Genomic DNA, 72,089 nt, shown 5'->3' with positions numbered 1-72,089 from the left:
GTACGTACTTGTTGAGAATGTGATAGAGGTTCCAATGCTTCCCTGTAACACTGCATCTTTTAACAACTGACCTTCGCACGACTGTGCACCTGGTCGGACTATTCTGGTCCGACAAATGGTAACGCTTCGTGTTTTACACTCTTACAGTTCCTCTATTACCATAAGAGCACTTGCATCGCCTAGTTCCGAAATCACCAACACTTCCTTAACAACGCTTTTCATATATCCCTGTCTTTGTCTATTCTGTAGAGAACCTCTTCATTTCCTATTATCAGTCCACCTAATTTTAAACATCGTTCTCTAGCACCACATGCCAAACACTTCAGTTCTCTTCTCTTCAGGTTTTCCCAAAGACGGTGATTCGCATCTTCAAATGCTGTACTGCAAAGGCAGATTATCTTCTTTGTCCATCGTGTGATGTTTTCCTTCCAAAGTAGCAGAAATGCTTCGCGTCATCTCCTACGTGATCCCGAATTTTAATGATAATTTCGTCCCTAATCACGTTTTTGCCATTCCTCATTAATTTTGTTTCCTTCGGTTTATTCTCAGTCAGTGGTGTGTGCTCATAATAATATTCACTCCACACAACAGGTCCGGCAATGCTTCTTCATTTACTGAGGACAGCAATGAATTTTAACCACACTCTTGAACCTTTTATTTTTATTTCCATGATTGCTGTTTTGATCTATAGATCGAGCAGTAGGAACAGAAGAGTACATTCCTCTCTTATACTAAATTGAACACTTTATTCTTGATCTTCCATTTGCAGTCATGTAAGGTGCTATCATTGCTGAGATCTATAGTTACATCAGCGCACCTTCTTACGGTTTTTCTTGATGTGAATTTAGTAATGGTTGACGCCAAAAAGAACAATGAATACTTAATCATTAGCTGGTTCACGCGACGGAACTACTAAAGAATAGGGTCTCAAAAGAATATTAATTTTATGATAAAAATGTGCGCATGGATCTCTATTCAGAGGAGCACACCACGTAGCAGTAACAGTAGCTTTCGAAACGTATAAAATTAAATACAATCGCAAGAAACTAGAGTTAACGTTCGCGTTGATCTCCCGCATGAACGGAAAGACTGGAATAATCACATTACCGCCAACGACACCTTGGTGGACAACAATGAATTTCATTCCTAAGTGGACTATAACGCTTCATTCCTGTCTTTTCCTGGACATTTTAGATGTTCTTTCGTCGGTTAAAAGCAGTATTTCTTCTACTACCCAGTATTTCTGCGCAGTTACTTTCCTTGTACCTATGTTCGTGTGTGAAAATCTTTAAAAATGTCCATTAGTCTTCACCTGAACTGTCTGCTGTGTCAACTGAACTGTCTATTGTGGTATTCATTATCTACAACTTCGGAGCACTTCAAATCCTCCACAAGATTAGTCAGCATTTCAATATCCCACTTCTTTCCACATCTATTCTTTCAGCCAGTTCTCTTACGCTTCATTGCTACTAAATTGTGATTAGGTTCTATATCTGATCCTGGATATGGATGATATCGGATACACAGTCTGACCAAGATGTCAGTTAGCAGGAATCCTCCCATGACTCCAACTATTTTCAGTATATTCGCTGTTACTAGCTGAAATTTGTTGCAAAACTCAATTGGACTTGCTCCTCTCTCATACCTAATACCAACGCCATATTCTCCTCTACTACAACATCTCAGTCACCCAATATTATTAGAGTTTCGTCTCCCTTTACACAGTGAGTCACACTTTGAACTTCGTCATCCATTTCCTCCCTCTCTCTCTTCATCTCCTGCTTGTTGGCATACATACGCTACCGTTGCTGACTTTGGTTTGATTTTGATGGTGATGAGAATAATTCTAATATCATTCAACTGTTCGCCGTAACTTACTCCCATTTTCTCTGTAGCTCACGCTCTTATCTACTTTCTGATTCATAACGAATCCTACTACCGTTACACCATTTTCTACTGCTGTTGTTGTTACCACATTTTTGTCTGACAGAAATATTTATCATCTTCCCATTTCACTTCACTGTCGATTGAGCCTTTGCATTTCCTCTCCAAATTTTCTAACTTTCATACCATATTCAGACTTCAGACATTCCAAACCCCAACACAGAGAACGTTACCCTTTCGTTGTTTATTCAGTATTTTTCTAACTTTCACATGCTCCTTGGCAATCTTCCCTTGGACATTCGAATGGGGAACTAATTCGCAAATTTTTTTCCAATGAAAAAATGGTCGTAGGGCATTGATGGCTAGGAGGCCCCATCCAGGGGAGTTCGGCTACTGAATTCAAAGTCTTATTTCAAGTGGCGCCATATTGGAGGACTTGCGTGTCGGTGATTAGGAGATGATAATGACGAGGAAGACAACACAACAGCCACTACATGAGCGGAGAAAATCTCCAACTTGGCCAGGTATCCAACCTGGGCTTGTTGCATGGTAGGCAAACACGTTACCACTCAGCTAAGAAGGGAGACTTTTTGTCAATCAAGATATCGTCAAGAGACTTTTCCAATTACAAGTCACATGGCCTGTGAATTAAAGAGGGTGGCTCGAACATCTGTCTGCTTCCTTGCGCTGAAGATTTCTATACGAAATTTAAGCAATGACAGCAGTTTAACCCAGGATGTTTTGATTAAACGTTAGAGCCGCTTTTCCTACCCAACAGTGATCACCATTGCTTTCTACACCACGTTATTCATACCAGAGGATGTGATGAAGTATTGAAATCGCTAGTGTAATGAAATAATTGAAAACACTATTGACTATGAGCATGTATGAAGGTTGCCCAGTGAGTAATGCACCACATTTTTTTTCTTCAAAAATTCTTTATTCAACATAATGAGAATTACACACACGAAAGATTGGTGTTTTATCTACACACCCTATTTTTCCACATAATCTCCACCCCGTTCTAAGGCCTTCCTCCAGAGCGAAATAAGGGCGTGTTGTCCTGTCACTACCAATCCTTGTCCTGCTGGCGGAGCCAGTGCTTCACTTTGTGAATCACCACCTCGTAGTCCTCATAATGTCTCCCACGAATGACATCCTTTAATGGCCCAAACAACGTCAGTTAGCTGCAACATGTCAAGTGTGACAGTCGTGGATGGTCCCCCTGCCCAAATCGTGGAGCTTTGCCAAACAGCCTTCTGCTGACCTCACCTTCGTGCCCAGTGACTAACTGTACTTCTGCCGACAGCAGATGCTCCATAGACTCTGCACAATCGTCTCTTTCACTGCAGTGAGAAATTCAATGATGGCACGTTGCTTGTAACGTACATCATCTACAGACGCCATTTTGAAACTGTCCTGCAGCTACGCTATCTGTCGGAAGTGACGGAAACTTGGCCCTCTCACTCAGGAGACTTCAAGTAATACATATGTAGCGTTTCGCATTCGTAGCATTGCTTCAGATGAGAAAAAAATGCAGTGCGTTACTTTCTGGGCAACCTTTGTATAACAATGAGCCAAAACATTATGAACATCTGTTTAATAGCGAGTTGTTCCACTTTTCAAACAAATTACAAAAGAGATACTGCATGGCATGAATTCTATAAGCTCTCGAAGGGATTCCAGAGTATAAGACACCATATGTCTATGCATCAGGCAAGAAATTCTGGCAAATTACGGGATGGTGATTTATGGACAAGCAGCTGGTGCCTGATATGTTTTCCAAAGGGTACAGATCAGTCACATTTGCTGGCCAAGACACCAATATGAGTTCACTGTAGCGCCCCTCAAACCACTGTAGCACGATTCTGACTTTGCAACAAGGACACTATCCCGCTGGAAGATGTCACCACTAAAGGGGTGGGGGGGTGGGGGGGGGGATTTCAGCCATGAAGCGACGCAAGTGATCCGCAATAACGACCACGTATGGTTAGTGGAAGAGTAGGTTTAATAATGAATAAAAAATAGGAACGCGGATAAGCTACTACGAGCAGCATAGTGAACGCATTATTGTAGCCAAGATAGACACAAACCCCACACCTATCACAGTTGTACAAGGTTATATGTCAACTAGCTCCGTAGATGACGAAGAAATTGAAGAAGTTTGTGATGAGATAAAGGAATTTATTCAAATAGTTAAAGGAGACGAAAATTTAATAGTCATTGGAGAATGGAATTCGATAGCAGGAAAAGAAAGAGAAGGAAAAGTAATAGCTGCATACGGATTGGGGGTAAGGAATGAAAGAGAAAGCCACCTGGTAGAGTTTTGCACAGAGCATACCTTAATCATCGCTGACACTTGGTTTAAGAATCGTGAAAGAAGGTTGTCTACGTGGAATGGACCTGGAAATACCGGAAGGTTGTTGGTTGATTACATAATCGTGCCACAGAGATTTACGTACCAGGTTTTAAACGGTAAGACATTTCCAGGGCAGGTGCAGACTCTGATCACAATTTATTGGTTATGAACTGTAGGCTAAAACTGAAAAAACTATAGAAAGGTAGGAGCTTACGAAGATGTGACCTGGATAAACTGAAAGTACAAGAGTTTGTGGAGAGTTTCACACGGAGCATCAGGGAACGAGTGACAGGGGAAAGAATATACAAGAATGGGTAGCTTTGAGAGATGAACTAGTGAAGGCAGCAGAGGATCGAGTAGGTAGACAGACGAGAGCCATCAGAAATCCTTGGGTAACACAAGACATATTGAATTTAATTGACTAAAGGAGAAAATATAAAAATTCGTTAAATGAAGCAGGCAAAAAGGAATACAAACGTCTCAAAAGTGAGATCGAAAGAAAGTGCAAAAAGGCTAGGCGGGAATGGCTAGAGAACAAATATAAGGATGTAGAAGCATATATCACCAGGGGTAAGAGAGAAACTGCATACCGGAAAATTAAAGAGGCCTTTAGAGAAAAGAGAACCACATGTATGAATATCAAGAGGTCAGATGGTAACCAGTGCTAAGCAAGGAAGGGAAAGCCGAAAGGTGGAAGGAGTATATAGAGGGTCTATACAAGGGCGATGTACTTCAGTGTAATATTATGGAAATGATGAAGATGTGTTATGAGATATGATACTACGTCAAGAATTTGACAGAGCCCTGAAAGACCTAAGTCGAAACAAGGCCCCAGGAGTAGACAAGATTCCATTTGAACTACTGATAGAATTGGGAGAGCCAGCCGTGACCGAACTCTTCCACCTTGTGGGCGAGATATATGAAACAGGCGAAGTACCCTCAGACTTCAAAAAGAATATAATACTTTCAATTCCAAAGTAGGCAGGTGCTGACAGATGCGAAAAAGACCAAACCATCAGTTTAAAAGTCACTTTTGTAAAATGCTAACACGAATTCTTTACAGACGAATGGAAAAACTGGTATAAGCCGACCTCGGTGAAGATCAATTTGAATCCCGTAGAAATGTAGGAACACACGAGGCAATACTAACCCTACGACTTATCTTAGAAGACAGGTTAAGTAAAGGTAAACTTACATTTATAGCATTTGTAGACTTAGAGAAAGCTTTTGACAATGTTGACTGAAAACTCTCTATCAAATTCTGAAGGTGGCAGGTGTAAAATACAAGGGGCGAAAGGCTATTTACAATTTGTACAGAAACCAGAAGGCAATTACAAGAGTCGAGAAGCATGAAAGGGAAGCAGTGTTTGAAAAGGGAGCGAGACAGGGTTGTAGCCTATCCCCGATGTTATTAAATCCGTACATTCAACAAACAGTAAAGGAAACAAAAGAAAAATTTGAAGTAGGAATTAAAATCCGGGGAGAAGAAATAAAAATCTTGAGGTTTGCTGAAGACATTGTAATTCTGTCACAGACAGCAAAGGACTTGGAAGAACAGCTGAACGGACTGGACAGTGTCTCGAAAGGAGGATATAAGTTCAACATCAACAAAAGCAAAACGAGGATAATGGAATGTAGTCGAATTAAATCAGGTTTTGCTGAGGAATTTAGGTTAGGAAATGACACACTTAAAGTAGTAGCTGAGGTTTCCTATTTGGGAAGCAAAATAACTGATGACGGGCGAAGGAGAGAGGATATAAAATATAGACTAGCAATGGCAAGGAAAGCGTCTCTGAAGAGGAGAAATTTGTTAACATCGATTATATATTTAAGTGTCAGGAAATCGTTTCTGAAAGTATTTGTATGGAGTGTAGCCATGTATGGATGTGAAACATGGAAGATAAATAGGTAGACAAGAAGAGAATAGAAGCTTTTGAAATGTGGTGGTACACAAAAATACTGAAGATTAGACAGGTATAGCACGTAACTAATGAGGAGGTAATGAATAGAATCAGAGAGAAGAGGAATTTGTAGCACAACTTGACTAGAAGAAGAGATCGGTTGGTAGGACATGTTCTGAGGCACCAAGGGATCACCAATTTAGGAGGGAAGCGTGAAGTTGAAAGTTGTAGAGAGAGACAAAGAGATGAGGATGTAGGTTGCAGTTGTTACTCGCAGATGAAGAGGCTTGCACAGGATAGAGAAGCGTGAAGAGCTGAATCAAACCAGTCTTTGGTCTGAAGACTACAACAACACTGCTGTCATGATGTGTTCGTTTACCACCAAAGACCCCATGGAAGCCCAACTTACTGTACCCCACAGCATAAACCTGCTCTCAGCAGCCTGCATCTGTGGCGCGGAGCATATTTCGTGCAGCCATTCGTCTGGATGACAGCATGTAAGAACTAAACATCGACCTGGAGTAACAAGAAATGCGACTCAATCGACAGGCGACTCTTTGATCCGCGGTGAAAACTCTGTGATGCTGTGCGTACTGCAATCATAACTGTCGATGTTACTGTGGCAAAACAGGAATACACAGGAATCGTGTGATGTAGAGCTCCATAACCAATAATTGCCTTTGAAATGCGTGCTCTGACACACTTGTTCTGGCACTAGCATCATACTCTGTCGTCAGATCTGCCACAGATCGCTGCCTATCTTGAGTTACACTGTGGCAGTTCATCCGACCACAACGTTTTCTGATTACACGTAGTCGTCCAATACCATATAGCCTACTCGTTATTTCACCATCCTTCAAGCACTTTCCATAGGTCTCACGACAGTAGTACGTCAACAGCGAGCAACTTCCCCGTTTCAGAGATTCTCGCTTCGAGCTGCAGAGCCACAACAATGTGCCCTTTGTCAAAACCACTTATTTCATCGTATTTCCGCATTTGTTGCCCGTTATCTTCGCTATAATGACTGCCCATTCGTCTCTGTTACACTGACAGTTGTTCCTTACTGTGTCACATGCCCGCTCCATCACCACGAAGCATTCAATTTCGCCGTGTGCAATGGCAAAGTGTATATTAACCCAGAAAGTATCAGCAGTTCATAAATTCTCCCTGGAACCTTTATCTTCACGCATGGGCAGGATGCACCTGCATATTATGTTTCTCATTACAGAAAAAAATGCTTTATTCGTTTCTACAACGGTTGACAGTACTTGGCAGGTATATAAAGTTGAAGCTACGTGCCTCATGTAAAAGAGATTATTTTATCAATTTTTTGATAACCTACTTTTGTTTCGGTCTGTCTGTTTGGTACAAATTTTCTATTGATTTTAAATAAACTTCTGGATGAGCTAGAGGCTTGAAATTTTAAACATAACTCAGAACTGAATGATAATGCAATATTAATTTACTTTCTTGAAGATTTGTTGATAGTGATGGGAGTGACGATGAGTGTGGGATGAAAATGTTTGGTCATGCCAGGTATCTAGGCTGCCCTGCAGAATTTATGTGTTATGTGGGCACTATTGGAATGTTTTTCAGAGGGTATACATGCGGACAGGCATGGCTGAGCAGAGAGAGCGGGGGGGGGGGGGGGGGGGGACGAGAAAATGGATAGTAGGAGGGAGAGGATGAAAGAAGATAGATAGAGGGAGAGAAGGAGAAGATGGACAGTTGGTGAGGGTGGTGTAGGAAGCGGACAGCGAGAGGGGAAAGGAGGAGATGCACAGAGAGAGAGCACAGGAAGAGGTGGACAGAGAGAGGGGCAACAAGACATGGACTGAGAGAGGAATAGGGCAGAGAGACAGAGGAAGAGGATAAGGGAAGATGGACAGAGGGAGGGCCAAGGATATGGACGCAGAGGGAGAGGAGGCGATCTAGAGAGAGGGACAGGAGGAGATGTAAAGAGAGGGGATGGAGGAGCAGACAGCCAGAGAATGAGGGAGGAGCAAACAATCAGAGGGAGGGGGAGGAGGTGAGTTCCGACAAAGGGGGGGGGGGGGGGGGGAGGTGGCTGTGGTGGCGTTTTCCATCGATACCATGGTTAGCCAATCAGTGTTCTGAATTTGGCAGCTACCATGTGATAGCACCCTCAGTCTGCGGCTCACCTCCGTGACACGTCCTCGTCAGCCACGAAGCAAGTGACGCGGACGTAGCCAGCACAAGAACGCCGCACGTCGCATCTGCCCACTTTACCTGGCTGTCTAAACTTGGCACCTCGACGCTCATCCCCTGCTACTACTGGGTGCATATGGACTTGGTCTGGCTCACGTATTTGTACTGTTTACTGATGTGGACTTGTCATAGGAAACCAAGTTAAGTAAACGAAGTTTATCAACACTTCTTGTGATCTGCTTACCATCTATCACGGTACAAACAAAAATATTGCGACGAGGAACAATTGCGTGGTCCTGCTTCACGACCGGATAGAACAATGGCGACATTAATTTGCTGGCTGTCTCGCTTCCCGTCAAGAACATTAGTTTTACTGTTTTCGGTTTCTACGTTTCAACAACTGCATTTATTGTGTGTGTATATCTTGTGGAATTCTGGAGATTTGCCCGTCCCATTGCTTGCAGAACATTCACTATGCACCTGACAGTGTTTCTTGCACTATTTCGGAGGCTGTCATGTAGAGAACAGATTTTTATATGTTAAAAATTTAAATATATCTCAATTTTTTATGTAGAAAAAATATAAAAACTGTATAAAAATACAAAAATATTTTGTTTTATTATAACAAAACTATAAATATCTGCGTTAAAAACTCACTCACCAATCATGCTAACGCAGCAGGGAATTGAAACAACTCGCTATTACAGTGAATCACGAAAACTTTGTCCAAGTTTTTCATCACAAACCGATGTCGGTAGTCTCGAAACAATGTAGGATAGCGGGAGAAGGACCTTTCAACATCACCTCATGATAGTCTTATATATTTCATCAAATTAATTCACTGGGGCACACATTTTCAAATCCGCCAACATCTTCTTCACTTTACAAAACATTAGGAATTTTGCATATAGTATGAAATCCACCATTTTTTTCGAACACATTTTTAAATTTGTTTAACAGCTTCCCCTTTTGAACTTCTGTCAGTGTCATGCACTTCATTAACTATCTCAGTAACAAGGTGATTCTCTTTCTAATTTGTTCATAGAGTGAAACAAAAAACTCAGATTTTGCAGGTATGTGGGGCAATTCACTTTTTAGTATACTGTCGTTGAGTAAGTTCTGAAGAACTTCAATTGAATAAGCGTCATCCTTATTTATTTCGTCAATTACCAATTACAAATCTCGAAAATCGTGTGCGTAATACACTGCTGCTTCCAGCTAGTAACAATGGTTATAGATGAAAGGGAAAGATCTAGATTTTTGCTTGAACAAATCAATTCTTGTTGTCGCTTTTACAAACAGCTTTTTGCCATATGAGATCAATTAGTATACTACAGATAAAATGTACGTATCTGATCACATACTCTGTGTAAACCATCTACCAATCAACGTACGCACATAATGTGTGGGGAGCTTACAGAAAGGCCTTCGGTTACATTCTTCACACGTGGAGCATTATCTTCATGTTGAACAGTGTCAAACTTCATCCCATTCGGCCGTAACAACCGCAGAGATTCATTGTATAAGTGATCCATTGTTATGTCATTCGGTGGTGATATTTCTTTACGACCTAATAGAAAACAACCTTTGGAAACTGTTTCATTATTTTCTAGCAGACCTGGTAGTTGGTAGTTGGGAGCTCCAGCGTCAGGCGCATAATTGGGGCCCTTAGGGATATGGCAGCAAGTGAGGGGAAGAAAACCAGTGTGCAATCCATGTGCATACCGGGGGGAGTCATTCCTGATGTGGAAAGGGTCCTTCCGGATGCCATGAAGGGTACAGGGTGCACCCAACTGCAGGTGGTCGCTCATATCGGCACCAATGATGTGTGTCACTATGGATCAGAGGAAATCTTCTCTGGCTTCCGGTGGCTATCTGATTTGGTGAAGACTACCAGTCTCGCTAGCGGGATGAAAGCAGAGTCACCATCGGCAGCATCGTCGACAAGACTGACTGAGGACCTTTTGTACAGAGCCGAGTGGAGGGTCTGAATCAGAGGCTGAGACTGTTCTGCGACCGTGTGGGCTGCAGATTCTTTGACTTGCGCCCTAGAGTGGTGGAGTTTCGGGTTCCACTGGACTGGTCAGGAGTCCACTACACACAGCAGGCGGCTACACCGGTAACAGGGGTTGTGTGTCGCGGACTGGGCGGCTTTTTAGATTAGATGGCCTCGGGCAAGTATAGAAAGGGCAATCCTCAAAGGGTGCGGGGCAAAGTCAGGACATGCGCGGACCAAGCAGCAATCGGTATTGTAATTGTAAACTGTCGAAGCTGCATTGGTAAAGTACCGGAACTTCAAGCGCTGATAGAAAGTACCGAAGCTGAAATCGTTATAGGTACGGAAAGCTGGCTGAAGCCAGAGATAAATTCTGCCGAAATTTTTACAAAGGCACAGTCGATGTTTATAAAGGATAGTATGCATGCAACCGGAGGTGGCGTGTTTGTCTCTGTTAGTAGTAGTTTATCTTGTAGTGAAGTAGAAGTGCGTAGTTCCTGTGAATTATTATGGATGGACGTTACACTCAACAATCGAGCTAGGTTAATAATTGGTTCCTTTTACCGACCTCCCGACTCAGCAGCATTGGTGGCAGAACAACTGAGAGAAAATCTGGAATAAAGATTTCACATAAATTTTCTCTGCATGTTATAGTCTTAGGTGGAGATTTCAATTTACCAGATATAGACTGGGACACTCAGATGTTTAGGACTGGTTGTAGGGACAGAGCATCGAGTGACATTATACTGAGTGCACTATCCGAAAATTGCCTCGAGCAATTAAATAGAGAACCGACTAGTGGAGATAACATCTTGGACCTACTGATAACAAACAGACCGGAACTTTTCGACTCTGTAAGCGCAGATCAGAGAATCAGTGATCATAAGGCTCCTGCAGCATCCCTGAATATGGAAGTAAATAGGAATATAAAAAAAGGGAGGAAGGTTTATCTGTTTAGCAAAAGTAATAGAAGGCAGATTTCAGACTACCTAACAGATCAAAACGAAAATGTCCGTTCCGACACTAACAATGTTGAGTGTTTATGGGCAAAGTTCAGGGCAATCTTAAAATGCGTTTTAGACAGGTACGTGCCGAGTAAAACTGTGAGGGACGGTAAAAACCCACCGTGGTTCAACAACAAAGTTAGTAAACTACTGCGGAAGCAAAGAGAGCTTCACTGCAAATTTAAACGCAGCCAAAACCTCTCAGACAAACAGAAGGTAAACTACGTCAAAGTTAGCCTAAGGAGGGCTATGCGTGAAGCGTTCAGTGAATTCGAAAGTAAAATTCTATGTACCGACTTGACACAAAATACTAGGAAGTTCTGGTCTTACGTTAAATCAGTATGTGGCATGAAACAGCATATCCAGACACTCCGGGATGATGATGGCGTTGAAACAGAGGATGACACGCGTAAAGCTGAAATAATAAACACCATCTTTTAAAGCTGTTTCACAGAGGAAGACCGCACTGCAGTTCCTTCTCTAAACCCTTGCACAAAGGAAAAAATGGCTGACTTCGAAATAAGTGTCAAAGGAATAGAAAAGCAACTGGAATCACTCAACAGAGGAAAGTCCACTGGACCTGACGGGATACCAATTCGATACTACACAGAGTACGCGAAAGAACTTGCCCCCCTTCCAGCAGCCGTGTACCGCAGGTCTCTAGAGGAACGGAAGGTTCCAATTGATTGGAAAAGAGAACAGATAGTCCCGGTCTTCAAGAAAGGTCGTCGAGCAGATGCGCAAAATTATAGACCTATATCTCTGACGTCGATCTGTTGTAGAATTTTAGAACATGTTTTTTGCTCGAGTATCATGTCGTTTCTGGAAACCCAGAATCTACTCTGTAGGAATCAACATGGATTCCGGAAACAGCGATCGTGTGAGACCTAACTCGCTTTATTTGTTCATGAGACCCAGAAAATGTTAGATACAGGCTCCCAGGTAGATGCCATTTTCCTTGACTTCCGGAAGGCGTTCGATACTGTTCCGAACTGTCGCCTGATAAACAAAGTAAGAGCCTACGGAATATCAGACCAGCTGTGTGGCTGGATTGAAGAATTTTTAGCAAACAGAACACAGCATGTTGTTCTCAATGGAGAGACGTCTACAGACGTTAAAGTAACCTCTGGCCAGCCACAGGGGAGTGTTATTGGACCACTGCTTTTCACAATATATATAAATGACCTAGTAGATAGTGTCGGAAGATTCATGAGGCTTTTCACCGATGATGCTGTAGTATACAGAGAAGTTGCAGCATTAGAAATTTGCAGCGAAATGCAAGAAGATCTGCAGCGGATAGGCACTTGGTACAGGGAGTGGCAACTGACCCTTAACATAGACAAATGTAATGTATTGCGAATACATAGAAAGAAGGATCCTTTATTGTATGATTATATGATAGCGGAACAAACACTGGAAGCAGTTACTTCTGTAAAATATCTGGGAGTATGCTTGCGGAACGATTTGAAGAGGAATGATCATATAAAATTAATTGTTGGTAAGTTGGGTACCAGGTTGAGATTCATTGGGAGAGTCCTTAGGTTCAAATGGTTCAAAAGGCTCTGAGCACTATGCGACTTAACACCTGTGGTCATCAGTCCCCTAAAACTACTTAAACCTAACTAACCTAAGGACATCACATACATCCATGCCCGATCCAGGATTCGAACCTGCGACCGTAGCAGTCGCGCGGTTCCGGACTGAGTGCCTAGAACCGCTAGACCACCGCGGCCGGCAGAGTCCTTAGAAAATGCAGTACATCAACAAAGGAGGTGGCTTACAAAACACTCGTTCGACGTATACTTGACTATTGTTCATCAGTTGAAAGGGTCCTGTAGCCATTTTCATTAGTCCGGTAGCCCATTTTCACTAGCATTTCTCTTTCTTTTCCTTGTTTATCTTTTCTCATAACTCTCATAGTGGTGTGATTGAATGAATGTGTTTGTGTGTCACGCTGCTAGACGGTGGCGTAGTCTGCTGCAGGAAGTATGAGATAGTCATACAGATTCAGCAGCAATTGTACAGAATAGCCAACTCTCGTAGTGGTCAAGTAGGCAAAGAGGTTTTCGCTACTTGTGAGAAATCCACCTGCGTTAGGTTGGTGGCGGAAATGGCATCATTGGGTTTTCCGGGCCACGCGGAGCGTGGAAGAGGCTGTAGAAGTAATAGGGAGGCAGTCTGCTGCCGGTACGGGAAGCGTCCACAGCTGTGCTCCAGTCGAAGAAAGGTGAGTTAGACTGACCGCGTGGCGCGTTGTTACTTGGCTAGGGGAGAGCTTTTAGCTTTTGGTCTCGCTTTTCAACTCTGAAAGATTGCTTTGCCTTGTCGCAGCAAGGAATGCAAAACTTTGGCAGATTTTTCTTTTAGTAAATTTCTATAGCAGACTTGGATGCACCGGGAGAGCGCCACACAAAGGTGTCGATAAGAAGTGAGCACTCGCTTCTGTATGAACTTCTGTTTGCCTTCAGCTGTGCCTGTATAAGCTTTCATTTTTTCTAAATATTAATAGCTTTGCCTTCTCGTAAATGTTCCTTGCTTTATGTATCTTTCGTCAGTGGAGAACCGACCACGTGGTTGAACATCAAAGTTTGTTGGGCTACCGTCAACACTAACTGTCCGGTCTAATGTTTGTTTTAAAGAATGTTAACTGTTCATGATTGTGTGTTGAGATATTGTTGCAACTTGGCCACGATGCCTTGAAATTGCGTCTCCACAAACCACGTGGGCACGCGGGTGTACTGCGAAACGTGTACCGTTTCACGAGTTATTGCGATCAGTTATCAGGCAACAGCATTTGTGTGAATGATTCACACCAATGATTTTAGGCGTAGATTATAACGGTGTATGTTTCGATGCTTTTCTTTAATGTTTTAGGAATTAATGTTATCAGGAATTGTGTACATGCTTCACATCTTAGGAATAAATGATTTTATACACAATTTTCTCTTGCATTCCGAGGTTACGTTTTTGCACCTACGCCACTCACCTCGTAGCTTTTCTGTTAGCACATCCAAAGTGTTTCCTTATGCACAGGTCCAGTGATTAGTTTCCCCTTTTATTTTAAAACAAGTGCTTTAGATTAAGTCTTATTTTAAGTGTGCTGCTGGGAGCTGATCTTCTGCACAGTGTTCATGCATGTACCATTTTATTTAAAATGGTTAATTCTCGTGGACAGTGCACGGTAAATACTATTAATTACATCGCATCCCCTATGACTGACATCACGACGTACGTATTTTTATGAGTTTTTGGACTGTGATCAAAATAATTTATTTTCCGACTCGGCCAAACCTTTGATTAGTTGTATGGTCAGAGTCGGTGGCGACCCTAAACTTCTCACGTTAATTTCGCAATCAATAAGCATTTCTATTCCCACTCTTAACGTAATAACCCGTAGAAATAGGTTAGTTATACAGTGTGGGATCCGTACCAGGTCGGGTTGACGGAGGAGATAGAGAAGATCCAAAGAAGAGCGGCGCGTTTCGTCACAGGGTTATTTGGTAAGCGTGATAGCGTTACGGAGATGTTTAGCAAACTCAAGTGGCAGACTCTGCAAGAGAGGCGCTCTGCATCGCGGTGTAGCTTGCTGTCCAGGTTTAGAGAGTGTGCGTTTCTGGATGAGGTATCGAATATATGTAAAATTAGAGAGATTCGAGCGCGCACGGAGGCTTTCCGGCAGTCGTTCTTCCCGCTAACCATACGCGACTGGAACAGGAAACGGAGGTAATGAGAGTGGGACGTAAAGTGCCCTCCGCCACACACCGTTGGGTGGCTTGCGGAGTATAAATGTAGATGTAGACGACATGTCTCACTTTCCTACCGCCAGAGCCTGCTGACTCGTCAATGCTTACACCATTTTCTTTTAATTTTCACGCTCTGTTTACTGATATTTCTTAGTATTTATTCGTAACAGGCAGGAAAATACAGTTTTCTTAATGTTGATTCTTCTGATGTTTCAAAATTTGCGTACTTTCCAAGAAGATTTCTGAGCAATGGACTTCTAATTAATATAAAGGAACATCACGTGAAAGAAAACTGTAGCATAAATCTGCATAATATTTGGAGCATTTTGAAAGTGGGGTATATGAAGAGGAAGCTGCTTCACCTAAAAGAATTTGTCTAAAAGTTGTATGTGAAGCGGCCATTCTGTATTTGATACATGCTAAATGCTGCAGGACGTGAGATCGCTGGTATGTATTTACTGCTTTTCCTAATTTTTGACGCGAATCAATACTTCTATCGCCTATAAAGATGCCACTAAATTCGGCAACATATTGCTGCAAATGAGAGCGAACACTTGACTTTACTTTCAGCCTTACCTCATCAGTCACAACACTTGAGATACCGTACCGTGTAAACGCTAATTCGGAAGACTGTTGTGTACACTGGGTCAGCCACCCACATCACAAGCGATAGATTCCCCTTTCAGATAGCGAGACAGCTTACGTAGTGAGGTCATCGCTACGTGATACATTTACGAATGAAGTTATTTCTAACTACGTTCTCATAATATGACAGTGAGTGACATATTTTGTTAAATTTAATAATTATGACAAAGGAGTGACAAATTATGTGTTATTAACAAAATTATTTAAAATATTTGTTTATATAAAATAAAGTACTACAAAAATATGTATTTTTATATAGAGTTTTGGTTATGATTGAAGTGTGCTCCTTGAGAACTTCTGCCTAACAGCTAAACAGACTAGAATGCCAGCCGGAGCACTTGATTGGGGAATACCAAGCAGGTTTCCGTAAAGGGCGGTCTTGTGCGGAACGAATTTGGAACCTGAAAATGATTTTACAACACAAACAGAACCTGATCATTACCTTCCTCGACTTCAAAAAGGCGTACGACTCTATCGACCGGAAAACTCTCTTCAAAATTCTAGCAGAACACAAAGTAGACAACAAAACACGGGCTATCATACAGCAAACCTTAACCAACACGACCTCCAAAGTAAAGTTCCATGGGGAGCTATCGAGCTATCGAGCCCTTTGAAATTCGCACAGGTGTCCGACAAGGCGATGGCCTCTCACCTCTCCTTTTGAATCTGGTGTTAGATAAAGTAATAAAAGAATGGGAAACATCACAACAGGGGATAACCTTAGGAAATCTACAGATTAAATGCCTGGCTTTTGCAGACGATTTAGCGATTGTCACGAAAGGTATAAAAGAAACAAAAGACGCTATTGTAAAACTACAAGAAATCGCTTCCAAAACTGGACTACAGATCTCTTACGAAAAGACACACTTTATGAGCACAAAGAAACTTTCATCTCTGAACACAAAGTATGGCACGATTTAAAAAAACGGCAAACTTCAAATACCTCGGTGAAACACTACAAATGAGTGGACATAACAGAGACTCAAACGAAGAAAGAGAAACTAAACTGGACAAGGCATACAAAGTAGTGTGGAATCATTACAACAAGAAGTCTATCTCACAAAAAGTCAAATTGCGCCACTACGACACGTTGGTGCTCCCCGAGGCACTACATGCAGCAGAGACCACACTAATGCTAGGGCATAAACGTATAAGACAACTAGAAAAAGTAGAACGGAAAATACGTAGGAAAATATTTGGCGCAACTGACAACAATGGAATATGGATCAAGAAACCTACAGAGTAACTATACAAACATACGGAGACAATCACATGAGAGATTAGAAAACGCAGATTACAATTCTATGGACAGCTATACAGAATGCCATCACACAGACTGGCCAAACAGATGTTTGACTGGGTAACAACTAGATACAACAAATGAGTGGCAGAGGTAAAAACGACCTGAACCAACTCAACATAACAGCAGACACAATAAACGACAGAATAAAATTCAGAAACATCATTAAGAAAAGTAAACTACATGAGATACAATGTGACAAACGAACAGGCGTAAAATGGACCGAAGAACGCAAGCACGATCACAGCCGGAAGATGAAAGAAATATGGGCAACCAAAAACGCAATTAAGATTTTACATAAAAATCCTTTCGCTGCTGGAATGTATAGTGAATTTAACTAGCACTTCCTTCCACGATAGCTTAGTGCCTGCTCTCTGTTTTTGTTCAGTGGTTATTTTTTTCTTTTTTTTCTACAGACAGTGTCCTGCAAGAACTGTTGTTGACTCAGATCATGCAATTGGAGGCTTGGCAGATGCAACAGCTTTATGGAATCCATGAACAGCTTGATAGCAACGCCAGCAAACACAGTAACCCTCTCCCCAACACCCACAGCCAACAGCGCCTGTTACCGTATCGCCGTTCAGTGCATTTGACACTCAGCAGGGGGAATCGTTGGAGTACCGTCTACAGCTCGCACTTACAGGTTCATTGCAACGAAGGTAGGGACAGGTAAACATATTTTCTTACATCAGGTGGTGTTCCTGTGTACGTGATAGCCTGCAAACTTTTACCCATCACCCGCCCTGAAAGTATTGCTTATGATGAACTAATTGCTGCGCTAAACGACTACTCTGATTAACAGACTGACGTGGCAGCTACATGTTACAAACTCTTTCGTTTGCACAGGCAACCCAGTCATACACATAAGCAGTTGGTGACATACTGAGAAGGACTTACACGGCGTTGCATTTTCAAGTGTGAGTATAGCCGTTACTATAGTAATGCCATGATTAGAGAGACCATTAATCAGAACTTGGCAGATCGTCGTATACACGAACAGATTATTTAATATCCCGATCTTAGCTTGAGAAAGATTTTGGAATTAGCGGAGCATCGGTACTCACATGATAGTGCAGTGGTGGACGTTGACTCTGCTCCATTTGTGAACTTGAGAGTAATGGTAAACAGGCTGCGCCCTTCGTTCGCAAAGTCTCAGCCAGGGCAGCGTCATAAACAACACCAGGGTGGTATGCAGCAGCCTAGCGGGATTAAATCCCACCGTCGGTGTTTCAAGGCACGTACGAGCAGGCGTGCCCCTGTCGTGGCAAGCCCCTGCTCTGTGGCAAGCAAGGACACGTTCAATCTGTCTGCCTGCAGAAACGAAAGTCCTACAAGCATTCTGCACGTTCTCCAGTGTATCAATCAACACATATAAACATTTTCAAAGCCAAGTACTGATTCTCGTATTGCTCGGTGGAAGTGAAATAGTGAAAAAGTCTCAAACTTCTCCCATCCAGCGTCATGCTAAAAAATTATTTGTCACTTTGCAGATTGCCAAAACAAAATATGTATGCAGTTGAACATTGGTGCGTCATTGACTCTTTTTTGGATAGAAGGCAGAGACGATCTGTTAAACAGACCCAAGTTACATCAGTCACAGACAGATCTTTCTGCTTACGATGGACATGACATTCATGTAATTCATGTACCAGGTATTTGCAGCCTGCCTGCCTCACATCCTAAAGTTAAATAAACAATTTTGTTTCCGGTTTTGTGCTCGGTAAAAATGTTTGGTATTGGCTCTTTTGGCGTGTTTGGTTTGCACACCCAAGATAATGTTCTCTCTGTTAACTCCTTCACAACTACGACGTGCATTCAAGTTCTAAGGCCTCCGATTTTTTTTCCTCCGGATTGGAAAGAGATAGAAACATGCGCATTGTTTTAAAATGAGGCCGCGTTCATTGTCAATACGTCCCAGAGATGTCAGCACCGTACGGCAGATGGAATTTTACCGCCAGCTGCGAGAATGAGAACTGTTCAAAATAATGGCTCTGAGCACTATGGGACTCAACTGCTGTGGCCATCAGTCCCCTAGAACTTAGACCTACTTAAACCTAACTAACCTAAGGACATCACACACTTCCATGTCCGAGGCAGGATTCGAACCTGCGATCGTAGCAGTCGCACGGTTCCGGACAGCGCGTCTAGAACCGCGAGACCACCGCGGCCGGCAATGAGAACTGTTTTAAATACTTAAAATGGAGACGTTTTCCTTACTTGAACAGCGTGCAATCATTCGTTTTCTGAATTTGCGTGGTGTGAAACCAATTGAAATTCATCGACAGTTGAAGGAGACATGTGGTGATGGAGTTATGGATGTGTCGAAAGTGCGTTCGTGGGTGCGACAGTTTAATGAAGGCAGAACATCGTGTGACAACAAACCGAAACAACCTCGGGCTCTCACAAGCCGGTCTGACGACATGATCGAGAAAGTGGAGAGAATTGTTTTGGGGGATCGCCGAATGACTGTTGAACAGATCGCCTCCAGAGTTGGCATTTCTGTGGGTTCTGTGTACACAATCCTGCATGACGACCTGAAAATGCGAAAAGTGTCATCCAGGTGGGTGCCACGAATGCTGACGGACGACCACATGGCTGCCCGTGTGGCATGTTGCCAAGCAATGTTGACTCGCAACGACAGCATGATTGGGACTTTCTTTTCGTCGGTTGTGACAATGGATGAGACGTGGATGCCATTTTTCAATCCAGAAACAAAGCGCCAGTCAGCTCAATGGAAGCACACAGATTCACCGCCACCAAAAACATTTCGGGTAACCGCCAGTGCTAAAAAAATGATGGTGTCCATGTTCTGGGACAGCGAGGGCGTAATCCTTACCCATTGCGTTCCAAAGGGCACTACGGTAACAGGTGCATCCTACGAAAATGTTTTGAAGAACAAATTCCTTCCTGCACTGCAGCAAAAACGTCCGGGAAGGGCTGCGCGTGTGCTGTTTCACCAAGACAACGCACCCGCACATCGAGCTAACGTTACGCAATAGTTTCTTCGTGACAACAACTTTGAAGTGATTCCTTATGCTCCCTACTCACCTGACCTGGCTCTTAGTGACTTTTGCCTTTTTCCAACAATGAAAGACACTCTCCGTGGCCTCACATTCACCAGCCGTGATGCTATTGCCTCAGCGATTTTCCAGTGGTCAAAACAGACTCCTAAAGAAGCCTTCGCCGCTGCCATGGAATCATGGCGTCAGCGTTGTGAAAAATGTGTACGTCTGCAGAGCGATTACGTCGAGAAGTAACGGCAGTTTCATCGATTTCGGGTGACTAGTTAATTAGAAAAAAAATCGGAGACCTTAGAACCTGAATGCACCTCGTAAGTTCAAAGCTGACCTTTGTGCTAATTTAGTGACCTAAACAAAGCTAACAAGTCTGAGGGTCACATTACTTTGAAAGACAATGTGCATTCACGGTTACGCCGAGCAGGGGCTGTCCCTGAGGCTATTAGAAACCCTATCTTGTCAGGACAAAGGTGTGATTTACCGTGTAGCAGCCAGGCAGTGGATATGCCCTTTGGTGATTATCAAGAAACCATCAGACAAATTACTGTAATGCGTATATTTCAATGCAACGGTAAATCCACATACTGAGGCTGACTCTTTTCCTTTGCCAAGGCCTGAGGAGCTTAGTGTAGGTCGCTTCTTTTCCAAGACTGATCTCCAGGACGCTTATTTGCAGCTTCCCTTAGATGAAGAATACCGACTAGTTTTTGTGATTAACGCGAACATGGAGCTATTTCAGTTCTGCGGTTGCGCTTTGGCGTCCACACCTCTAACTGTTCAACTGACTGGCATCCACCACGGGATGACCAAACAGAGGTGATGAGCAAATAGAAGTGGACGAAAATCTAGAGAATGAAGAAGATGTACAGAGGGAGAAGGGAGGGGATGACGGGGGTAGGAGGAGATGGACAAAGAGAGGGGTGAGAAGTAGATGTGTGCAACGTAAGTGATATATGCATTTATGGGCAAAGCCATGGGTATAAAGCTAGTGTTAAAATAAAAATTTCATAAAAAATCATATAAAATTAATTTTGATTGTTTCTTTATTTTATTCATTAGGAAATTAAACGGACTGAGATCTGATCAGTAGGTAAGTATATTGCTACTCTATTTCAGGTACTATCAAATGAAAGGCCACTGAATTGAACCTGAAATTTGAGACACGTCTCTCGTGCAATCTCGTCAACATATTTAAAATCAGCTTAAAAATTTCGCGCGCTAGACTAAAAGGTATGGAATAATTATTTAAATAAAAATAAATTTCAATAAACCACTTTTTTAAATCGGACTAAAAAGTATAAAATAACTTTCCCTAGCCTCGCATACGCTACATGATCAAAAGTATCCGGGCACCTGGCTGAAAATGACTTACAAGTTCGTGGCGCCCTCCATCGGTAATGCTGGAATTCAATATGGAGCTGGCCCACCCTTAACCTTGGTGACAGCTTCCACTCTCACATGCATGCGATCAATTAGATGCTGGAAGGTTTCTTGGAGAATGGCAGCCCATTCTTCACGGAGTGCTGCACTGAGGAGAGGTATCGATGTCGGTCGATGGGGCCTGGCACGAATTCGGCGTTCCAAAACATACCATAAGTGTTCTATAGGATTCAGGTCAGCACTCTGTGCAGGGCAGTCCATTGCAGGGATGTTATTGTTGTGTAACCACTCCGCTATAGGCCATCATTATGAACATTTGCTCGATCATGTTGAAAGATGGAATCGCCATCCGCGAATTGCTCTTCAACAATGGGAAGGAAGAAGGTGCTTAAATCATCAATGTAGGCCTGTACTGTGATAGTACCACGCAAAACAGCAAGGGGTGCAAGCCCCTCCATGAAAAATACGACAACACCATAATAACACAGCCTCCGAATTTTACTGTTGACATTACACATGCTGGCAGACGTTCACCGGGCAGTCGCCATACCCACACCCTGCCATCGGATCGCCACTTTATGCACTGTGATTCGTCACTCCATACAACGTTTTTCCACTGCTTATTCGTCCTATGTTTACGCTCCTTATATCAAGCGAGGCGTCGTTTGGCATTTACCGCCGTGATGTGTGGCTCATGAACAGCCGCTCGACCATGAAATCCAAGGTTTTCTCGCCTCCCACCTGTCTGTCATAGCACTTGCAGAGGATCTTGATGCAGTTTGGAATTCTTGAATGATGGTCTGGATAGATCTCTGCCTTTGACACATTACGACCCTCTTCAACTGTCGGCAGTCTCTGTCAATCAACAGACGAGGTCGCCCTGTACGCTTCTGTGCTGCACGTGTCCCTTCACGTTTTCACTTCACTACCACATCGGAAACAGCGGACCTAGGGATGTTTAGGAGTGTGGGAATCTGGCGTTCAGACATATAACACAAGTGACACCCATTCAGCAGACCACGTTCGAAGCCCGTGAGTTCCACGGAGCGCCCCATTCTGGTCTCTCAAGATGTCTAATGATTACTGAAGTAGCTGTTATGGAGTACCCGTCAGTAGGTGACAGCACAATGCACCTAAATATGAAAAGAGTATGTTTTTGGGAGTGTCCGGATACTTTTGATCACGTAGTGTAGGTTCCCAACCCCGTATAGGTACCCGTGAAAATTTCTGTCTATGAATTTTTAATAACCATCAAAATCCTATGAAAATGCATGTAAGATTTTAAACGAATGCAATAGATAGTAGCAAGGAGGTGAACTATTCATGCACAATTATGTCTTGTGCGCGGCAGTTTTCAACGGATTATAAACATGTTTCAAGAGTGAAATTTTCACTCTGGAGTAGAGTGTGCGCTGATATGAAACTTACTGCCAGATTTAAACTGTGTGCCGGACAGGCACTCGAACTCAGGACGTCTGCCTTTCGCTCCCCTCTCTCTCTCTCCCCCTGTTGCTCGGCCAAACCGTCGGCAAGTATAACCCCTAAACAAATTCCAGTGTTACTCGCGCAACATGCTGCGTGAGCCTTTGTCACGTCCAAACCCACCGCTCCCGGACAGACAGACAAGGAAGTAACTTAATATTGCCTCGTTTGCAGTCCTAAGCTAGATTCAAAATTTCGAGTCTCTGGCTCATTGTGAAGTTAATTTAAAATGCATAGCAAAATTTGTACCAAACAAGCAGACAAGAAAGTGGAATAACAAAACCATGCTATAATGGTCAATCTGTGGTGGCAGCCATTTTCCTTGGGTAATATTAACTATAATCCTACGAGCATGGTTTTTTGTTATTGTATGTGTTAGGTTGTGTCATAGAGGAAGGTTGGGGTGGAGATGGTCATATGAATTTCGGTTTGACCTTCTCAGGAAAATGACTCAACATTAAAATGTAACTAAAATTGCAACTATTGTCACCTGTACGGTCTACTAATTGATTGTGAAAGTAAATGTAATGATTATAGGAAGGAAATCTTTAATTCATATGGCAATTACTTATTTATCATTGTTTTCAGGACCTGCAGTACCAAAACAATTTAATTAACATTGACCGATGCACGACACTGATCGAATGACGGACCATTAGAGGATGGCTGAGGTTGCTTGTAGAGTTCTCTCGTTTGTGAACCATGAGAACTGCGGGAAAAGCAAAGAAAACGCAAATGTATCCCACCCCAATAGTCGGACCTCTAACCTCGTATAATCAGATAATACCAGAAAAACTGCGGATATCGTCATATTATGAGTACCAGATAGATAATAGTGCATTAAATTGGAAGTAAAAACACCGCATTTAACTACTGTATGAGCATTACATGCGAGAAAGCATCAAGATTCGCGAAACTAATCTGTAAACCGTTTGGGAACTGAGAATTAGAAACTTAATGCGATTACAGAAATTTATCCAATGAAAAGTTCGCGTATCAGAGTGAGCCAAACATAATTAAACCTATCATGCGAGTGGCAGAGCAAAGCTTAGCAACAAGTAGTCTACGTCACGTCTGAAGCCAGTATGGCCGCCCATCTGGATCTGCACTACCCTAAATCATCAGAAGGCTCCTCACAACGAAGCCGTGCACTCGCGGCCCTCGCGCGTGGCGGTCAAGTCCCCCCTCTTCTAAAACTAGAAGCCGAATGCTTACTGTTACTTACATTCTAAGCTCCGCTTCGGCTTCGCCTAAGAAACGCTAATGGTCATTCGCTGGCCGATGGAGTGGCAAGAACAACTGCTACGCCAGTTGGATGAGTAGCAGTTTGTTGTTTATCTCCCTCCACCTTAATTTCTCGTGTCTGTCCAATAGGGTACAAAGAAGGAGAAATCCTGACTGCCCCTCCTGAAAAACTCGAATGGAAAATTACCAGTTAAGACCAGACGGAGACAGACGGTAAAGAATGAGGGAGAAACCGCTTGTCTGTGTCACCCAAAGTCTGGCGCTAACTTGGAAGAGGAATTTGGCCTTCTCTTAGAAATTAGCTTGCATCGGAACTGCGAAGAGAACTTCTCCTTTCATTATTTGAAACGAGACTTGTCCGTAGCGAAAAATTGTTGCAAGCAGTGCCTTGTTTGTCTTAAATACCTTGCTATGGGGAAAGATTCCTCAACAATTAAATTTAGTGAATAGGCGATAGTTATTTAATACAAACTCTCTAACACCTATTTAGATAAGGTAACCAACTTTCACCACATCAAGTGGAATTTTGTTCATAACTGGTAGTGAGCCATGACTTTTCCTTTATTCGGATGGGGAGACTTTGATTTAATTATCAGCGGTTCCGCGTGTGCAGTGGTCGCAATGGGTCTGCGAGAAAAAACTCGGCCCCAACAAAGAAAAGCGTGATATCCGCACCACCTTACTGAGACCAACTAAGCAAAGCATTTATTGATTCATTAATTTTCTGATCACAACGGTTAATTGAGGGTTGCAAGCTTCTCTTATGTGGGAGAGGAGTTCGATTGAATTGATGAATGGAGATAGACATTTGTTTGACATCTTTATTACAAAAAGGGCGTAAACGAGAACTTGCATAAACACAAAGAAAATAATGTTATTTCCGCTCATACAGATACCATTGAACACAATTTTGCGGGTGGAAGGAAAGAGTAATTCAGCAGTCTGCCTTCCCCACAATGGCGAAGAAAGAGTGGCGGAAAGATGAATGAGGGTTCTGATCGTTGTGACTAAAAGAATACGCTGCCATTGGTACAAGAGAGTGGAACTGCCATCATGCACTGGCCACTCTACCATAGACTAAACAGCGTAAGGCATAAACACCGGAATAAGGAAGTGCCAAAGTGGCCTCCCCACCGAAAACCAGGCAACTCACATGAATATCCGTCATAGCAACACTAGTTTAAGCGAAGAAAAGAAAATCACTGCAAGGCTAAGAAGTTGCTATGGAATTAGCACTACGCAAGACCAACCGCTCGCCACGTGGTCGTGTGTTCTAGCACAAAGGCCCGCGAGTCCATTTCGCGGAGTTACAGTCTAGAAACTTAAATCCACGTGTGTATCACAAGAAAAAGACTAAAGAAGAGATGCTGAAGTGAAACTGCAACTTTGAGGACAAGAATCTTTAAACTGACATGGCCCATATCCCACCTCGCGCTCGTAACGGACAAAGTCCAACATTACTCATGAATTATCGAATTTACGAAACAATATGTATAAGAAACGTAAGGCAATTAGTACTCTCTCACTAATGGATCCCTTGTGCTCTAAGTGCATTATAACCAAATAAGATGGCATTCACTGAGTACAGACATGCTCACAGATATCAGCATCGCCGCTTTACGCCTCCACCAGCGAGCAGGAACAGGACAGAACTGAACGAGGTACCACGTCTCCAAAGGATAGCTGAGAGCGTTGGATCGCGAGAATTGGCGCCCTCCTAACGCGGCCAATCAAAGGCCACGGGATTGCCGTGAAACACGATGCCTTTATGGCTAGCCGCCTGAACACCGGAATATAGCTCATGATTCGTCAGAATACGGTGAGCGCTTCGTTAGGGAGGCTACTTTTACAGCGTTAAAAGGGAGTGAGAAGTTAAGCTTCAGCGTTTGTACCACAACTTGTGAGACTAGGAAGGGGGACAACTTTGGCCACTCCATAACATTCAAACTGGTCCCACATGCTCCCTACAGCAAGGAAAATGCAAGCCATCGTGGCCTCTTCAGGAAGACTGCTATACTAGCTTCCTAAACAAAGAAAAAATCCTGCGCCCATCCTCTCTCATTGACCAGCGTAATACTGCTGTTGAAAATTGTCTAGCCATATAGGCATCACACTGAAAAATTCTGAAAGAATTGCTAAACGAATAAGATGTGAAAGGCGTGCGTAATGAATAAGAATGAAATGCACGTCTTTCATTATTTGTTTTGTCACGCCCCCCTCATTCTCCTGTTAGCGGATAGAGAGACTTCAGTCTGCTGTCTCACCAAAATCGTCGCCAACGGATTTCTCTTTCCCCTTTGGTCTTAGGCCACCCACACAGGACATCCAACTAATGACTGTTGTCCCGTAGAGTCGTTCTGCCGAGCGCCGGCGCCAGCACGAGTAACAATGTCCAGTGCGGTGGGGTAGTGTTCCCGTGACTGATGCACCCTCACGGAGCCTATCTCAGCACTCAGGCTAAACGCCAACATTTACGGAATTTATAAATTATGAATCGAATAACAAAACTAACAAGAGCTGCTCATACTCTGTCTAGGCAAGTGACTCCATCTACATTTAAAATAGGTGGGTAGAAAAGGCGATTCTAGTGCAGTGATTCTCAGCAACCACTTCTGGTAATTAAAATTTTATATCTCAGTTAGAGATGCCAGTAACAAGACAAATCGTATAAACAGAGATTGCTCTCAATGCAACAACCCAAATGGCAATTTAGTGGGACCGTTACTTATGTATGAATTGAAAACTCTCATGCCTTGCTTCGCAAAACGTTTTTAAGAGTGATACAGGTTTTATGTGGAAAACACTGATAAGGAGAAGGGACAGGATGATAGGACATCTGCTAAGACATGAGGGAATGACTTCCATGGTATTAGAGGGAGCTGTAGAGGGCAAAAACTGTAGAGGAAGACAGAGATTGGAATACATCAAGCAAATAATTGAGGACGTAGGTTGCAAGTGCTACTCTGAGATGTAGAGGTTAGCACAGGGGAGAGATTCGTGGCGGGCCGCATCAAACCAGTCAGTAGACTGATGACCCAAAAAAAAAAACAGGTTTAGTGCGTAATTCCACAAGTCTGCACATTCAGACTGCTCTTTCTGTAATTAATGCATTTATGGCCTCGAGTACGTCATACATTCATCATATCAGAATCAGTTTCTACTATATTAGCAGGTCCTTTGCGCCTCCATTTCATGCGATCCGTTGCTTCTTCATGCTGGTGTATCTGCTGCCGTCCATCACATAATTCATTATCTGAAATCTTTACCTCCCTCGCCTCCTCTTTCGTTCCGCATACCATTCTAAGACTTTTATTGTAAGACCCTCCTTCATTCTTAATAAATGTCCATTCCAGGCCCGTTTTCTTCTTTTGACTAGATCTAGTAATTTTATTGGGTCGCTGCTCTTCTCAATCCGGTTTTGTTTCCTTATTTTTACTACATTCATTAACTGTATTTGATCTCCTGCTCTTCTCAGAACTTAATTTTACACTCTAACCGTCCAACTTAGTCTTCCTTTCCTCCGCTATGTTCACATTTCAAAAGTATCCAGCCTTGATCTGTCTTTCTTCCTCAGTGTCCACGTTTCAGCACCCTACAAGAGTACACTCCATACAAAACACTTTTTTAGTCTTTTCCCTAAATCTTCGTACATAATGCTGCAGAGAATTCTCACTTTCATATGGAATGCCACTTTCACCTTTGCTATTCTGGTTTTAATCTCTGTGCTGCTCTTTCAGTCCCTTTCTCTCCTGCTTCCCAGGTATTTAAAGCTTTACACATGTTCTAATGCTTCTCCATTCATTATTATTTTTACGTTTTTATTTGCTCCCAGAGCCATTACTTTTGTTTCCTTTGTATTTATTTTTATTCCATAAATTTTCCTTTTTCCTCAACGGCAACAACTATATACTGTAGTTGTTTTTGACCTGTCGCTAGGAGGACCATGTCGTCTACAAACCTCAGACACCGGAGCCTTCTTCTTTCTATTTTTACCTCCTTGTCATCTAGGTGACAGTGGTCAATCATATTTTCTAAGTATAGATTGAAAAGATTAGGAGACAGACGACAACCTTGTCTTACGATTTTTCCTCGTTTTTCTACTTATTACTTCCTCCTCCTCTACTTCCACCGATGATTTTTGGTTTAAGTACAATGAGTTTATATGTCGGCTGTTTTATTGTCTACTCTCTTTTCCCTCATTATAGCAGCAAGCTTATCCAAAGCCACATATCACATGTCAGACAATATAGTGATAAATACACTCCTGGAAATTGAAATAAGAACACCGTGAATTCATCGTCCCAGGAAGGGGAAACTTTATTGAAACATTCCTGGGGTCAGATACATCACATGATCACACTGACAGAACCACAGGCACATAGACACAGGCAACAGAGCATGCACAATGTCGGCACTAGTACAGTATATATCCACCTTTCGCAGCAATGCAGGCTGCTATTCTCCCATGGAGACGATCGTAGAGATGCTGGATGTAATCCTGTGGAACGGCTTGCCATGCCATTTTCACCTGGCGCCTCAGTTGGACCAGCGTTCGTGCTGGACGTGCAGACCGCGTGAGACGACGCTTCATCCAGTCCCAAATATGCTCAATGGGGGACAGATCCGGAGATCTTGCTGGCCAGGGTAGTTGACTTACACCTTCTAGAGCACGTTGGGTGGCACGGGATACATGCGGACGTGCATTGTCCTGTTGGAACAGCAAGTTCCCTTGCCGGTCTAGGAATGGTAGAACGATGGGTTTGATGACGGTTTGGATGTACCGTGCACTATTCAGTGTCCCCTCGACGATCACCAGAGGTGTACGGCCATTGTAGGAGATCGCTCCCCACAGCATGATGCCGTGTGTTGGCCCTGTGTGCCTCGGTCGTATGCAGTCCTGATTGTGGCGCTCACCTGCACGGCGCCAAACACGCATACGACCATCATTGGCACCAAGGCAGAAGCGACTCTCATCGATGAAGACGACACGTCTTCATTCGTCCCTCCATTCACGCCTGTCGCGACACCACTGGAGGCGGGCTGCACGATGTTGGGGCGTGAGAGGAAGACGGCCTAACGGTGTGCGGGACCGTAGCCCAGCTTCATGGAGACGGTTGCGAATGGTCCTCGCCGATACCCCAGGAGCAACAGTGTCCCTAATTTGCTGGGAAGTGGCGGTGCGGTCCCCTACGGCACTGCGTAGGATCCTACGGTTTTGGCATGCATCCGTGCGTCGCTGCGGTCCGGTCCCAGGTCGACGGGCACGTGCACCTTCCGCCGACCACTGGCGACAACATCGGTGTACTGTGGAGACCTCACGCCCCACGTGTTGAGCAATTCGGCGGTACGTCCACCCGGTCTCCCGCATGCCCACTATACGCCCTCGCTCAAAGTCCGTCAACTGCACATACGGTTCACGTCCACGCTGTCGCGGCATGCTACCAGTGTTAAAGACTGCGATTGAGCTCCGTATGCCACGGCAAACTGGCTGACACTGACGGCGGCGGTGCACAAATGCTGCGTAGCTAGCGCCATTCGACGGCCAACACCGCGGTTCCTGGTGTGTCCGCTGTGCCGTGCATGTGATCATTGCTTGTACAGCCCTCTCGCAGTGTCCGGAGCAAGTATGATGGGTCTGACACACCGGTGTCAATGTGTTCTTTTTTCCATTTCCAGGAGTGTATATACCTAACTCCATCAGTTGGCAATGTACATTTTTTATTGCTGCACAATCCTTCCCAGTAGATACTGGGAGCTGAAGAAGCTTGTACAGGATAGAGTAGCATGGAGAGCTGCATCAAACCAGTCTCAGGACTGAAGACCACAACAACAACAACAACAACAACAATGCTTTTCAGTCCTTCAGGTCCATGTTCAGGTTACAGTTATAACAAAACACACTTACACAATGGTTTTTCATCTTTTCTTTCCGTGAGTGTTTACAGATCCAGTCCAAGGAAATCTGTCTGCAAACAAACATGGAGACAAAGCCATCGAACGCCGACTGATACACTGATCAGCCAGAACATTATGACCACTGATATAAACCCGTCCAGGCAATAGCAGCGTCACGTGGCGATAAATAACTGCGACTAAGACGCACTCACGGTACATGTACTACCAGTGAAGGTGCGGTCCTTGTAGAGAAAAGGAAAGGCGCGCAATCTATCTCAGTTTGACAGAGGGTAGATTGAGATGGCCCAGAGACACGGCACGACCATTTCGGAATCTGCACGACTTGTCGGGTGTTCGAGGAGTGCTGTGGTGAGTGTCTTCAAAACGTGGCAAAAGCAAGGTGAAACCACGTCCAGACGTCATGGAGCTGGGCGGTCACCCCTCATTACAGATGTAGGATGTCGTAGGCTGGGCAGACTGGTAAAACGGGACAGGCGGGGAACTGTGGCGGAACTGACATCAGACTTCAATGCTGGGCAGGATACAAGTGTTTCTAAACCCTAACGATGGGCCTCCGCAGCCGACGAACCATGCATGTGCCAATGTTAACACCACGACATCGGCAACTACGACTCAAATGGGCACGTGACCATCGACACTGGACGTTGGCGCAGTTGCAGAGCGTTGCATAGTCTGATGAATCCCGATACCTTCTTCATGATGCTGATGGGAGGGAACGAATCCATCGTCTTCCAGGGAACAGCACCTTGACACCTGTACTGCGGGGCGGAGACAAGCTTGCGGCGGCTTCATTATGCTCTGGACAACTTTCACGTTGCCATCCATAGGCCCAGTGGGGTTCGTGCAAACACGGTGGCGGCCAAGGACTATTGTACGCTGGTTGCAGACCTGTTCATGACGATCATGTTTCCCGATGGCACTTTAAACAAGATAATGTGGCACGTCACAGGGCCAGGAGTGTGATGACGTGGTTCGAGGATCACAGTGGCGAGATCCAACTGATGTGCTGAACCCGTAACTCGCCAGGTCTAAACCTGATCGAACACATCTGAGATGTGATTTAACGTGGCGTCAGAGCTCATCGGCTCCTGCTAGGAATTCACGGAATTAGGTGATTTGGAAGTGCAAATGCTATGCCAACAGCCTCGAGCTACATACCAAGCCCTCATTGCCTACATACCATGCGGTGTCGCCGCTGCTACCCGTGCCAAAGGTGGACATCCAGTTATTAGGTAGGTGGTCAAAATTTTATGGCTGATCAGTGTAAGTATATTTTAGACTGTTTACTGTTGGAAGTCCATCAGCTCAACTTGGACTCTTCTTAACTTTCTTAAAGATGTTTTTTGTGACTAAGATAGCATTTGTTTCGCCATGTTTGTACAGGCAGAATATGAGTCTGGTTGCAGATAACCTACCCGAGCAATTGAGACAGTGAGAGGATCACATTCGTGGGTATTATAATATACACTCCTGGAAATGGAAAAAAGAACACATTGACACCGGTGTGTCAGACCCACCATACATGCTCCGGCCACTACGAGAGGGCTGTACAAGCAATGATCACATGCACGGCACAGCGGACACACCAGGAACCGCGGTGTTGGCCGTCGAATGGCGCTAGCTGCGCAGCATTTGTGCACCGCCGCCGTCAGTGTCAGCCAGTTTGCCGTGGCATACGGAGCTCCATCGCAGTCTTTAACACTGGTAGCATGCCGCGACAGCGTGGACGTGAACCGTATGTGCAGTTGACGGACTTTGAGCGAGGGCGTATAGTGGGCATGCGGGAGGCCGGGTGGACGTACCGCCGAATTGCTCAACACGTGGGGCATGAGGTCACCACAGTACATCGATGTTGTCGCCAGTGGTCGGCGGAAGGTGTACGTGCCCATCGACCTGGGACCGGACCGCAGCGACGCACGGATGCACGCCAAGACCGTAGGATCCTACGCAGTGCCGTAGGGGACCGCACCGCCACTTCCCAGCAAATTAGGGACACTGTTGCTCCTGGGGTATCGGCGAGGACCATTCGCAACCGTCTCCATGAAGCTGGGCTACGGTCCCGCACACCGTTAGGCCGTCTTCCGCTCACGCCCCAACATTGTGCAGCCCGCCTCCAGTGGTGTCGCGACAGGCGTGAATGGAGGGACGAATGGAGACGTGTCGTCTTCAGCGATGAGAGTCGCTTCTGCCTTGGTGCTAATGATGGTCGTATGCGTGTTTGGCGCCGTGCAGGTGAGCGCCACAATCAGGACTGCATACGACCGAGGCACACAGGGCCAACACCCGGCATCATGCTGTGGGGAGCGATCTCCTACACTGGCCGTACACCTCTGGTGATCGTCGAGGGGACACTGAATAGTGCACGGTACATCCAAACCGTCATCGAACCCATCGTTCTACCATTCCTAGATCGGCAAGGGAACTTGCTGTCCAACAGGACAATGCACGTCCGCATGTATCCCGTGCCACCCAACGTGCTCTAGAAGGTGTAAGTCAACTACCCTGGCCAGCAAGATCTCCGGATCTGTCCCCCATTGAGCATGTTTGGGACTGGATGGAGCGTCGTCTCACGCGGTATGCACGTCCAGCACGAACGCTGGTCCAACTGAGGCGCCAGGTGGAAATGGCATGGCAAGCCGTTGCACAGGACTATATCCAGCATCTCTACGATCGTCTCCATGGGAGAATAGCAGTCTGCATTGCTGCGAAAGGTGGATATACACTGTACTAGTGCCGACATTGTGCATGCTCTGTTGCCTGTGTCTATGTGCCTGTGGTTCTGTCAGTGTTATCATGTGATGTATCTGACCCCAGGAATGTGTCAATAAAGTTTCCCCTTCCTGGGACAATGAATTCACGGTGTTCTTATTTCAATTTCCAGGAGTGTATCTCGAGCAAGAATTGCCTTCACTGTAGCTTATTATAAAAAATATATTCCTTTCGAAGAAAAATGTTACATTTTTTATTAGAAAGACGTTTTAAGTCGGAAGGAGCTATGGAGCATTCATGAACAGTTATTTTACTGTTTTATCATGTACATAAACTTTTTCTGATAACACTCTTCATATCTAAGAAACATATATTATGAAAGAGATTGAATGGCCACTAGACTTCATGTTGTTTGACGTCACTAGGGAAGATGTTACATCGCAGCGTCATGAGCTGACTCTCGTTCCAGCCGTCCGGAGAAGACGAAATTCCGAGACCACTGAGTCACAGATTCCCGACGCACACCCAGAATTTGGCGATCGCACGAATAAGCCACACATTACCGCAGGCTGACTCACGCACTGGCGATCGCTTATCGCGACGTCTGAGCGTCTGATAAGTATGGGCGTTACCTAACAGGTGCCGCTTTCAGGATAAGAAGGACTGCGCCGACAGGCAGCTGTCAGTAGCCCCGAGGTACTCTACCAGTCACGCCACAAGCAGACGACGAAACTCCATCATGAATTGTGCGGCGAGCACCGTGAAATACCTCCTCTTCTTCTTCAACTTCCTTGTTTTCGTAAGTACTGCTGCTGGAAACTGTGCATCGCAGCCTTATTGCACCTCAGTCTGCATCTGTTTCCTGCAAAACACTATGAAGCACACGGCACAGGGTAACTATAGCAGTAGTATTGAGATTCCTGGTTTATCGCAATGGATGTAACATGAAACGAGTGAATGTTTTAAGGTCTCCGTTAGTACTGTACTTACTGGCGTGCTGCCCGCCCTGCCTCTACACGAGCAGCAGCTGTCTAGGGCAGAGTATATAGTTCAGACCCTCTGAGGAGACCGGTTGTATAAATTATGTAAATCACTTTTGAAACCAGAGCAATCTCATATTTGTGTACCATACCGGTATGGCTGTAGATACCGAGCTGCTACTCTTTATAGCTGTTCAGTAGGATTTCATTATCGTAGAGATTCGGTACGCATGTGGCATTTTTTTCGGCCAGTTCCTTAATTCAGAACTGAATATGTATCTCCGCTCCACAATTATTCGTAATCGTAGATATTTTTATGATTTCAGCGGTCGGGACTGCCCGTTTTCTTGATTCAGCGATCGGCTTATCTGTCTGTTAGGACAGCGAATACAGATTCTGTGTTCGTCCAACACTATCGGCCATACACACCTAAGGCGAACAGTGAAGCAGTAGTCTCTTTGCAGGCTATTGACACAGAGGGTGTAAGATTTGTGGAGTTTATGTAGATCACTGCAGTAAAGAGTAAGCGATTCTATAATAGCAGAATACTACATTTCACTTTTACTTACTAATTGTTAGCGATGATTACAGGCACCTTGTATAAGCTACAGGCTTAATAGAAGTTGCTCTGCACATGACTTTCCAGTGATAGAACAGTTTGCTAACAGTGTAAGCCTGTAAATAACGATGTCTCATCAGCAATTTAACAAAGATGGTTGTCTTCTATTTTCCTAAAGTTTTTCCACAAGGCACAAGCAGATTCGTCTCTTTTTATTTTCTAAGATGATTTTCTTTGACGTCAGGACCGCAGTTGCCTCGTCTCCATCCTGCCCCCAAGTACTTTATACCAGTTTATTTATGCACTGATGCATAGTTCCAGCGTAAGGGCATTCAACCTTCTTTCTTTACAAAAATATGGTTGTTCTGCGTGTGAGACCAAAAGCAATACGGTTAAATATCCAATTGAATAAATTTTTTTCGCCAATGACTCAATGATATGAAAACGATTGCACACTAAGTTAAGGTCTAAGAAATCTACATATTTATTTTAATTGAAGAATTTTTAACTATGAAAAGCAAATACATTTTCAAAGCTATGCTAGTTTCAGTGAAATGTGTTCATTTCTAGGAGCAGTTGCACTACTTTCTGCAGGTGGTTATGTGATCGGTGCTCTCTATAAGCGACCATACAAAAAAGGTTTCATACATCGACTGATACAATGACTTCGTCTCTTCAGTAGGTTACGATGTAGATACTTTTATGCTGAGGCAGTCATTCATCAGCTTCGTTGCGTTTAACTGGTAATCTAATAGCGAAGACTATGTGATACGGACAGATATACACCAACAACTAAGAATATCACAAGATAAACATTGTTGGAGGAAGACACGGTAAAAATTCATAATCGAGGAAAGTCGCTAGTAATTATCACCTATGAGAAGCAACGGTGCATTAGAGTAATATGACATACGTTCGCTTTTGTAGGACCAGGAACTAGAGGGGTGGCACAAAGACACTGGACTTACATTCGATAGAGTTGAGTTTCGTATCAAAGTCCCAGCTGCAGCGAATGGCATTATTTTTTGGATTCTTGGACAAGATCTCTGCCTTTGCCACACTAGCTGGAATACTGTTGTAAACCGTGTCTCACATGCAGTAAGATTTGCTGCAAGCTTACTTGGCAGCTGACGTGGCAGTTCCCTTGGGGGGTCTGTCGTCTGCTAACTGGCTGCTCTGAATGGAGCTGAGAATGTTGCCTGTGGTAGCCCCCTTACTACTTTCCTTGTGAGGTTCGCTGAATACTACTTGCACTGGCCAGTCAGGGATCCTGTTTGGCGTCTGATGTCACAGCAGACAGTGTGGGAACTCTCAGACAATGCCACTTAACCCTTGAGACAAAACAGTGTGTCACACACCCGTTGGCCGATCTACAATCTTTCTCAAACGATTGATCTTCAATCGTCAAATTCATGATAACTTCCTATCATTTCGTTAATGGTGATGGTTATAGTGATATTTCGACATTTGGCAAACCGCTGCAAGAAATTTTTAAAGTCTGCAGTGAGAAATAGGGGTCGCTATGAAATTGCGTTTGGTGGATGTTAGGTCATATGATGCTGCATATGAAATGTAGTTAACATATTTAAGTATCCTTTAAACTTGGAAGGATATTTATATGTATTAGCAATCTGTAGAAAGTGAATTGTATGTGAATTGAAACTGACAAAAGGATTTTATTCCTATATCTCAGTTACCTAATTAACATCAATACATTGGTAATTTGTTTACACCTTAATGGGTAGTCGACAGGATTCTGCAAATTTAAATGGTTTCATGTTTCTCAGAAGCAAAATTCTTCAGGCACTTTTAGTTTTCATAATTCATTATTAAAAATTACGCCGTTAAAATTTCAACAGAAGCAGCGATTTATTTTCGCCAGGCTTCTCATTTCCTTTATTTTTCTTCAGAAGAACATTATCAGTGACGAGCTTTTCGTTATATGTAAGTTCCCTTTTTGCCACCTTAAAATCCGCATCTTTCGTGAAAACACACCAGAGTTTACAAACACTCATCTCACTAACAATCTAATATAGTTGACATTGCGACAGAGCCATGAAAGACAAGTGAAAGACTTGTCATGTAAGGCATGATGGAAAGACAAGTTAACAGTTTATGAAAATGTCCATTCTCGGTGTGAATATAAACTGCACTTTCTTCACTTATAACATTTCAAACCAACGGAAATTCTCGTTGCACCAACTATCGATGGCACTTAAATATTAAATTATCTCACTGAAAACATCAATAGTAGCTTGAATATCGCGATGGATATAAAAGTTTCGCACATTAACCTATGATGGAATACTCTCCTCTTTGCGTACTGTCGTTTTCCAAAATCGTATTTCAAGATCTGAAACCGTTTATGAGATACAAGGAATTTTGTGAATATTTCATTCAGGCTTTCTCGATAGCGGACAAGTTCAGGATGAAGTTCTTTACATCAAACTATTTTCTCAAGACTAGCGATAGACAGCAATACCATTACAGGTTTGAAGAATAATTCTATATGTTAGCTACATTTTATACACAACTTTCTTTTACCTCACATGCGCCAAATACAATTTCTCAATGCAAACTCCGAAACTCTTGCATTAATTTACGTAATCCTCAAATACCACAATAACTATGAACATTAACGAAATGATAGGCAGTTTTCATAAAGCTATGAGGTGTGTGAGGATCAAAATTTTTTACTGCGTAGTTTCTTTACAGTCTTTTGAGAAAGACTGCCGTTCGGCTGGCTTGCGCTCCTTACCATTCACGGAGTCATGACAGCCTGCGAGTTTCTGCGTCAAATTATAAACCATGATGAGAGGTTCAGCGTGTGAGGTAGCCATCACACTCACATGCTATCTGGCAGTCAAGTACGCCATCTAGCAATCTTGCAGTGAATCTAGCTCCGTGTGACAGGGGCTTAACGTATCAAGGGACCAAAAATTTTTGACAACCATGCAGAAATATTTTCACAATCATAAATATATAACAACATAAACTGTATGTTATTTTAGCATATACAATTCAGTGCACTGTGTACTTATTCCTCTTGTGACTTAAACTGACATTTAAGCAGAATATCGTGGGAATGAGCTTCGTTAAATAACTTGGAAATTGTGTGTTGCTCCTACATTGCCATTATAACCAGTATGACAGGATAGATTCAAGGAAGGGCCTTGGAATTCATTGTGGATTTGTTGGTCAGAACAAGACTATGACAGTTATCACAAAAAGTTCTTAAATCTTCTAAGAACCGACACTCAGAGTGTGACCTAGGAATATATTCTTACATACCACACATTCAGGGTCCAGTAACATTAATATGTCCATCGCCTATGTTCGAAGTCAGCGACCAACAATCAGTCACAGACAATAGGTGCCAGCATCAGCTGTGGAGGATGAAGAAAATGTATAGGAGGGAGGGTGGGGGACACAGAAACAGTGCAGTTGTTGTGGTGTGGAAACTGTGTGATTTATCTGACGTTCAAATGGGAATGGGAATTTTCTTGGGGCCAACCGTGGAAGCATTTCATGAAAGACTTTTACAAACGGTTCGTGTGCTGTTGTGGTTAAAGTACACCGTATGTGGAAAAACGCCGTCATTCAAAACCGGCGCCAAGGCAACTGTGGTACTCGAGAGGATGTAGATGTCAGGGGTGAATGACGGCTGTAGAGATGCGTACAGGTGAACAACTGTTGAGCAACTGACTACCCAGATGAACCAAGGGGGTACGAACAGTGGCTCCTCAATAACAGTTCAGCAAACGTTGCTGCGTATGGGTCTCTTCAGCAGAAGCCTGGTTCGTGCACCTATGCTCAATACCGTTCATCGACAACGGAGGCCTGAATTTGTACGCCAGTGTCGCAACTGGACGTCCACTGAGTCGGGACTTGTGGCCTTTTGAGGTGAATCACCTTTTATGCTCCATCGGGCACATGGCCTTTGCCGTGTACCATGCGAAACATCTGAAAACAAACAAGCCTACAGCAATCGAAGGAAGGGTCCAGGCCTGGGATGGTAGCGTTATGGATTGAGGAATCTTCTTGTGGAATTCCCAGGGTGATCTCTTCATTCTGCAAGGCACAATGGATCAACACGAGTAAGCATGTCCAACTCGACATGCAGTTTGCTTTTCCTCTGCACGATGGCAATTACCATCAGGCCAACACCACGTGTTACACAGCTCGCAAAGTACGTGCGTGATTCTAAAAGCACCAGTATGAGCTCACCGGACTTCCCTGGCCACGGAACTCTCAGTATTTAAACCTAATCGAGAATTTGTGGAACCACCTTGAACGGGCTGTTCGCTCCTTGGATCCTCAACCGAGAAACCTAGGACAGCTGTCCACTGCACTGGAATAGACATGGCTCCACGTCCCTGTCGGTACCTTCCAGAACCGCAATGACTCCCTTCCAGCACGCCTCGCAGTGGTCCGTGCTACGAAAGGTGGTTCTTCAATCTTTTGACAGGTGGTCACATTCATGTGACTGGACAGCATATATCGTGAAACGACGAGGGTAAAATTACGAATACGTCTCCTAGATAGATCTGACGTTCTTCCCCTGCCTAGAGGCGATTTGTATCCGAAGGATAGCTAATGATAGACTAAAAGTGCAGTACTTTCTGTACCCTCCTAGACACATATGATGGTGGGTGCTGGACCAAAAATATAAACGAGTATGTTGCTGGATTCTAATAATTGACGCAGATATTAAATTCATTGTATTGAAACAGTCACGCAATGATTAATACGGAAACGGCGAGAGTCTTATGACTGGATCGTCACACTTTTCAGATTGCACAGTACCCTTTTCACTACGCAGATAGATTATAGAGGTGTCATAGAGTTGTCTTTGCGCAGTCTTCCTTTGCATCTTCGCTCGCTGTTCGCACTATGTTATACACAACGTCGTGCCAGCCGATCGCTATGTTGGTAAAAGATTCTAAAACTGAACAGAAAACATCTGCTGCACTATTTGTTCGTATCACGGTCCATCTTTTATAAACGTAGCTTTGTAAAATGTTACATTACATGTCTTACGTGTTGAATATCTCTACTTGCAGCTCTGTGGAATTGCGCTTCTGGTTCCCGGAATCATATCGGTGATCCAGTTTGGAGAGGCAACATACTTTGTCGACGGAAAGTTCAATGTCCCCGCCATCGTCCTCACGACGCTGGGGGCAATTGTCCTGATGGTCGGCTTTTTCGGCTGCTGTGGTGCCATCAAGGAGAATAGCTGTATGATGAAAACAGTAAGTAACCAATTATCACAACACCGTTTAATTCTACGAAAAACAATAACTTAAACATAAATGTTCCATTACTGACTCGTTACACTAACAGAACTATTCTAGTACACTTCTCTGTCATCAATGACCAAATAGACCTTAAAATGAAGATAGATCCCATACAGCGAAAGTACAAAGATTTCGAACCCATATTTACTCAGCCAATCTCATATACATAGCGCAAAATAAAGAAATTGGAAATAATCAATAATATCTAGATAGCAGTAACTATTGATGTGCTTCGTGGAAGACTTCGGGTGTTTGGACTTTCTGGGTTTGAGGATTTGCTTCGGACGAATTAATGTGCAGAGACAAATGTAACAAAAGCCGTCCTAACAATCAGACTTGTAAGCTTTTAAAATTATTGGATTTATTGTAGAAAATAAATGTACTGAAAAGAATACATATATCAGATTCTCTGACCTTTAAGTCTTCAGTGGAAATAAAAATTAAATTCGAACACATATTGTATCAATTAACTTCAGTTACCAACCGTCATCTACTTCTAGTACGGGTGAATATCTGGAAACTGAACGAATTCACTGAAAAATGAAGTGCTCGGATGGTGCTATCATTTCGTATCTTAGAGCTCAATTTGCTATAGTCTGATGACCAGATCGTACACAAGCTGCAGTTTAAATCGTAATGGTATGAATTATTATTTTATTTTCATTTCAGATTCTCCTTAATCAGCTAGGATTTTAAATAACTTGTTTATTGTTATACATTGTGAGGTACAATGACAGTCTTGCTTATTAGGTCTGTAAATCTTTAAAACGTATTACGCCGTTATGCAGAGAAAATATAACGTATCGAGCGTATTGTAAGATCCGTTGTACACAGACGAGAAGGAATTTTTTCAGAAACCAGCTAATAAGGAAGTAAATGGTATGAGGACATTTAAAGTGGAGTAGAAAGTTAACGATTCCAAATCTACTCTTGTGAGCAAATTCAACTAGAGATAGCTGGCGTAGCACTCGTGTCAACAACATGAATGAAATAGTTGGGTTTGTCACGTGTTTGGGACTCCATGAGACGCTGCACTGACCGTCGGACGCAGAACGGGCACTGATGAATGGCGTACCAGATATGCTCGAAAGGATTAGGTTCCACACAAGTACGGCACAGTGTTGTCGACGCTTTTAATCGTGACCATCCCTGGTGCTCGAGGCACTCCATCCTCCACGTCGAGCAGGCACTGGGAATCCCCTGTCTGCCGAGTCAAACCTGCGCCGTGGGTGTCTCGGCTCTGGTAGTCAGCAGGAAGACAGCACAAAGCAGTCAGGTACTTGCCAGTTCAGAACTGTGCAACAAATCTCCATCCAGACTCACACTGCGGGATACAGCTGCCACTAACCCACGTGTACCGTTGCTCACCATAAGTCACAGGGCACAGAAATTCGTATTTGAGCAGGATCACTATCATTGGGCGTGAGAAGCACGGTAAAAGGTCGCCTTGGCTGATGAGACATGGTACACTTTGCTACATGCCTATGGCACGATACAGCTACGTCAGTAACCACATTCTGACGCATTCTCCTTGCCAGCAGGGCACCATTCAGGCAGGTGGAGAATGTATTTTCTGTGGCAGAAAGCTACACTGAATCAGTTCTATCCAGGACCAATGCAGAGAATTACTGTCTTACTACGTACAACCGTTCGTCCGTCTACACAACGCTAGTAGCGACAGGTATCTTCGTTACGTCAACGCATCAACATGTCGCTCCCTAGTGTACCAGAACGATTCAAGGAACTGTCCACGGAGATGGCCGTGCTTTTGTGGAACCTAATTCTATCGAGAATAGCTGGTACGTCATTCATCACGATTTGCGCGTCTCGTAACCAGCTCCAAACAACCTCCATTTTACTTGTAACACTTGGTTGAAAAACAAGCTAGAGAGAAGAGAGCGTGCACTCATATGCATTTTAACATAATCTATGTAGTATTGAGTAGCTTATAATCCATATACTGCTGACGTGTGGACCATTTTATGTTTCAGTACACGGCTCTCGTAATAATCATCGTACTGATCGAAGTTGCAATCGGTATAACTGCATTTGTGTACCGTGACGACTTCGATGGTATTGGAACGAAAATAGAGGAAGCAGTAAATAACTACACCCCAGGTGCTGCAGACCAACCAATCGATGAGCTTCAAAAAACGGTAAGTACTTAAGGCTACAAACCGCCAAATAAATCTTAACCCCCTTTAATCACTTCCTGTACATTTTTTAAGCTAAGCTAAACAGTTTACTTGAAAGTTTTTTGTTTCTATCGGGCTCAGTGATAGTGCTTGAAATTATGTTCCTTGGTTTTTGTGTAGTCTTTGGATGAGAAGAATGGAGTTCATTATATGTGATGTAGGAGCGACAATCATTGCACAACAGTAGGTTAAGAGATGCGGTGCTGTTTCCTTAGCGTTACAGGCACATAGATAGTTGTTTCCTTACCACATTAACTCCTACTTCAGAAGAGTTTGCTTGGATAACCCAACTCCATCAGCCAGCCTGTTTAAAGTTTTCTCCAGACGCTCCAAGTCTCCCGATACTCGTATCCAGGTCTGCAGCCACTGCTAGAGAGTCACACACATCGAAAAAAGTTTTGCATCACCTAGGTTCCGAGAGTTCCGGAACATGTACAGAAAATTGGAATAGAGATCAACATAAACATCATTTCCGAACTTTTTATTGCTCATGAAAACCACTCATTGCATGTTGTACCATCATACAGCAAGATCTCCAGAGATGGTGGTCCAGATTTCTGTGCACACCGGTGCCCAGTAGCACGTCCTCTCGCATTGATGCATGCCTGTATTCGTCGTGGCATACTATCCACAAGTTCATCAACGCACTGTTGGTTCAGATTATCCCACTCCTCAATTGCGATTCGGAATAGATCCCTCAGAGTGGTTGGTGGGTCACATCGTCCATAAACAGCACTTTTCAATCTATACCAGGCATATTTGATAGGTTTACTGTCTGGAGAACATGCTGGCCACTCTAGTCGAACGATGTCGTTATGCTGAAGGAAGTCATTCGCAAGATGTGCACGATGGGGGCGTGAATTGTCGTCTATGAAGACGAATGCCTCGCCAGTATTATGCCGATATGGTTGCACTATCGGTCAGAGGTTGGCATTCACGTATTGTACAGCCGTTACGTCGCCTTCCATGACCGCCAGAGGCGTACGTCGGCCCCAAACAATTACACCCAAAAACAGCAGGGAACCTCCACCTTGCTGCACTCGCTGAACAGTGTGACTAAGGCGTTCAGACTGAACGGGTTGCCTCTAAATATGTTTCCGACGATTGTCTGGATGAAGGCATATGCGACACTCATCGGTGAAGACGACGTGATGCCAATCGTGACCGGTCCATTCGGCATGTTGTTGGGCCCTTCTATACCGCGCTGCATGGTGTCGTGGTTGCAAAGATGGACCTCACCATGGACGTCGGGAGTGAAGTTGCGCATCATGTAACCTATTGCGCACAGTCTGAGCCGTAACACGACGTCCTGTGGCTGCTCGAAGAGCATTATTCAACAGGGTGGCATAGCTGTCAGGGTTCCTCCTAGACACAATCCGTAGGTAACGGTCATCCACTGCAGTAGTAGCCCTTGGACGGCCTGAGCGAGGCATGTCATCGACAGTTCCTGTCTCTCTGTATCTCCTCCGTGTCCGAACAACATCGCTTTGGTTCACTCCGAGACGCCTGGACACTTCCCTTGTTGAGAGCCATTCCTGGCACAAAGTAACAATGCGGACACGATCGAACCGCGGTATTGACCGTCTAGGCATGGTTGAACTACAGACAACACGAACCGTGTACCTCCTGGAATGACTGGAACTGATCGGCTGTCGGACCCTCTCCGTCTAGTAGGCGCTGCTCATGCATATTTGTTTACATCTTTGGGCTGGTTTAGTGACAGCTCTGAACAGTCAAAGGGACTGTGTCTGTGATACAGTATCTACTGTCAACGTCTATCTTCAGGAGTTCTGGGAACGGGGGTGAGGCAAAACTTTTTTTGGTGTTTGTAATTGATTAGAACACTGCTTTCTATACTATCTTTCAATTTCTATTTTTCACGTGAATTTGTCAGAGATAATGACTATTTGAGAAAAATATACGTGGATATGACTTTCAGACAAGATAACCCATGATTTTGATCGTGTGGGCGCATTCCTTATGCTACATGTCTACTTAGTCAATATAGAACATTAAGAACGTAACCGACACATTTACTGTACATGACAGTACGACTAGAATTGCTTAGTGATGTACAAAACATTATACTGAACTGATTGGTTTCTGAATACAGTTGGAGATAATGAAGCAAGGTTATGTACTCATCACTGCAGGGCCGAAACAAAGCGGTAATACAAAGACATATGTTGATTTTTTACTGACAAAAAATTTAAAGAATTATCTTTATAGAAACATTATTGCCCATATTTGTGACATGCAAGGCCTCCTGGTTTATCTGTTTTCTACCAAAAACGATAAGTATCAGTAACATACGTTGAAAAACGCTTGACTACTCGTGCAGAGACGTTAAATAAAATACACCAAGAGAATTACTGTACGTTGGGCTTTGATATAATTATATCACTACTCGCATAATTTGTAGACGACTGTTCAGTGTATGCTCACATAATTGCAGCTCATTTGTGGAATCACAACTTCCTTATAAGGACGATTCAACTAACACAATATGTTACGTACGTAATTATGCTGTATCTATTTAGACTTTAATAAGAAGGGTACGATGAAACAAAGTTTAAATTCATGACACTGTATGGCTGGTCCTTGAACATATTTGGTGGGAATTTCGACCTTGGTTGTCACTAGATCAAACTGCTGATTTTAGAATATCGATAAGACTACAAGACAGAGGATATATACCATAAAATCTCTTAGGTCTGTAAGGTATCATGATATAATGACGTAGAATAAGATTTCAGAAGAAAAGACAATGATTGTGAGTGGGTTCTCTGAGTACTAACAGCTGAGGAAACATCGCTGCCTCCTGAGCACGAGAGAACCACATTCGGTTTCTTGTTAATTAATACAACTGTTTAGTAACACAACTACAGAACGCTCTATTCTATGCGCCAAATTTCCAGATACATATATCTATGAGAAGGCAACGTGTGTAGCTGAATAGTATATACATTAGCAACATACTTTATTTACATTATCTTAATATAAGCCTGTTATGTATTGTCTACGTAGCGTATACGTAAAAGCTATATTTCACCGTTAATCGAACGACCGAAACATTCGTAGTCCAAGTTCTTTATGCAATCTCCCTTTACGCATCGAATACATGGGTTTCAGGTAATTTTCTTTTTTGCAATTAAGATCTCTTCCTATGGGGCAGCCGCAACTGCACAAAGCCATTTTGAAAAATGAAGAAACCTCAGGACAGTTGCTTAATCCACAATCTTTTATCGGGTACACAACAGGTTTTGGAACAGATACAGTTCCTTCATCTGGTGCAAACTGCAATACTAAAAAAACTCTGTTACACGCTAAAAGATGGGGACCTCAAGTCTGAAGTATCAGATAAGGAACAATGCGGCTAAAATTTCAAAATTACGGCCATATAGGAGAGAGAGAACAGAATGTTACTTAGAAATAAAATTACTTTATCATCTGAGATCATCCTCATCCCAATGTTAGCATGGATCCAAAGGTTTATTGTCAATCGAGTAAAAGGTACCTGAAACAATCTGCAAAGGAAGCAGAATCACGAGTGGGCACCAAAAGTTACCAAAATAAAGTAACATGTAAGGGGTTGGGGGGGGGGGGGGAGGGGGAGAAATCACATATTCCCAGGAATTACTTACAAAAATTCCTTAACAGCCGTTCCTCCGTGCAGCGCGACCGGGAACACAAACAGAAAAACTATGTAGTAGTAAACACTAGCTGTGAGAAGTGAAGTCACAAACGTCGCAAGCGTGGTACGAAACAGACATGAGATTGGTGAATTGTTGAAAGTGGAAAGCGGGAGGTAACAGCAGAAAGGAGACAGAACCATCACGACGTTAAGAGAGAGTAAAACGTGTACATTTAAGAAAAGCAAGGAAAAATATTACGTTATACGGACACCTTAATCTGCCTGGATAATGTAATAATTAATCAAAATATTTTCGACACACAGGTCTGTTCGTTCGTTAAATGTATCGAATCGAGAGAATGGGAATATCAACTTCTTAAGATTTCAAGTTCTTTCAGAACACTGAGTATCCGACCTTTCTCTGTAGTGTAAGACAGTTGTCACTAACCTGCTGCAGCTTATGTCGATTGTTAATAAAATGCATTGTCAGAGCTGACCTGGAATTTTCCAGGTCTTTATGTTCTTCACACATTGTATAAGAATTCCTGCCTGTCTGGCCAATGTATCTGCTCTTACACGATTGGCTTTTATCGCACTAAATACCATACGCTTCGAGGAAGGACACCCGTAAAGGCTTTAAAAAAGATAATTTCTTTTGACCGAACCTTTGGTTTCATGGTAAAATTGGGGCGAGGATGATCTCAGATGACTAAGTAATTTTATTTGTAAGTAACGTCCTGTTCTCTCTTCTAACATGCTGTAATTCTGAAATTTCAGCCGCATAGTTCCTTATTTGATATTTCAGACTTGAGGATCCCCTCCATCTCGAGTGTACAGAATATTTTTAATGTTGCAGTTTCCACCAGATGATGGACCTGTATCTGTGACGAAACCGGTCGTGTATACAGTAAAAGACTGTGGGTTAAGCAACTGTCCTGCGGTTTCTCCATTTTTCAAAATTTTTTGTCATTCGTCAAATTCCTGATACACAATTGCAATAACAATGATGTGTATGAAGAATGCTGTAACAATGATCCACATACAGTCATGGCACGTTTTTGCACTAGTAAAAAGTATACCTCTATACTACCAACAATACGTACATGGTAGCATGGCAAACATTTGTATGTCTTTACTGAAATTAAATCTCTCCATTGACCACAAAATCAAGTGTGTCACGTGTAACGCTTGAATTGTTGAGCTCCTTTAGTGCCTGAGTCGTAAACTATATTGTTATCTTGTGTTTCGGTAGATGTGCGCAATTTCATTTTTGCAGTATGTAGATGGAGTTAGCTCTAAGAAATACTTCTTTCCACATGTTTCATATATTTGCGTTAGAATTTTATGTACCATTTCATATCATTTTGTTGTGTGTGTGTGTGTGTGTGTGTGTGTGTGTGTGTGTGTGTGTGTGTAAAAGGGCGTTTAAATCTTCCAAGCTCTCTGAGCGCAGTTCTTTGGCCACGTGTAAGAATACGAGAGAGAACTGCAGCAGAAGTATGAACAACAGTAGTGATTTTGTTTCTGATTTCAGTTTGAGTGTTGCGGAGTGAATGGTCCTGGCGACTATCTCGGCCAACTGCCAGTCACATGCTGCAGCGATGGCTCGGCTTGTACAGCAAGTTCCCAGTACCTGTTCACCGTGGGGTGCAGGCAGAGACTCGAAGAACTCATTTCCGCCCTAAGCGACCTTATCGGCGGCATCGCCATTGGAATCGGTGTGGTGGAGGTAAGAGTCCTTAATCAGAAATTGTTCTTTGCTGCTGCACTTCTCAAATCACTTTGCTTCAGTGTATTCTGCAACTGTAGCTTGCTAGAGTACGTTCGACGAGAGATGATCCCTCGCAGCTCATCGCGCTCCTGTCAGCTTTCAAGTGCCATACTCAAACAACTGCTGAAGAAAATCATAGTCTCCTTAAGAGCAACGACAATATTGAGGTGTTACCACAGGGATGTTTAGAAAATGGCGTTACGTGACTGCTTGGAGCAGACCTATAAGGCAGGCGTCGACCTGTGTGAGAGAATTGTGGCGGGGTGACTGCGCGAAGATATCACTCTCCAGCGGTTGAGTTGTCGTTAAGGTGAGCGCACACGCCAGGGCCATCGCGCGACGCGCGATGCATCGTTGCGGACGCCACCAGCTTGTTTGATATTGCCGCGCTAAGTGGACGCGGTTTTCAGTTTGTGTCCAGAATTTTGATCAATGCTGTCCAACAACGTTGTGTCCTGTGCAAACCATTGTCAAGTGCATAACAGAGGGAACTTTTCACTGTGCCAGTTATTAGGGTTTTTTACCTGTTCCACTAGCGTCTTTTGTGCAGGAGAGCTCTTTCTCCAGAATGAGATTTTCACTCTGCAGCGGAGTGTGCGCTGATATGAAACTTCCTGGCAGATTAAAACTGTGTGCCGGACCGCTGCAGAGTGAAAATCTCATTCTGGAAACATACCCCAGGCTGTGGCGAAGCAATGTCTCCGCAATATCCTTTCTTTCAGGAGTGCTAGTTCTGCAAGGTTTGTAGGAGAGCTTCTGTGAAGTTTGGAAGGTAGGAGACGAGGTACTGACAGAATTGAAGTTGTGAGGACGGGGTGTGAGTCGTGCTTGGGTAGCCAGATGGCACGACCTGTGACCAAGCTCAGCCACTGCACTGCCGGCAAGGTAGCTCAGCGTGTTCGGTCAGAGGGTTAGCTACCCATTGTAACCAAAAAACTGAGTAAATGGATCAACGAAGAACGTAAATGAGTGTCATCGGACGTCCGCCTAGAACAAATTCAACGAACAATATCGAACAAAATGAGACCAACTAAAAAAAATATAAAAAAGATGGTAGAGCACTTGCCCGCTAAAGGCAAAGGTCCCGACTTCGAGTACCTGTCCGGCACACAGTTTTAATCTGCCAGAAAGTTTCAGAGCTCTTTCTGTTTACTCCAAATATCATGCAGCCATATGTAGGCCGATCGAATGGGGACCTAGTTGCATGTGAAACTATTTTTAATTATAAGTTTTCGGCACGCTGGTAACACATGACTATTGTAACGACCTGGCCAATTCCTGGCCACTACGGGTCAGGATTGGTGAGACAAATGATGAGTGAAAACGGAAGATCCATGCGGGGGTATCCAATCAAATAGTGGCAATATTGACAGGTATTTATTCAAGCAGCCTAATGCAGCACTCCAGATATCATGCAACCAAACACGGGACGATTAAAACGGGGAAAAATTACGTGTGAAACCATGTATAATTACCTGTCTTGGTCATGTACATAATTCAAAAGTATTGTAATAACCCGCTCTATTCCAGGCCGGTATGCCTCAGGATGTGTGACAGAAATAATTAGTGAGAACAGACGGTCCATGCACGGGTGTCAAATAGTGGTAAAATTGACCAGCATTTATTGAAGCAGCCTTATTCAGCGCCGGCCGGTGTGGCCGAGCGGTTCTAGGCGCTTCTGTCTGGAACCGCGAGACCGCTACGGTAGCAGGTTCGAATCCTGCCTCGGGCATGGGTGTGTTTGATGTCCTTAGGTTAGTTAGTTTAAGTAGTTCTACGTTCTAGGGGACTGATAACCTCAGATGTTTAGTCCCATAGTGCTCAGAGCCATTTGATCCTTATTCAGCACTCAGGCTGGCCTCAGGGCCGCACTACACTGAGGTGACAAAAGCCATTGGATGCCTCCTGATACTATGTTGGACTTCTTTTTGCCCGGCGTGGTGCGGTAATTCATCGCTCCACAGACTCAAAAAGTCATCGTAGTTCCCTTGCAGAAATACTGAACCATGCTGCCTCTATAGCCGTCCATAATAGCGAAAGTGTTGCCGGGCAGGATTTTGTGCACAAATAGACTTCTCGATTACGCCCCATAAATGTTCGATAGAATTCATGTCAGGTGATTTGGACGGTCAGTTCATTCGCTCGAACTGTCCAGACGTTCTATAATATAACGGTGAACAATAGTGGCCTGGTGGCGTGGTTCATCGTCATCCATCGTTGTTTGGGAACATGAAGTCCATGAAAGGCTGCAGATGGTCTGCAAGTAGATAACAATTTCCAGTCAGTGATCGGTTCAGTTCGACCAGATGACCCAGCACCTTCCATGTGAACACAGCCCACACCATTAAGGAGCCACTATCAGCTAGCCCAGTACTCTATTGATAACTTGGGCCCAGGGGTTAGTGTGGTCTGCACCACACTCGAACCGTAGTATGAACTCATGCCCACTGAAATCGGAACTCATATGACCAGGCCACAATTTTCCATTCGTCTAGGGTCCAGCAGATATGGTCACGAGCCCATGAGTGGCTCTGCAAGCGATGTCGTGCTGTTAGCAAAGACGCTCACATCAGTTGTCTGCTGCCACATCCCACGAATGCCAAATTTCACCGCAGTGTCCTAGCAGATACGTTCGTCGTACGTCCCACATTGATTTCTGCCGTTATTCCACGCAGTTTATCTTGTGTATTAGCACTGACAACACTAAGTAAACGCCATTGCTGTCGGTGGTTAAGTGAAGGCCATCGCGACTGCATTGTCCGTGATGAGATAGAATGCCTAAAATTGGGTCTTCTCGGACCTCTTGACAATGTAAATCTGTGAATATTGAGTTCCGTAATGATTTCCGAAATGAAAAATCCCATTCATTGTGCTCCAGCTATCATTCTGCCATAATCATGCCGAAAACTTTTACACATGAATGATCTGCATACAAATGATAGCACCGCCAATGCACTGCCCTTTTATACTTTGTGTACGCGATACCACCGCCATCTATATGTTTATGTCACTATCCCATGACTTTTGTCAACTCAGTGTATGTGCGTGTAAACGCAACTGATTGCCGAATGCGCTGAGGCCCACGTGGTGCCTGTGACATCCAATATCGTGGATCGCAGCCGGCAGCTACCATGGTGCCGTGCCGGTCGCCAGCAGTGAAGAACGAGTGCGACCCACATAGGTCCTCCGGAATTGGGCCAGCTACGTACCACTGCACATACTTGTGCTCCGCATGTTGTGCGCTTGTGTGCGATAGGCGACATTAGTCATCTGATGCCGAGCAGCAATCCCCCGGTCCCCCATCCAGGTTTCGACCAGGATGGCGGCCGATGACACCTAGGTGACTAGGACACCACGAGGTCGCGCCGCCCCAAGAAAGATCCGTGGCAGCACGCAGTCCGTCAGGTGAAGTCCCTCAGAGGGTGGAAGGTGGGCGCACACCAGCTCCATCCTTTGGTGAAATTTCCCAAGTTCCGCAGTCACCCCACCACAATTATGACGAACATTGTACCGGAACTCGACGAGTTAAGCAGTCGGACAATCAGTAGATCTTCCCCACCAAGGATTTGCCGTAGTTTCTTGGAAACTCAAAAGCCTGTCTCCCAGTTGACGGTGCAGAGAGAGTGGCCACACGACTGAATGCTTTGCGCCCCTAAGTTCAGTTATCTCCTTGTAGCTACACTTCTGATGTAGCCCTAGTGGGATGGGGGATGAGTGGGTTTTTCTTATTGCTTGTCCTGTCAGCTTTTCCTACCTCGCCCTGCACCGAGCCCACGTTGCTAGGTCTGGTTAAATTTGCAAGTGTGAGATTCTCAGTAGAATGCAAGTGCTCTGAGATACAAAATGTTACTTCGCTCTTGGTCACACTGTGTTGCGGTGTGAGTTGTTCTACGCGCTTCGGCTATGACCAGTGTTGCAGACTACGTCTGTCCATAGTGTTTTTATGTAATGTCAACGATACTGTCCAGCGGCTTACTTGAGTAGCACAACAGTCGAGCTGGTCTCTACTACCTGGTCTTAAAAAAAATAAAAAATAAAAATACAATCCGCTAGACGAACTTTTTGGGGATACAGCTTTATATTCAGTATTTTGGAAATGAAGTGGCGAGTCTAGCATCATTACAGTTCAAGTAGACACATTAAAGCTAATTATGGCTTTACATAACTACTAATTAGCTTTTTGTCAGTGGGTCTGCTTATATTGTATGCTGCATTGTTCTGCAGGACGTCCGAATACTGGTGATAGAGAGAGGCAGCTTATTACAGGATAAAAGAAGCTGAAATAATGAGATGCGTTGGTGGATAGACTAGTTCGCAAGCTGGTATCATTACATGTAGCTAGAAAGTATTCTAAAGGTTGTAAATTTAAAATCGGTCTTGACGGAAACTTAAATAATTAAAACATCTAGTTACTTAGTGATTATATCTTAGGACGTAACAAAAAAACAGGTTTCAACTAAAGGTAAAGGCCCACATAGAATATCGTTAATATTAATTGTTCATTGCCACAGCATTCCTCTTCGGAGAGCTATTAAATGCTGTTAAAAGATAAGTATATCGTTGCATCGAAAGAGCTGTAGTTGCTTTTATGTCTCTATGGATAAAAAAGTTTCGAGTGTTAATCATACGGCAAAACAAGCTTCTGTTTGCGTGGTATCATTTGAAAAAAAATCTCCTTTCATTATCTTGAGCCAGTTATGAATAATGTTAAGTGCTATGAGCACCTGATTCACGTTGTGCGCTGGCGGAACTGGGCTCACTGCGTAGGACTCTCTTATACACGTACGAGCCAATATCTCAAGAGCGGAGATAGATATCATTCTGCTCTCAACTTTTATTACAATTTCGATATGTTGGCTGTATTTCATATTGAGGAATGTATGACTTAAAATGCAAGGCCCACGCAATTCGTTTTTACCACTGGAAACTATTAAAGGTGCGTGCAATGATTTACTTTGTTTCAAGCACCACAGTAAATATGACTAACAACAAAAAGGAATTCAGTCTTTCATCGAGCAAAAACATCAGACTGTACGGTGTGAAAGAATTAAATTTTTCACCGATTTTTTTTTCTTCGTGATTGGATGATAAGTATTTTGTAGCGGCTTGCACGCCGACTCAAGTGGTTCGCCCACAATTGGTGTAACTCAATGAGCTGCACACTTAGGACATAGTAAGTGTGTTGTACCGCTTCGTGTTGTATTGCTTGAATGTTCGAGTAGTGCCAACGTCTGCTGTGTTCGCAGCAGATCACTCAAATACTCGTAGAATAAACTGTCAGGGATATACTCTCTGTCCGTAGCTCTTGGTCGTGCGGTAACCTTCTCGCTTCCCGCGCACGAGTTCGCGGGTTCGATTCCCGGTAGGGTCAGGGATTTTCTCTGCTTCGTGATGACTGGGTGTTGTTTGATGTCGTTAGGTTAGTTAGATTTAAGTAGTTCTTAAGTTCTAGGGGACTGATGACCGAAGATGTTCAGTCCCATAGTGCTCAGAGCCATTTGAACAATAAAAATACAATCCGCTAGACGAACTTGTTGGGGATACAGCTTTATATTCAGTATTTTGGAAATGAAGTGGCGAGTCTAGCATCATTACAGTTCAAGTAGACACATTAAAGCTAATTATGGCTTTACATAACTACTAATTAGCTTTTTGTCAGTGGGTCTGCTTATATTGTATGCTGCATTGTTCTGCAGGACGTCCGAATACTGGTGATAGAGAGAGGCAGCTTATTACAGGATAAAAGAAGCTGAAATAATGAGATGCGTTGGTGGATAGACTAGTTCGCAAGCTGGTATCATTACATGTAGCTAGAAAGTATTCTAAAGGTTGTAAATTTAAAATCGGTCTTGACGGAAACTTAAATAATTAAAACATCTAGTTACTTAGTGATTATATCTTAGGACGTAACAAAAAAACAGGTTTCAACTAAAGGTAAAGGCCCACATAGAATATCGTTAATATTAATTGTTCATTGCCACAGCATTCCTCTTCGGAGAGCTATTAAATGCTGTTAAAAGATAAGTATATCGTTGCATCGAAAGAGCTGTAGTTGCTTTTATGTCTCTATGGATAAAAAAGTTTCGAGTGTTAATCATACGGCAAAACAAGCTTCTGTTTGCGTGGTATCATTTGAAAAAAAATCTCCTTTCATTATCTTGAGCCAGTTATGAATAATGTTAAGTGCTATGAGCACCTGATTCACGTTGTGCGCTGGCGGAACTGGGCTCACTGCGTAGGACTCTCTTATACACGTACGAGCCAATATCTCAAGAGCGGAGATAGATATCATTCTGCTCTCAACTTTTATTACAATTTCGATATGTTGGCTGTATTTCATATTGAGGAATGTATGACTTAAAATGCAAGGCCCACGCAATTCGTTTTTACCACTGGAAACTATTAAAGGTGCGTGCAATGATTTACTTTGTTTCAAGCACCACAGTAAATATGACTAACAACAAAAAGGAATTCAGTCTTTCATCGAGCAAAAACATCAGACTGTACGGTGTGAAAGAATTAAATTTTTCACCGATTTTTTTTTCTTCGTGATTGGATGATAAGTATTTTGTAACGGCTTGCACGCCGACTCAAGTGGTTCGCCCACAATTGGTGTAACTCAATGAGCTGCACACTTAGGACATAGTAAGTGTGTTGTACCGCTTCGTGTTGTATTGCTTGAATGTTCGAGTAGTGCCAACGTCTGCTGTGTTCGCAGCAGATCACTCAAATACTCGTAGAATAAACTGTCAGGGATATACTCTCTGTCCGTAGCTCTTGGTCGTGCGGTAGCCTTCTCGCTTCCCGCGCACGAGTTCGCGGGTTCGATTCCCGGTAGGGTCAGGGATTTTCTCTGCTTCGTGATGACTGGGTGTTGTTTGATGTCGTTAGGTTATTTAGATTTAAGTAGTTCTTAAGTTCTAGGGGACTGATGACCGAAGATGTTCAGTCCCATAGTGCTCAGAGCCATTTGAACCATTTTTTATATATATTCTCTCGCCAAATCTACTACGCGGAACTGGCTGATAGACTTGATATACCTATGATTTAAAAGGTCGTCCGCGCAAGTTGGTGCAATAACTACTTAACGTGCATGACAAGAAATCCCCTCCGCTGATGCGGTTTTAAAATCAGTTATTTATAATCAGTACATTTATAAAATTAGGCGTTTTCAGATTTTCCGTAATAATATATTTCAACGCTAATATTAAATCTTGTTTCAGTAGATAGAATGTCGTAATTAAATTAGATAAATTCACCCATTTAAACGAAGATGTACGTATCAACGATAAAGCATTATTTTATCTGTAATTTATTGATTTCCAGAAAACTTTTCAGCCCGTTAACACAAAGCTGATATTGTTTCTGATGGCGAGTGGCATTGATTTGTTTGCTTCTGCTGTAGAAGGATCGTAACATAATCAGTAAGTTAAATGGAAAATATAAGCTCACCGGACAAAATAGTAGTCACCGTCTCAAAGGAACACTCTGGTAGATTTGGAGTGCTGCAGGTGATGAGGAACTTGTATCAGGAGTTCCTGTGGCCCTCCACCGCCAACCTAAGTCATGGGAGTGAAGGGATTTATGAGCCGAACGGTTGCATTGATTCATTTTAATAAGATAGGTTGATGTGGAGGCGTAGGTTTTCGGTAGAAAGCAGATATCTTATTTGGATGTGCCCGTGATGACATCGAAATTGAAGTTGCCTGATTGGTCGGCCTATGAACGCGGGCTCTGTACAGTGTCAGAGTAGTGGTCGAAAAAATGTCCTACCCGACAAGGTCCGGAAATGAGTGTCACACCTTCTCACTAACAGCCGCTCTCAAAGCTGACAGGAATTTTTGGTGTCAGTGAATGCACGTCTATCATAACCACTTTCCAAGCGAACATTGCGAAGGGAACTGTATGCGATGTTTATTTGGAGTCGGGTACCTCTCTACAAGCCATTCCTCATGACCGCATATAAAACTACACGTCTTCAGTGCGCCAAAAAGAAAAAGAGAAGATCAACATTAGCTGCCTAGAGGCATTTAGTGTGGGCGAAAGAATCACTATTGCACTTTTTTTTAAAAAAAAGATGGAAGTTGTTCAAGCTTTGTTGTTGAGTAAAGCGTTAAACCCGTACTGTGCAGGCAGTGTAGTTCGGGGTGTAAGTGGCTCTGAAAAGTTATCGTTTCTTTTTTTTCTGTACATGACGCTGGTCTGTTCATTCGAGTTATCGTAACTTTCAAACACGATGTTTATTTCATCATTCTCAGGGGCCAAGTATTGACTTTTCTTCTACTTCCTCATGGTGAGTATGCTGTGTGTATACCCACCTCCTAAGACGACCACTCCTGTGTCTACACTGGAGCAAACATACGTTGCTTGTTTGATCAACATTTAGGCGCTCTATCAAACTTCGAGAGAGTCCTGCCAGCACTAGTCATTAATCCCACAGAAAATGTCTGAGACTATTGGGAACAGTGAGTGACACTTACCAATCAACATTCCCGCAGTTGGTATCTCTGCTGTCAACCTAACCATCATCGGATAGCTTTAGGTGGATATGGTGTACCTGTGAAATGATGCCATTATCATAGCTACATGCAGTGTTCCCGCGACGTTTCCTGGGGATAGCAATTTTGTAAGTGTAGTATACTTATGCGTGTAGGGCTGAAACTCAGCTTCACTTAGAACTAAATGGTGAAGCATAATCAATAAAGAAGTGAAGGTTAATGATGCTTTGTTAAAGCAGTTGAGTCTGTGTACTTCAATTGGAGTCGGGTATGGAATGGACATTTATAAAGGGCACATTATCCAGAGAATACTATTGATTCTTTTTAGATCTTACTGCTACTGTCTGTTATTAGCATAGACTTCCGGATAAGAGAATGCTCTGCATAAAACATAACTTGTGACGAGATACAGGAAAAGGAATTTTCTTTCACTCGGTGTGGAATGATACTACTCAAGAGCAAACAGTCAAATGGAATGAGACATTGTAATACTGTTGTAATCCACTTCGAGCACCAGTTTCTCCTGGACGAAACTGTCAAAAGCATGAATGCAGGTACTAATTCCTTAATGATTAAAAATTGTCGCAGACCTGGTGATATGCGCCTGCTGATCCAGATCTGTTCCTTTATGATGTACACCACTTCACATTTATTGTTTTAAAACAAAGCAATATTTGTGAGTCTATGTTCTGTTGTTGTTTAATAGTCTGTGTGAATCTCAACTGAATATGTATATTCAAAGTTAATGAATGTTACGGTGCATAATTATTTGCTTAAGAGATCGAACTAAAGGGACTACTAATACATCTTAAATGCACACAAATTAGTATCTATTCCGCACTGAAAAGTTGCAAGAAGTAAATGTTTAAGACTATACCGTTAACGTATATCAACAATTCTTTTGTATTTATGTTGCAGGTCGCCGTCATTATCTTATCATGCTGCCTGTCGGGATCAATGAAGAATTAGAACGTCCCGTATATCGGAACCACATTTCGGGGCATGTTAATGTCACCTTGTGCGTCCTGATCGTATCTCTCTACAAACTATCGAATTTATCTCTATTATTTATTATGTCTTAATTTTGTTATATAAATATTTTTTAAAGAACCAAAAGTGTTTACTTGTTGATGACCGCCCTTTCGAGCAAGGTGCAACTCCACATTGCGCTCTTGCAAAGCCTTAAGGAAATACCTATCCATTACTTTCCTACAGTTTGAAAATTAAGATCAGAAGTGTAACAGAGTCTTGCGGACGATTACGAAAAATGACTACGTTGTGTAATGTTAAGTGTGTTTCTGTGGATGAGAAATCAAACGTCAGGTTAGAATAGATCTCGACAGGGTTACTGTCTATTACTCATCGCAAATTATGTCCTACTCTCATGTCATAACACAATAAGGAGAAGTTCATAATCAAGGATCTAATCACTTACATCTTGTACACACATCCATCCAGTCTGCGGTAATTTTTCTTGTGTCCAAAACTACGGCTAGCGTTAGGGTTACAAATTCCAAAGGAGCATTGCATCAAACTACACAGAAACTACAAGGTACACACTGCTGTACTATATTTCATGCCAAAGCAAAACAATCTAACGAGCAAAAACAATGTCTCTCCTTGTGCGGAAATCGTACGATTTGTATACGAGAACTGTGGGACGTAACACTGGGGCGTATGGGAATTTGGGTCTGGCCGTTGAGTCGTGCACGGACAGACAACGCAGTTAAGGCGACCTCTCGCCTAAAGTGGGAAACACAGATTCGAGTCCCGGTCCAGCACAAATATTCATATGTTTCTAGTAAATCATATAGCCAGCGTACAATCCTATTAGCAGTCTACGAATACATTTCGCAATTCAATAATGCTGTCAATGGTCATCGGGGTCTGTTCCTTCGAATACGCATTCACCTTGGAAAGAACACTGAATCGAACTGTATAGACATTGTCAACACAGACACTCTCTTACTGTATAGCATATCTATCACGCAGTCTGATAGAAATATATATTTCCCGAACGTCGGTTGTCGCTTTCACCAGTAGTGAAAATGGATCCATCATTTCTGCAGTTACCTCTGCACACAAAAATGTCGTTAGTATTTTGTGTAGCCTTCTTGCGGAGCTATTTAGAACAATGCTCATAATAGTTTTTAACAGAATAACAATTTTCGTGAACACTATTGCTTTCTTCACGAAATTGTGCATAAATGTTGAAATTTTCAAGACAGCTCTACAACTATAGCATATCTATCAAGAACTATGAAAAGAAATGTGTATTTATCGAATGTTGGGTGGCAACGTCATATGACTTCAACCGTGGCAGCTACGTGGTATTGTCCGCGACACGTAGAACGGGCCACCATATTGTATTAACGTTGTTCGTGTTTAGTATCGTTACCAGGGCTGGTAGGGTACACTCGTATAAAGAGCGTGAACAGCGATAGGTACTGAATGATCACTGAAGAACACGGAGATAATTCGCACAAGTGTGAGACAGCCTTATTAGTACCTGATAGACTTTTAAAGTGGCCTCATTGTATATCTCCTTTTGGCAAGCTAGCTGAATCGTGCAATAGCCAGATTTGTGGGGCATTCGGATGTGACAGTGGCCCGATGTTGGACTGCATCGGAACAATACGACGTGCATATACGTCATGAATGTTTGGGTCCAAAAAGAACTGAGAACCACGAGAGAGGATGCCTTTATAGAGCACAAAACACAACGTAATCCATTCACCTCTGCGCCTGCGATTCGAGAAGAAGTAATGGAATCGATTCCCTCCAATATTGTGTGTCATCCCATACCATTGGTTGGGCGTATTACCAGCCGGACTAGAGGACTATTGTCCCATGCACAGATTACCTTTAACACAGCTACACAAATGGCTGTATTTGGAATGGTGCAGTTGCCAGGAAGCATGCACTGCCGATGAATGGCGTCGAACTGCGTTCATCAATGAACCACAGCTCTGCACGAACCCAGATAACCATCGCCAGAGGGTATGGCAGAGATCTGGGCAGAGGTCCCAGGAGAGGACCTGGAGAGGCACAGAGGTGTTACTCCTGGCTTCATGCTGTGGGGAGCCGCCGGGAATGAGTTCAGTGCACGGGTGGTAGTGACTGAAAATACACTGATGGCTCAGTGGGTTACCTCTCATGTGAGAGTATTAAGTTGTCATTTTTGAACAGAATAACGTTCATCCTCGCATGAAACGTGTCTCTATGAACTGTATGTATGATGTTGAGGTACTCCTGTTGCCAGAAAGATCCCCAGATCTCTTCCAAATACACTATGTGGGGGACCAGCTCGGACATCATCCCAGTGCAAGTAAACAGGATATGAAGGATCAGTTACAATATTTGTGGGTCACTTGCCTCAAGAAAGGATACACGGCTTTATGTCACCCTTCCCAACAGAATCAGTGCATGCATCTAGATCAAGGAATGGAGGGGAGCGGAGCGGAGAGGGCGAGGAAACGTCGTAGTAATAAGTGGGCTCGTACTACCAAGCTCCTTATAAATTTGATCCGACTTCGTAATCACTGAAATTACATTGCATATCCTCTCAAACTACGAAGCTTCATTTCGATTGCTCCTCGCCTTCAGCGTCGATCACTTTTTTCGTCGAGCAGTGTTTATACAGGGTGTTTCACAAGCATAGGTCCGCAAACGAACCATTTGAGAGATACATGCGAATGTATGGTTACGAGACGCGACTGATTTTAGTGTGAACTATTGTCCTGGTTAGTATGTGTGTATTTTAAGTGTAAGCTTTTCGATAAAATGCCTTTCCAAATGGGCTCAAGTTTCACCCATGACCTACCATACCTTGCAAAACATTCGGGGATGCAATACATGCTAGGTACGACACTGCTACGTTTTGCTGCCAAGAGATCTGATAGGTCGAGCACAACCTGTGGACTATCTTGCCCTCCAAGGTCGCATGACCTCAATCCTCCGGGCTTTCCTCTTTGGTTTCATTTCAGAAGTGATGTGTAGAGCACTTCCATTGATAAGTTTGAAGGACTGGACCAGCAAGTTGTACAATTTTAGGGATGTTTGAGATTACTCTTAACTGGCTGCAAATATGAGTTCAGTCAAACTGTAACACGTAATGTACTGAAGTAGTGTATTTACATTTCGAATAGACTTGTACTAACTAAAAAAAATTGGTACTCAAGTTAGTGGCACCTGATAGCCACAAATTCACGGTTAACCTGCAGATGACTCGTCCGCTTTTGTATAGTGTATTTTTGCCCATGTCAGTTTTCGCTACTAATTACATTACATACTTTATGCACATATGTATTACATATATTATAATACAATTGGGAATTAAACCGGCTCTGTTATTGCTAGTGCGTTAAACGTCAACATCTTTGCTACTGGTTGAAAAGAATTTCAGTTTTACTGAATCTCAGGGTACACGGAAAAAAGCATCTGGTATTACATTACTGTAGTCCGGAATATACTGAATTTTGAAATTAAAATCTTGCATCATCTTCATAATTGGATTAAAAAGCAAGTTACTTGTGTCGTCCTTTCTGCAGAGTTAGTTACATGTTCTATGGATCATTTTGCACGATAGATCGTAATGATGTGGAACGAGTCAATTTACATTCACATCGCAGATTAATTTGTATGAATAGTTCCATTCTGAACATTTCAAAGTTTTTTCCCAAGAAGGAAAAGGATACACAGATAGAAGATAGTAATTCCTGCCTACAATCTTTTACACATTACAGTAACAGAAATTATTCTTTGGAATTGCTTGAGTTGTTAAGGAGAAACTTTTTCAGTTCGTTTTCAAATTTAACTTCGTCGACAGTCAGACATTTTTATTAGTGAGTAAGTGATTAAAAATTTTTGTTGCAGAATTTTGCGCTCCTTTTTGTACTAGAGACAACCGTAATGTGGAGTAATGAATGTCATTTTTCCTTCTGGTATTGTAATTATATACATCTTTGATCCTTTTGAACTACAGTTGATTTTAACAAATTTCGTTAGGGAATAAATATACTGTGGAGCAGTAGTCAGAATGTCGAACTCCTTAAACAGATGTTTACAAGAGGATTGTGAGTCAGCACCAGATATTCTTACAGCACGTCTTTGCGTAATGAAGACTTACTTTCTTTCTTAAAAATTAGTTACCCCAGAACATTTTTCCATATTACATTATAGAATGAAAATATGTAAAACATATCAACTTACTGATATGTTCCTTCCCAAGATTTGCAGTGATTCTAAGCTCAAATGTGGCTGAACTATGTTGTTTTAGGAGTTCCAAAAAGTACTTTGTTCAATTTAAATTCTCATAAATAGGGAAACCTTCGAATTTTAAAGTTTGCACCCTATTTATTGTTTCCTCACCATGCGTTACATTTATGATTGGTGTAGTATTCCGAGATGTGCAGAACAGTATATGTCGTGTCTTTTTAAAACAATGTGAGACCATTCAAAGAAAAAACAGTCAATGACATTATTAAAAACTTTGTTTACCATTTCTCTTACTATGCATATATGCCTGGATTGATTATAATACCAGTATCACCTAGAAAAAGAACTATTTCTGCTTCTTCTGTATTAGACGAAAGATCGTTCACATGCATGAGGAACAATAGTGGACCTATGATTGTGCCTTGGGGAGCCCCGTACACTATTAGTTCCCTGGCACAATTATGTTCCCAGACTATATTGACTGAATTACTAAGTACTGCTTTCTGCATTCTTTTGATTAGATATGACATTACCTATCGGCTGGTTATACCATTAATCCCACAAAACTACAATTTCTTTGGGAGAATGCTGTGAGTCACACAGTCAAATGCCTTAGATAGGTCGCGGAAAATACAGCTATTTTATTATTTAATGCTTGTAAAATATGTTGAATGAAAATATAAATGGCATTCTCAGTAGAACAACCCTTCTGAAACCCAGCCTGTGATTTTCCGAGGATATTATTGTTGCTGGGATAATACTATTCTAGAATATATCACCTTTTCAGAAACTTTCGAAAATGATATCAGCACTGAAACAAATCGGTAGTTACTGATCTCTCTCTTACCACATTTTTTAAAGAGGTGTTTACGAACAGCTTATTTCTGTCTGTCTAGAGAAATGTTTCAGATAAGAACAGGCTTATTATATGGGAACAAATCTGTAGTACTCTATTGGAAACAGCATCAAAAACAGGTGAGCTTTTATTTTTGAGATAATTGTATAATTTTCTTAATTTAAACATTCATAAGTCTGAATTTTATAAGAGTCACATTTTAACATGATGCTGTAATTTTTCTCTTGAACTGTTTTACCTTTGCTTTCTACTATGTTTAAGAAGTGAGTATTAAATACATTTTCTCCCTGTGGCTCATCATTTATAGCCCTTCCACTCACATCAGTAGTGATATTATCTTGTTCTGTGGTTGTTTGCCCTGTCTCTCATTTCACTACATTCCATATAACCTTAAGCCAGTGGTCTGAATTACTGATTTCTGATATTTTCTTAGTAATTTGGAGTAGTTTTATAGTGTACAACTGCTGAAGGATCGACAAGTGCTGTAGGATCGATACGTGTTCTTGCCAAGAGATACATTTCCCTTTCACGAGATATTTTAATCCCTGTAGTGATCTCGACCATGAATGCTAGGAAAATACGATGTCGTTATTAGTGCAAAATGTCTTCTCCTTACAGATTCTCAACAGCTAGTATGAAAGCCTTAACAACATAGTCCAACACGGTGCCCATGAGCCACTGAAGTACTATGGAAATACTATCCGATATCTTTCTGAGAAGAATTATGCTTGGTGGCATCCCAGTACAATCATGGCAGATTTTACTTAAAATTGATTCAAAGACATGGGTATTTACGCTCTAAACAGTGCGTGTTTTGCTGAAGGAACCACTAAATAAATCACCAAAGCCTTTCATGATTCATTTTTCTCCCTTATATATACTTTTTTTTTTTACTCATCTTTCACTCCCTCATGGAAAAGAGACGCCAGGCCCTAGTAGGAGATACTACTGTTACATTCTTTTGATCCACGCTAGTATAAATGGCATGGGGGCACAGGAATCCCAAAGCGGAATAATAATTTGTCTCGTGGCAAGCTATTTTGGAACTTCCACACTTGCGGCACAATGCAGTAGCTGGAACTAGAGCCGTATGTGGGCACCTAGGGCACGTCGTTGTCTAGTCGTCACTGGTTGTGTGTTCTACAGAATATGCGTTGCATTAGTGAACGCCGTGCTACTCATTAGTGCTCTGAACTTTTTGCGGCAAATTTGAGAAACAGTTTTATGCATGTCTGCGAACTTGTAGGGATTTACTTCACAGGACAGACTTGCATGGAGAGTTTTGAGACTGAAGACCACAATTTTATCCTTTGACATACTGAGTAGATACAGACCCAAATTTATAAAAACCATATGCATACCCATAATATCTCGAAAATTTCCTTTACTTTTTGATTATTACTGAGAAATAGCAATGGCAATCAAATATCCAAGTTCGTGCAGTATATGATGCATGAAGCGTTTCGTGTTGATCTCTGGAAGTTACCTTGTAAGTAGGATGTTTAGGTTTTTTTATTGGTAACGCCGCCGCCACGTAGCGCTCTGTATGAAAATCACTGGCTGTGCCGTGTGCAGTCTGTGGCTGGTTTGCATTGTTGTCTGCCATTGTAGTGTTGGGCAGCGGCAGCTGGATGCTAACAGCGCGTAGCGTTGCGCAGTTGGAGGTGAGCCGCCAGCAGTGGTGGACGTGGGGAGAGAGACGGCGGAGTTTTGAAATTTGTAAGAATTGGTGTCATGAACTGATATATATATATATTATGACTATTAAGGTAAATACATTGTTTGTTCTCTATTAAAATCTTCATTTGCTAACTGTGCCTATCAGTAGTTAGTGACTTCCGTAGTTTTAATCTTTTATTTAGCTGGTAGTAGTGGCGCTCGCTGTATTGCAGTAGCTTGAGTAACGAAGATTTTTGTGAGGTAAGTGATTTGTGAAGCGTATAGGTTAATGTTAGTCAGGGCCATTCTTTTGTAGGGAGTTTTGGAAGTCAGATTGCGTTGCGCTAAAAAATATTGTGTTTCAGTTTAAGCACAGTCTTGTATAATTTTTCTAAGGGGACGTTTCATATGTCGACACTTAGCCGAGGATACCTCACTGGAATCTTATGATTTTTTCTTGTAGTTTGTGTAATTAGTGTAGATATTGTTTATTGCTATCGCGTAATTGTAGAGAGAATCTCCTTTATAGTTGTAGTCTTTCATTGTTGTACAGTAAAACAGTTGTAGCATGTATGTAGATTTGCACCAAGTATTTCGCAGCTGCGCTTGCAATAACTAGATATTATGTGCTATGTCAATGTGTTCTCTTATTTTTGCTCTTCAAATTGTGTTTTTCTGTGTTGTCGTGTGAAATATTGTGACAATAATGGCGTGTGAAAAACGTAATACTAGGCTACAAAGTAAACTGAGAAATGACAGTGAAGACGAAAGCAGTGTGTTAGCGCCACAGTGTAATGAATTAACTAATGTTCTAAGTGTTAATTTGGTAATTGTGCATAGGTAAATGGAGCTGGCTGCATATAATGGTGTAGGCAGTGAAACAATTAGTGAACAGGGAAGCATTATCGATCGATCGGTCGGCAACAGCTCGCGTCAGGAATCCGAAATGACAGAACACAATCTTGCAAATACTGTACATCCAGGTTTTGCGTCCTCACCGTTTTCTCAAATAAGTCAAGACACATTTTCTGCTTGTCATAATGTGAATGTTGCCAGTGCAAATGCACGGCCGAAAAGCATAGAGGAACAGATTCCAGACACTAATACATTATTATTGCAATTAATGCAACAAATGAAACAAAATCAGAGACAAGCACAGCAACAATTAGACACAATTGAACAAAATCTTCAGAAGTTAGACACAACGCTTGAACAAACACGTGAAGATTTAACTAATGAGTTACATAACATTGAATCGACATGTCAGAAAGTCTGTAATGATGTAAAACACAAATTTGTGAGCATTTTCAACCTATTTTTTTGCGGCATGGAAATGCATTACAGAATCATGAAGCAGCCATAAAAGAACTGCAAACTATTGTTCATGAAAATCATGAGACCTTTCAAGCCAAAACTGACTCAGTTGCATCTACCGATTCGGTTACGCAACTTGCAAAAACGCAGCAAAACTTAAAGGACACAGTAGATACGATTTCAACACAAACGGACACTCTGAAATTTGTTTCAGAAAAACACACTGAGGAAATAAGTACACTATCGGAGAAAGTAGCCGAACTTTCGGATCAGTTCATTAACTTATCTGCAAAGGTAGGCAATGATCTGAATGATACAGAAGAGTGCGAACAAATTAGGAAATTCAAACAAAATCAGAATCAAATTAATACACAACACCAAAGAGAAATCCGGGAAGTACAAGATCAGCTGACACAGGTAATACAAGAATTACGTATTTCAGAGGACACTCGTGCTCCAACACGGGAAGAGGGACCTGATCTACTATGACGATTTAGGAGACACAGTAAATAGCCCTCTCCAATGGTTTAGAGATGATCTGGTATTTACCGTCTTATAAAGTCATCAGAGGATGAAAACAAATTGCAAAACGATTTAGAGAAGGTGTCTGTATGGTACGATTGACTGTAAATAATGACAAATGTGAAGTCAATCACATTGGTACTAAAAGGATTCCGCTAAGTTTCGCTTTCACGATAAATCACACATATCTAAAGGCTGTAAATTCAACAAATACTTAGAGATTGCAACTTAGGAATAATTTCAGTTGGAATGGTCAAATAGATAATGTTTTGGGAAGAGCGAACCCAAGACAGCGATTTATTGGCAGAATACTTAGTAAGTACAACAGGACATCTAAAGAGATTGCTTACACTACGCTTGTCTGCCCTCTTCGGGATTATTGATATGTGGTGTGGTGTGGGATCCACATCAGATAGGATCCAAGGAGGACTTCCAAAATATTCAATGAAGGGCAGTTTTTTCTGAACTGTCGGTAAATAGAGGAGAGACTGCCAGGAATATGACACTTGAATTGAGGCGCTAATGATTAAAACAAAGGCATACCACTGTTCTGAAGCTCCATTCTTTCCATGCGCCAAGGTTTCCCATCTTCGTAGCAGTTGATGATTACTGCCTGGGATGTAAAGATTGAGTAAACCCAGTACATACTGCCTTTCTGTTTTTTCTGAACTGTCGGTAAATAGAGGAGAGACTGACAGGAATATGACACTTGAATTGAGGCGCTAATGATTAAAACAAAGGCATACCACTGTTCTGAAGCTCCATTCTTTCCATGCGCCAAGGTTTCCCATCTTCGTAGCAGTTGATGATTACCGCCTGGGATGTAAAGATTGAGTAAACCCAGTACATACTGCCTTTCTGAAAATGTGATTGAGGTTCCAGCAATTCCCTGTGTCGCTGTATTGCATTAAGTTCAGCTCTTAGCAACTGAACTTCACATGGCTAAGCGTCTGTTTGAATTGTTCTGGTTGGACAAATGGGTAACGCTCCCTGTCCTATTCCCTCGCAACTTCATATGGTGTCATAAGAATAAGTGCATCCCTCAGTCCAAGATCACCAGCACTTTCTTAATCTGTAGTTGCACCCACTTACTGATGGATATGGATGGATATTGATGGATGGTGTAACACTGATAATGTGTGTTTCTACCTGCTACCAGATATCGGATTTATGCAGGCAGTCTTGCTTTACCCATCTTTATTCCATCAATTGCACATGACAGAAGAATGCTAGATTGTCTTGTGTTAATTCAGCTTCATGCTGAAGCTCTGCTCGGAAATTCTTCTGTGTTCAGCGCATCCCTTCCAAAAATTGCTGTGGTGGCATCTATAGTGAACGTAACTGTTCATATAGTGAATGATGTATCTTATTAAAGGACATATTCTATACATCACGAGCTGTACTAGAAGTGTTTATTTCCCAAAACCGTTTTTCGGGTTTATTACATATTATCAGTGACAAGTGAAAGCTGCAGAATACCAAGCAGTCAAGATTTTTGCAGTAACACTGCTTCTCGCATTACGGCTACTTAAACTCTTGTGATGTTAATGGTGTCTGCCAGTAACCAAATAGTCTAGCGACAGTCATCTTTTCATCCAGTGCACTTAATCGGTTCTGAAGTGTTACAGGTTGTTGCTCGATATCGCTGCTGTTTTACATAACACTCTGTAAGTTCCCTAGTAATCTCCCGTATTACTTCAATATTGTTCAACACATTTTTCTCCAAATTCGTGAAGTTTACTGCGGCCTCAATACTTCCTCTGTGTCCACCTAACGTACCATTGTGTTCATTTCCCACACATTTCCTTCTCCACTGACTCAAAAGAGATTTTTAACAAGCTCCCTCCTGCAGCGATCCATTTCCTTTTTCTCCCTATCGTTGACTGCAGCACTACATCTGCTATCTGCAACAGCTGTGCTCTTAGCTTCTATAAGACATTCGCAATTATTAATACTCATCACTACAGTTGGAGGAAATGGTCTGTTTCCACATCTTCTCACAGAATCCGCTGAATCTGCCTTGTAACCTACGAATCTCGTTCCTAGCTTTCCACACCTTCTTCAAGAAAGAATGCCAACTCAGTAATGTAAGTGAGTGAATGGCTTTCATGAATGTCATCCTACTCATAACACATAGTAAGTGTAGTAGTACACAACAAATGAAAAAAAATTAGTACAATATGGAAAGTACACTGCAACAATATGTACTTAAGAAATATTATTTTTGTGATATCAGTCCATATACTGACTTAGGTGCTGCACAAAGGTGCTGCACAAGTATTGGGTTTTTCATTCCTCATAACCCTCCTCGGTTTTCTGCTGTGCTGGGCACTGTTACCAGAATTTGTGGAAAGGTGTCAACTGCACCATCAAAAAAAAAAAAAAAAAAAAAAAAAAAAAAAAAAAAAAAAAAGGTTCAAATGGATCTGAGCACTATGGAACTTAACATCTTAGGTCATCAGTCCCCTAGAACTTAGAAATACTTAAACCTAACTAACCTAAGGACATCACACAACACCCAGCCATCACAAGGCAGACAAAATCCCTGACCCCACCGGCAGTCGAACCCAGGAACCCAGGCGTGGGAAGCGAGAACGCTACCGCACGACCATGAGATGCGGGCGCTCCGTCAAAGGGGCTCAATCTACTGATATATGCAGTCGAAGAGATCTTAATACTGACCAGGAAGATCATATTAAGGACTCGATATGGACTGTTGTATTTCATTATAATTTTTTTCGAGTTCTCTTCTGGTGTGTAAAGCCATTGGCTGACTCTTAAAATGTAAAAGCTGACTTACAAGCTGTCCCATACATTCTTGTCTTTTTGATAATTTGACTCTTTGTCAAACTCCTCTGCTGATTCAACGTTGGAATCTAGCTTAGACTGTACATGTTGAAGGCAGAAGGCATTTTTCTAGTACAGTGAGAGATCAGTGCTGGTATGCACCTTAGAATCGTAAGTGCCGATCACAAACTGGAGATACATCTCTTCAAGATTGTTCTATGAACACATTTCGTTCACCTGTTTGCTTGCAGATGGAAGGGACCTCTCTGTAACTTGTGAATATGAAGTATATGGCACAGGTTTTTCATCAAATCAGATAAGAAATTCATACCCTGATCAATCAGTAAAGTTCTGACATGTAAAACTTAAGATTCCAATTATTCAGTAATTGGAAAGCAACCATAGTAGCCAGCTCGTCAGGATTTGCTGTCATAGATACAAACTGAGAAAAAATCGCCAATATGTATGTATTACAAAATGGGCTTCTGTTAAATGGATCCAAACTATCAAGCCCTGTTATCTGAAAGGGTTTTCATGCCTCAGAAAATCTTTGAAGACGATTTTTTATGACTGACATTGGCTCATTGTACATATTGTTGACATAATTTTTTCTTGTCTCTCACCAAAAGTTGTTGTCTACACTTCTATCCATCACCTTTCCATTTCTGACTAACATGGCCTGATAATACATGGTCTTGTGCTTGTTGCAGTACTTTTCTCCACAATGACAGCATAACCACTGTGTGTGGTCCACGTTTTATTGACTTCCTTTGTATGCCCTTGAACATTATGAACTGTGGCTGTGACTTAAATTCCTAACAGTCTATGTCATCTACCTGCGCTCTCTGCCAGTAACTCAGTCAAGAGCCCACCTTGTCTACCTGCTAGAGGGATCCTTCAAATCCAATACCCATTTCAGTGAAGCGTGCTGTCTTACAATTTTGAATTCCGGCCCATACAGGTATCATCGAAAGTAAGTGAACCCATAAATCACTGTCAACATTTCCTTGTCTGTAGTAGAGTAATTGCATTCCATTGCATACACTGCAGGATTCTATTTACCATTTATATTTTGACTGAGAATGCAACCAAGAGCACTATCGTTTGCATCACAGTAAATGATAAATTACTAGGCAAAAGTAGGAAACACCAGTACCTGGTCTTTGATTAATGCTTTATACTGTGCCTGGAATGCACACTTACATATTGGTGACCATACAAATAAAATACTTTTTTCAACAAATGGTTTAATAGGTAAGCAATTTGTGCAAAGTTTTGGCAAATTTCTGGTAATGATTATAGAGGCCCAGAAAAGATGGTAATTGTTTCGCTGGTTGAGGTGCTGAAAATTCAGAAACTGCTGATACCACACAACGATCGGTTCATACACTCTCTTCACCAATAAAGTAGCCCAAGTACTTGACCTGAGTTTGTGCATATGGTTGTCGTCAGTAAGTGACCTATCTGAATCCTCATCATCCGAACTATGTAATGTTGACGATAACTAAGAACTTCTCTAGACCCACACCACACACAATGAAATTTTCTGGGCTAACCAGAACTATACATTCACTGTTCATGTAAGTTATGCACGCTACGCTTCTGTGTATGAAACAGTGCATTGTATCCAAATGTCCATTGTCTTCATGTGGCTCTATTCACATAATTATAATATCTCCTGTGGTCAGTCTGCGCCACAGAGACAAAACTAATTTCCCTGTACCTAACGGTACACTATCGTGGGACCTCATAGTTAGTGTGTTTGTATGCGAAGCAAGTGGCAACACCTTCAAGATCAGTGCACCTTGTGACTTTGCCTCGTCTGCGGCGGTATCACCCAGTAGGAAACAACACCCTCCAAGCTCAACTGCTGTAAGCATACTAGTGCAATGACCGATACATGTGTCCCTGTATCTATAAAAATCTAATTTCCTTGCCACCAGCAAAACTCCACAAGCAGCATTTCATCCCTTCATAGGCTCATGCATACAACACTGTATGGGGAACTTTTTCCGATGGCTGATACATTCCTGTTTGCATTTTACGAACGCTTTTGTTGATACTGATTTTCTCATTTCCTACTCCTGCACACCCATGGTTTGTGAACTACCCATTCACACTTGTAGCTTTCCAGATGAAGACCATATTTTTGAGCGGGATCCTCACACTGACACCTGCGACATTTTTTCCTGCAGAAAACACTCGGCGGTCTCAACGCCCAGTAGTAGCTACATCTATATCTTCAAACTGTATGCCAGTCGACTTAGTTGCACCAAATCAGATGAATTCACTATACTAACCTTACGTGACATTTCAGTGGGAATGTCACTGAAAAATAAGTCGACAGCCCTATTGTCAGTTTCTCAGTGTAGCACAATACTGACTTCCTCGTTCTATGCTAGCTCGTACGTTTGATATCGATCTTTCGGATCCTACCCGAAAAGCATTCAACTGACTTGTTGTGCTTCTGTGTCAACGTACTCAACTTCATGAAAAAGCGAGTATTGTTTTGTTTACGATACCATTGTCATTACGCCTCGAGTAGCTGTATGAAAGTCTGAGCACGCGCAAGGTCTCGCGGAAAGTAACTTATGCCTTAGCCTCTCCAGTCAACCGCAGATTGGCCACATGAAGGCAAATTTCGTCAGGCCATCAGCTCAACTCGGCTGCAGCTGAGACATAATTGAGCAATGCCGTTATGTCCTCTTTTCTCTTGCCAGAAAAAGATTGGTACACTCAGTATAGCCTTAACTTCCTCAATTTTCCTAGTACTTTTTGCTTCTCCGCTAGAAGCACCTCTGCCTGTTTCTTGTTATGTTCCAGCCTTTTGTTCAAGCACTGCTTGTAACCTATCTATCTTCTCCACCATAGTGGCAACAGAATCACCCGTACTAGTGGTGGACGTTTCTACCGCAATCTTGAGTATTCTGCTACTGCCCAAACAATAATGAAATGTACATTACAAAAGATAATGACACCAAGTTCATGCAACAGCGTACACAACAGACAGTGAGATTCACCTTAGTTCTTACAGCCTATCATAACCCATCTACATCCACTCAGTCTCGTGGCAAATGACTCCAACATGGACAAGGGATACATATGGCTAGCACAGCCTTCGTGCATGGCAACTCTTGGCCAGAAACATTAAAAAACGAACTCATGACAGATGTTAAATATGACTCACGACAGTTCCCTTAAAGCAGACAAGTCAGGACGTTCACACAGTTGTCAAGAGTACCTTCAGATTAAACTGAACGTTCCTATGATCCAGTATGCCCAAACAGTTACACAAAGAAAACGGCCAGTTACAAGCTAAACAAAATCCTTCGCACTAACCGCCCTGCAAGGTGCGAATGACTGCAAGATGACGGCAATGTCAAAAACTGAAGCCGGTCTTAGAAGCGTTGATGTGAGGCCCACTACTTGTGGTTTCATCCGAAGAGCGACGTGTCAAGTCAAAGTTAGGACCTAGCAACGCAGCCACACGAAAATGTTGTGGCCATACCCAGAAATGTTTCGCTACTGTTCGCTCTTCTGCTTACCCAGTCCACGACCATCAGTTAAGATGACAGCATTGCTCTCTGGTAAGGCAACTGTGTCATTAATGTATTAAGTGAAACACAAAGCGAAAGTAGTTGTTAAATCTACTCAGAGTGTGAGACTTGTACTTTGTCTACATCAAGTGTTTAACCATGCCAGAGCCGCCATAGCAAATGTCTCTAAACAAAGTTGTTCAATTACAGGTGCAACAGATTGAGCGCCTGATGCTGTGTTCCACAAATGACCATCTTCCTCTCCCAGCATGCAACACTACCGTTTCTTGCACTCACGTTTTGCCCATTCAGTAGTGTAGAAGAGGGATGGTCAGACTATCGGACGCAGATGGAGGCCAACTTCAGTGCATACATTATAGTTATGGCACACAAATGATTTTTTCTTTCATATCTTTTCGAAAACATTTATGGAAAGACAGCGATCGAGTTGCACAACTGTACTTAAAGAAAGAGTCTAGACAGTTTTTCTAAGTACAGTTACTTTTTCTGACGA

The 72,089-nt window shown here is 42.6% G+C and overlaps 1 protein-coding gene across 1 annotated transcript; it reads left to right on the top strand.

Moving 5' to 3' along the window:
• Positions 1-33,399: 33,399 nt before the first annotated feature.
• LOC126274746 (23 kDa integral membrane protein-like) lies at positions 33,400-56,800 on the top strand. The gene is made up of 5 exons (XM_049977138.1): positions 33,400-33,549; positions 39,353-39,541; positions 41,578-41,742; positions 46,950-47,144; positions 56,603-56,800. The coding sequence occupies exons 1-5, from the start codon at positions 33,490-33,492 to the stop codon at positions 56,651-56,653; spliced, it is 660 nt and encodes a 219-aa protein (XP_049833095.1). The 5' UTR covers positions 33,400-33,489; the 3' UTR covers positions 56,654-56,800.
• Positions 56,801-72,089: the final 15,289 nt, after the last annotated feature.

This window comes from Schistocerca gregaria, chromosome 1, assembly GCF_023897955.1.
Source record: "Schistocerca gregaria isolate iqSchGreg1 chromosome 1, iqSchGreg1.2, whole genome shotgun sequence".
Taxonomy (NCBI): domain Eukaryota; kingdom Metazoa; phylum Arthropoda; class Insecta; order Orthoptera; family Acrididae; genus Schistocerca; species Schistocerca gregaria.
This window is presented reverse-complemented; position numbering and strand designations above follow the sequence as displayed.

Bases quoted from the DNA above. Each gene is read 5' to 3' on its own strand.
- LOC126274746 (XM_049977138.1), top strand. From the start codon at position 33,490: ATGAATTGTGCGGCGAGCACCGTGAAATACCTCCTCTTCTTCTTCAAC. The intron at 41,743-46,949 runs GTAAGTACTTAA...TTCTGATTTCAG, and splicing joins TCGATGAGCTTCAAAAAACG to TTTGAGTGTTGCGGAGTGAA. The intron at 47,145-56,602 runs GTAAGAGTCCTT...TTTATGTTGCAG, and splicing joins TTGGAATCGGTGTGGTGGAG to GTCGCCGTCATTATCTTATC.